This window comes from Astatotilapia calliptera, chromosome 12 (genome assembly GCF_900246225.1).
Source record: "Astatotilapia calliptera chromosome 12, fAstCal1.2, whole genome shotgun sequence".
Taxonomy (NCBI): Eukaryota; Metazoa; Chordata; class Actinopteri; order Cichliformes; family Cichlidae; genus Astatotilapia; species Astatotilapia calliptera.
Window position 1 is genome coordinate 31491632 of NC_039313.1, and position 72089 is coordinate 31563720.

At 38.4% G+C, this 72089-nt stretch overlaps 3 protein-coding genes and 1 long non-coding RNA gene across 6 annotated transcripts in view; 2 read left to right on the forward strand and 2 right to left on the reverse strand.

Moving 5' to 3' along the window:
* Positions 1–1603: 1603 nt before the first annotated feature.
* LOC113033059 (phospholipid-transporting ATPase ID-like) lies at positions 1604–49938 on the forward strand. Of its 3 annotated transcripts, none has more exons than XM_026186337.1 (28): positions 1604–1903; positions 20179–20269; positions 21739–21797; positions 25202–25315; positions 26375–26473; positions 31293–31354; positions 32996–33068; positions 33426–33496; positions 33613–33695; positions 34471–34629; positions 34712–34800; positions 36108–36298; positions 36421–36629; positions 36826–36869; positions 37347–37512; positions 37730–37918; positions 38050–38165; positions 39125–39289; positions 39383–39494; positions 39583–39688; positions 39768–39903; positions 40328–40511; positions 40679–40902; positions 41454–41537; positions 41699–41944; positions 42044–42182; positions 44774–44904; positions 45570–49938. In XM_026186337.1, the coding sequence occupies exons 2-28, from the start codon at positions 20227–20229 to the stop codon at positions 45897–45899; spliced, it is 3624 nt and encodes a 1207-aa protein (XP_026042122.1). In that variant the 5' UTR covers positions 1604–1903; positions 20179–20226; the 3' UTR covers positions 45900–49938. The 3 variants fall into 3 exon arrangements, with proteins under 3 accessions (XP_026042122.1, XP_026042123.1, XP_026042124.1); XM_026186338.1 differs by lacking the exon at positions 1604–1903 and adding an exon at positions 6974–7206; XM_026186339.1 differs by lacking the exon at positions 1604–1903 and adding an exon at positions 15618–18962.
* LOC113033061 (uncharacterized) lies at positions 45858–52050 on the reverse strand. Its single transcript, XR_003273995.1, has 3 exons — positions 51962–52050; positions 51821–51877; positions 45858–45919 (listed from the first exon to the last, which is right to left on the reverse strand). It is a non-coding gene; the product is annotated as an uncharacterized LOC113033061 (long non-coding RNA).
* Positions 52051–52133: 83 nt separating this feature from the next.
* On the forward strand, positions 52134–60115 carry LOC113033060 (RING finger protein 208). Its single transcript, XM_026186340.1, has 3 exons — positions 52134–52326; positions 56875–57776; positions 58162–60115. Exons 2-3 carry the CDS (start codon positions 57052–57054, stop codon positions 58397–58399), a joined length of 963 nt encoding a protein of 320 aa, XP_026042125.1. The 5' UTR covers positions 52134–52326; positions 56875–57051; the 3' UTR covers positions 58400–60115.
* Positions 60116–69200: 9085 nt separating this feature from the next.
* LOC113034001 (cilia- and flagella-associated protein 157-like) overlaps positions 69201–72089 on the reverse strand; it is a 5916-nt gene continuing 3027 nt past the window's right edge. The window contains exons 5-9 of the mRNA XM_026188257.1: positions 71928–72016; positions 71592–71742; positions 70573–70730; positions 70121–70213; positions 69201–69422 (exon numbers count right to left, since the gene is read on the reverse strand). Of these exons, the coding sequence (XP_026044042.1) occupies positions 69305–69422; positions 70121–70213; positions 70573–70730; positions 71592–71742; positions 71928–72016 (609 nt within the window). The 3' untranslated portion in view covers positions 69201–69304. The remainder of the gene's footprint in view (positions 69423–70120; positions 70214–70572; positions 70731–71591; positions 71743–71927; positions 72017–72089) is intronic.

The window sequence follows — 72089 nt, forward strand, 5'->3', positions numbered from 1 at the left end:
ACTTTGTACAATGAAAAAAATGAAACATTCTTTACCACAGCTGCAGCAGAATAAAAGTAAAAGAACTGTTAAAGCTGGCAAATCTGGAATAAAAGCTGTATTTTAACAGTTAAATGTGTCACTGTTTTACTACAGGAGCTACACGTCAGATAAGTTTAGCAACCTGTGAGAAAACTTGCCTTTCCTTAAAAAGACAAACATTTAAAATGCATCTGACATGTTGTTCCTTATTGCCTATGTGGGTGCTTTTATCAAATATGATAAAATAAAGATGTTTTTGTTTCTGCTCTAAAAGTTCAGTTTCACGTTTTCCTACTCTTCACTTTGTATCATAGTAAATAAACAGAAGGAGATATTTGAATCTTCATCTCAGGCCGTGAAGCTCCACCCACCTGCTGTTCAAACCTTGTGTTTGCAAGTTGCAGCAAGTCAGAGTGTTGGCTTAAACGGAAAGCAGTCTGGAGCAGCCAGGTAATAAATAAGGATTATTTTGAACTTTGAATCAGGCAAAGATACTCTACACACCAAGAATAAAAACAGGTCTGGAAATGAGCGTCACAGGTGTGCAGGTTAAAGAGGCTAGTCCTCCCACCACTTCCTTCTTGAACTTTAACTGAACTCTCCTTCAGTTAAAGTTATTCAAACCCCTTTAGCATTTGAAAGGTGTCAGCTGAGGTTTGGGGAGATTATTATTAGCATTTATTTTTTACAAAGTATATCTCAATAAAGATTAAAATGAGAGCACTCATCCTTAAAGAAAAGAATCAGTTGCGACCACTTAAATAAGCTACTATGTGCATGCAGCCAGTGACTGTGATTCTTATAAAACAGCATTAAAGAGACGTGTTATTTCTTTCTTTCTTTTTTGACTTATAAACACTGATATAAAATAACATTTTTGGATATATATTTGTTTTTTCTTTGAAAGATGAATTTCATTTGAGTTTTGGTTCTTACAGTCCAGCAGGCAGGCCTGTGTTGGGAGGGTGTACCCGATCTCTTCCTGAACACAGCTGCCACCTGTTTCTCTGGAGGAGCTCAGGAGTGCACAGCTGGCTTCATTCAGCCACCCAGCAGAATAAAAGCTGGCGAACAGCTGCTCAGTCAGTGAGTCGGTCACCTTGTAGCGTTGGCTTACAGGGTATGTCTGAAACTAGTGACTAGCTAGTCAACCATGACCTGGATGACTACACAAGCATAGTGAATAGCTAGTCTCTTCTTGCAGCAGGACTGTTTCCCTTTTACTTGGAGAATCATTTCCTTTTTTTAGCAGGATATTTTAGGTTGTGGGTCTCTTGTTTGGTTGAAATAGCGGTGTGTTTCTTTGAGTAGTTGAGTCATTGTCAATAAAACTTTATTGTTTTACACTTTACTGTGTTTTGGCTTTTTCTTTTCCTGGTTCCTGGTCCCTTAGCCTTTATTCGGGGGTGTGACACCGTTTTGCTGCCTATAGATTCATATAGAAAACCATTAAATTGCCTTTGCCTCTAGAAGAAGTGGGTTTTTAGGAAACCGGTATCCTGTTTTCTTTTTAAAAGTTTTGTTTCAGGCTCGCCAACTAGAGGTCACAATTGGGCCACAACGATTGACTAAATTTTCACACAACGTGACCAGTCTGCTGCTTTGCCTCTTCTCCGTTCAGAACTTTCTGTCATAGTAAATTTCCGTGTTTTGGTGAGTTGAATCTGAGCGAATAAACAGTGCGCCCTCGCAGAGGAGTGTATGGAGACGGAAGTAGAGGAGGGGAGAGCGTACGAGAAGGAGGGGAATGAGGCAGGAGCGAGTTGGTGGACAGGAGGAAAACATTAGCTCTCAATCCTTCACGTAGTTGGGATACTTTTCACTGTCGAAGAGGCAGGGAAGCCACAGCTCAGACTGCACCTCCACCAAGCCAGGACGCACGGTAAGTACCGCGTCGCTGCTCAAGTATTGCTGACCTTGTCTGGGAGTCAAGGAGACGCTGGAGGGTGGGGGAGTGTCGAGATGAAGTTGGGGGAAGAGATGGAGAAGAAAGGCGAGATAGCTGAACGGGAAACTGCAGTGAACAGGCGAGAGCTGTCTCTCCACTGCTTTTCCTGCCTTTGCGCTCTCCAGGGAAAAGCAACCCAAAAAAGTAACGGAAAGATTTTGGTGGGAGAGAAAAGTTTGGCATTCTTGGGTGTCGAAAGGGAAAATATCGGCTTCGCTTTCTTTTCCCCTCCTCACTGCAGTAGCAGTCATCGTGAAAGCTTCCACAACAATGGGTTACTTCTGTGTTGTGTCGGTTTAGCAAAAAGCTGTTTCCGAAAATTGTTTCAGGAGGCAACTTTCTATCAGCGCGCTCCTCGTAAGAGTGTGTTTGTTGTTTTGTAGACGGTGTCTGAGCACGCAGCACTGCTCAGCTGTCAGATCCCGAGTTTAGTCCTCTTTGGTTTCAGAAAGAAACCACCTGGTATAATAAGAATTGTTTCTTGTTCTTGGGAACTGTAGTGACACTGATCATTTGAGAAGATATGGCTGTACATTGTGTGTCAGCACATTTTGCGGTTTTAGCACTGATGTCAGTGATGAGTAATTTCTTCATCATCTAGAGCGGAAGACTGCGAGGAAGTCATCCTGAGTTTACGGTGCAGAAGCATTACTTTTCTATTCCCAGCCAAACACTGAGGTGTTTAAAGTGTTAATTGTGACTTTGAGGAGGTGTATGTTCAAAACACAGAGGCGTAGCAAAAAAGTAACTGGACGTTAAGCCCTATAAATTACCACCTGAATCTCCCAAATTCACCCAGAAACATCTCAACAACTGCAAGGCCAAATTAACAACATTTGGCTCAATGGATGGAGTTCCCATTTAAAAAACAAACAACTAAAAAGGAGTTTTTACAGCAGGCACATTAACATTTTGTTTACATTGTACCAGGACTGTTGTGTTGGTTTAGAAATGGACTGTTGGATTGTCTGGATTTCAGCCATCCTGTCTCAGTTTTTGAATGAAGATAAACTAAAGTGTGGTTTTGATTGATACTGCATACAAGATAAAAACGAAAGCATTTAAACACTTTTCAACACTGAACAGTAAGCCTGCCTGATGTTTTAGGGTGTAACCACTTACATGGAAAGGAAACTTAAAAAAAAAGCTTTGATCAGCACTCAGCATGAGGCAAGCTCGCTGCCTCTTTCTGAATTTGTTTGTATAAAACAGGCTGATTTCTCAGTTCAATGGTCGGTCTCGCCTTCATTTTGATTTCAAACCATAAATGGTGTAAAAGATGGATGTCGTTAGTGCGATGTTATCCACTGGTTTTTGACATCTTTGAAGGCTGCCATACCCAAAAAATATGACAAGGAAGGATGGGCCTGACTGTCAAATTGCACGCTCATTGGCTAACGAATTGTGATTGACAAGCTGTTATCCAATGAGCTGGTTTCATAGTATACCACAGCTAACACAGTAGTACAAAGATTTAAAAGATGGACATATTATTATGGGGTGTCTGGACCCCATACTCCCTATACAACCATTGCAAGAGCTTGGTCTGCATAGCTGGCAATAAGTTGGACTTGTTCCCGGTGGGTAATGGGCTCCGCCAGGACTGCCCTTTGTCACTGATTCTGTTCATAATTTTATGGGCAGAATTTCTGAGAAGTTTCTCCATCCGGGAGGGGCTCAGAGTAGAGCCGCTGCTCCTCCACATCGAAAGGAGCCAGTGGAGGTGGTTCGGGCATCTGACAAGAATGCCTCCCGGGCGCCTCCTAGGTGAGGTGTTCCGGGCATCTCCTACTGAGAGGAGGCCCCGGGGCAGATTCAGGACACGCCGGAGAGATTATATCACTCTGCTGGCCTGGGAACGCCTTGGTGTTCCCCCGGACAAGATGGAAGAGGTGGCTGGGGAGAGGGATGTCTGGGCTTCTCTGCTCGGGCTGTGGCCCCCGCGACCCGACCCCAGATAAGCGGAAGAAGATGGATGGATATTATTATTGTTTTATACATTGTGGCCAAAAATGAGTGACAGAGCCCATAAACTTAACAGGAAAGTATTTATGGATTTCAAGACAGAAAGACGTTTTCTCATAGACTTTTTATTGGGCTGGAAGTGTTTTTGCAACAACAGCTATTGCCAGCTGCTGGCCTTCAGATAAAGAAAGAGGTTTAAGGTCTTCTGCATTGGCCTCAGTTATCTGACCCAATGTTCTGAACTAAGTATTTTAGTCAAAGTCATCTTGGTGTTTTGAAAAGAGAGATGACAATCAGTCACAAGATGATCCCACTTTTAAAGCATATCGGGCTTTATTGTTTATTTTGCTCTCCATGAAACCACTAATCACAAACCAAACATCAGTTTGTATCAAATAAGACTTCATTGGGAAAGGATTTGTTAAGGTCATACACGTGGTGAGACTTAAGGTTAATTTCACATCTACTTCTGTATAATCAGGCCTATTTTGTAACCCCCGGGTTCTTCCTCCGACTGGCCACTTAAAAATTGTCACAGATTCTAAATGTTTACTCTTTTCATACCGGTTGCCCAATCCATCTGTAGTTGCAGTTATATTGCAATTTACTTATGTAACCAAGTTAAGTGCGTTTAGTTTATGACCTAACTCTAGTCTTCTGTTGTGTAGGAAAAGAGCCATTTAGCCATTCACAGTTTAAATGAGTGAATGGGCTCAGGCTTTATTCAGTGTCTCTCTTCACTTACACAGATGTCACGAGACTACAACAATGCTTTGTTTGCTCCATCTTTTTATTAGAGATGAAAAATAATCCAGAGGGCCACAGTGATCCCGTTAATTCTGGTGCTAATAACAATTTTGACTCAAATGTGAAACAGGAAAGATGGCATGACTACGTGACTCTGTAGTTTAGCTAAATGCTGATGATAAAGAGATGTAATGTTGTTTGTCTATGTTTTCAAATACACGGTGCTGACACGCTAATAATTGCAACTGCCTTGTGGCATGCTCGACTTAAGATGACTCCCCTGCTGGTCCACTGTTCATGTGAACTGTTTTTACATATAAAACATATTGAAAAAACTATAAAAAAAAACATTTAAAAAAGGAACATGCAGAAGTTACGGTTTCATACTGTTTTATTTGTGTTATCCTTTGATACTCTACTTAGCAAAGTAGGCTTAATCATTCACTGCTGTGTGTAAACAAGGTTAAGTATTAGTCGATGCTTTTCTGTTGGTATCAATACATTTTTCTCTTTATAATGAAGTGGAAAATAAACTCTCCATCTCTCTTTCTTTTCGTACTCCTGTGTGCGTGCACAAAATCAGGTCTGCTGTGCTCTCTGTTCCCCCAAAACAAATGAGCAATTAGTGTTAATGTTGCGTCCAACGTAAAATTGCATCACATCCCCGCCATTACCACCTCACAGTCGCCCGATTTAACAACTTTTATGAGAACATGTGAATATCAACAAAGACGATCTGAAGCTTTGGTGAGTTTTGTTAATATATGATGTATGAAAGTGTTGGATAAAGTCTATATTTGACAGTGATGAGAAAATGTTGTTGAAACATTTCACGAATTGTTTAGAAGTTGCTGAAAAAATTTCTGTCTGAGCCAAAGAAGTGTGTCTATAAACAGTCTGATGATGCTAGCAATCGGTGTCAAAACATAGTTAGTCAAGCTGGTCATGAACAGAAGTGTGATTTTAAAAAAAACCTTTACAAACTGATTCTGTGTGAAGAGAAAACTGAAGCTGTTTGGTTAATCAGAAAATGCTACGAGATGTGAAACTTGTGATTGAACGTCAGCTGCCCCGACTAAACTTTGACTGAGGTCACGTGAGGTCTCAGTAATGTCCAGCCTTACGCAAATGCATTTATCACGCATGAAAATCCATTTTGTCACATGTTGAAGGTCTTTAATGTTAAAACATCTGAGTCTTTATGCTACAATGAGAATCTTATCAGGTTTAAAAGGTCAGTCATAATGTCAGTGTTTTATCATGTAAGAGGAGATGGGGAGTGGCTCGGTGGCCTGAGAGGTCAGGTGAATAATTCAGAGGTTAATTGTTTGGGTCTTTTGGTGCAGCTCTCGGGGCTCAAAGCACAGATACTGTATTGTGTCCTTATGTCATAACACTTTCCCATTCTTGCTTTGTTAATGTCTGTCACCAGTGGGTCTTTTTCAGGTCACTGCATAGGCTTGCATTGTAAATGCACCTCTATCCAAATAACAAGCAAGAAATCTGTTCAGTTTTTTAAGGCTTTTAAAGGCATCGTTGTCTCAAGATGGAGGGATGTTGTTTAAAGGTTTTTTGTATTTTTAAAAAGAAAAAATGTAAGTCAGAGAGATGTGATCGTTTTCAGTCATGAGAATGTGATCACAGATTCATGCAGAGCTACTGAGCAGAGTGATGTTAATCATTAACTGACAGGAACCTTGAACAAACCAACATATAACCCAGTTTGTTATTTGTTTATTCAACCTATTTCCCGGTCATACTGAATTTTCTTTCTTTCTTTTTTTTTGGTCCGTTGACCACATCGTGACTGACGTTAGGAGGAACAAAGAAATCAGATAAGTGGGAAATTAACAAACAATAGCCAGGAACCGACTCAGGCTGCACTGTACAATTAATTACAAAAACCCCCAAAAAAGTTAGGGTTTTTCTTTGTGTAGCAACACTAACAAAGTTCTATATCCCATATTGAATTGACTTGTAAATAAAACTGTTAAGGTGCTATTTTCTACTATTCGCTATGTTTAAAGTTGACGTTATTGTTATTATTTTCTCAGAATTTGCAGACACCAATATTTTCGGATAAGGTGTTTGTGGTTTGGTTGCAGGGAAACAGTGCAATAGCCACCACCCAAGAAGTTGGTCTTGGTTCAGCATCTTCTGGTTCCTTTTTTTTTCTTTTCTTTAAAAAAAAAATTCAAATACAGCCCAGATAATTAAATACACAAAATATTATTAAAACATATTAATAGTAAAATCGCATAAAAAGGCATTTTCTTTATTTTTTAAAAACTTTTTTAGGTCATATATTTTATTCAATAGCTCTGCAACAGACTGGTGACCTGCCCGTGGTGTATCGCAGCTCTCGCCCTAAGCTGGGATAGGCTCCAGCCCCCCCGCAACCCTGAATTGGATAAGCAGAAGAGGATGGATGGATGGATTTCATTCAATTAAACACTTCATGCCATCTCACCATGCACAGCTTCCTACAGTAGAAATGCATCTGCTGGTGTTGGATATTTGCAAAGGTGAATCTTTCCAACAGTTATTTCCACGCGTCTGGTTACTTGTGGTTTCACTTGCCCTCGTAGACATTTGCAGCTAAGGAATAAGCATCTAAGGGAAATTAAAGCGAGAGATTGCTAAATGTTTCCACTATGGTAGTGGTTTCCCCAAGCGTTTTAACATTTACATTATTTTTTCCTCTGGCCATAATAGTTCTGTATTGCTGCATGAATAAAATACCAAAAAGATTAGTGTTTTTTTTAAAAGATCAGCTATTTCATGTCTTTAATCTTCACGGGGCTTCAGCCCACGATGGAAATGCAGGTAACAAAGGGCTAAAGAACTTTATTACTAAAGTTTTTGGAACAAGCTGTTCCACAGAAACATAACTGGTTTTCAGAAGCTAAAATACGTTACAAGAGCACTTCCACGTGGAAGTGGTGAATCAAGCCAAACCTACACAAAAGCAGCTTGTGAAAGATCTAAAGCCAGCTGGGACCAGAAGTCAAAAACACCATTAGCAACACAATATGCTGTAATGGACTGAAATCTTGCGGCACCTCGAGGTCTTATTGGGCCAAAATCTCTCCTGAGATGTTAACATAAGCTGCCATAAAAAAATTTTCATTTCTCTTACAAATTCAGCAGGGGATCACTTAATTTCACTCACTGTGTAGTTTCTTTACTCTTTCCTTGTAAATGAAACTAGTTTTCTACGACTCCATCCAGACCACCGTGCGTCAGAGTCATCAAACTCAGTGTCAGTTTCGCTGAACCTGTGGTTTAACTGCGGCCAGGTGACATCCAGAGCCCGAGTGAAAGTTTTACAAACTGCTGTACTCAATGATCTAGATACATTTTAATGAGCATTTTTTGGTTTCATTCTGTCAGGAAGTGGGTTCAAATGTACTGTTCAGAATCGAATCACCAAAAACCTTGCTGATTCCTGCAGATATAAAGTGATAGTGGGGAAAAAAAGATTGATAATCACTTTAGAATTCTTATTGTTTTATCACTACTTCATCTCTTTGTTTTGATAAATCTCTTGATATCTCCTGGTTTTTATGACCAGTGTGAAACACTGTGAGGTCTCAAAAATGCACAAATGTTTTCTTTGTTGAATCACTTTGTTAAAAACTTCACGAGTGAAAGATTAAAATAACAGTCTCTGTCAGTGTGTGTAGAAGCATGAAAGGGTGTTGGTCTTTAAGACTTATTCAGAATTTATCTGATTTGGCTTATAGTCATCTTCTGCTGTTGAGGGCATTTTACAAGATCGCACTACTTCCAGCAATTGTTGAGTTACTGCAACAGTTTTCGGGACAGAAATCTGAAATATACCCCCCCAACAGCTTCTCTTACTTGTAGTGGGCTAAATTAATAAGCACTATTCTTCACCCTAGGGTAAGATCATTCGTGTGTAGCGTAACATCAGGCTGGATTTATACATTGCTTCTTTAACTTTTCAACCCTTAAATACACCACCACTGGCACCCATAACTTTAATTGTTTTCTGTCTGACTTTATGAGGCTCTTATTTGTGCGGAGGAAATTTGCCACACTCTTCTTTCTTTCAGTTCATTGAGGGTTCTCTTGACATCCCACAGCTTTTCGAGGTCTGAGGTCTGGCTTGTTAGTAGGCCATTGCAACACCCTGATTCCTTTCATTTTCAGTCATTCCGTTGTAGATTTGCCGGGGTGAGATCGTTGCCCTGTTGCATAACATAATTTTGGAAAAGATTTTGCTGTTTAAAATCTGATATGTCTATCTAGAGAAATAAGTTCAATTTAATTCATTTTATTTATACAGCACCAAATCACAACAACAGTCGCCTCAAGGCGCTTTATATTGTAAGGTAGACGCTACAATATATACAGAGGAAAAACCCAACAATCATATGACCCCCTATGACCAAGCACTTTGGTAACAGTGAGAAGGAAAAAGTCCCTTTTAACAGGAAGAAACCTTCAGCAGAACCAGGCTCAGGGTGGGCGGCATCTGCTGAAACCAGTTGGCTTGTCTTTGTAAGGTTATAATTTACCTTTGCAAAGGGGTCAAATAACAATACAGAGTACAGCAGCACTACTGGTATTTGACAAAGAATAACAAAGTTATCTACCAACCATGGCCACAGAATGCACTCAGAACATTCCACGCAAATGACAACTTGTACAGATGAGTAAATCTTAACACAGAGGGTTTTATAAAGACAAAACATAATACCATGGAGCCTTTCCTTCTAGCCATAAGAACAGAATAAGAAAACAGAGAGAAGGTCGAATTCCTAAAAATATAAATCACATCTCACATTTGACTTTAGAATACTTTGGTGTGCAGAGAAGTTCACAGTTGCGTCAAATAACTGGTCCTGTGGCTACAGAACAAGTACACATTAACACCCCTGCACCACCGTGCTTTGCAGTGTGGGTTTTTGTTTATATCCTGTGTTTGGCTTTCTCCAACATGGCTGTTATAGAAGTGTGCGCACTGGCTGATGATCAGTTAATCAAGTGCATTTTATTAACAGCACCTGGCTGCTACTTCCCCTCTTAATGCCTGTAGAAGTAGTAAGGGTGTACTTAGTTTTTCATGGGACTGCACAGCGTAGTTAACACTGTATAGTTCTGCTTTGGTAAAGCGCTTTACTTCAATTCAATAAAATTTTGTTTGTATAGTGCCAAATCACAACAACAGTTGCCTCAAGGTGCTTTATATAGTAAGGAAAAGACCTGGCAATAATACAAAAAAATTAAGAAAGCTCTTGAGCAAGCTCTTTGGCGACGCTGGAAAGGAAAAATTTATTTGTATAGTGCTTTACTGGTCCCTAAGGACTAGTAATGGCAAGCTACATTGTAGCCACAGCCACCCTGGGGCGCACTGACAGAGGCACCGGGCCCTCTGACCACCACCAGTAGGCAACGGGTGAAGGGTCTTGGCCAAGGACACAACGACCGAGACTGTCCAAGCCGGGGCTCGAACCGACAACCTTCTGATTACAAAGCAACCTCCCAACTCTTGAGCCGGCAGAATCAGACTCAGGGAGGGGCGGCCATTTGCTGTGATTGGTTGGGGTGAGGGGAGAAAGACAGTATGAAGACACACTTTGGAAGAGAGCCAGAGATGAACAATAAATAATGATTAAATGCAGAGTGGTGGATAAACACATAAAAAGGTTAGTGAAGAAGAGACCTATTGTAGTGTAACTAAGGGAGGATTCAGGGTCGCCAAAAAGGAAAGTTTTAAGCCTAATCGTAAAAGTAGCGACTGTGTCTGTCTCCAAATGAAAACAGAGGAGCCTGAGGCTCTGCTTCCCATTCTACTTTTAAATACTCCAGGAATCACTAGTAAACCAGCAGTCTGTGAGCGAAGTGCTCTATTGGGGTGATATGGTACTAGGAGGTCTTTAAGATAAGATGGCTTCTGCTTATTCAATAAAATTAAATTTGATTCAGAATTTAACAGGAAACCAATGAAGATAAGTCTGTGTAGGAGAAATATGCTGTCTCTTTCTTGTCTCTGTCAGTACTCTCACTGCAGTATTTTGAATTAACTAAAGGCTTTTCAGGAGTTTTTAGGACATCCTGATAATAGTAATAAATGCATGAACTAGTTTTTCAGCATCACTTTGAGGCAGGATGCTTCTAATTTTAGTGATATTGCACAAATGGAATGAATATTTGTTTAATATGCACACTGAAGGACATGTCCTGGTCGAAAATGTCTCTGAGATTCCTCATGATGTTAATGGAGGCCGAGTTAATGCCAGAGTATTACCATCTATTGAAGTTACCTACCAACCAATATACCCACTGAATAAATGAATGAATACAATGAAAGCTAAACAGAAGAAGACAGACATAATTTCCTAATCCCCAAAATAGTTTTAGGTGATTGGCTAATTTTTGACTCAATTATATGTTGCAGCTCTACTTACCTCAAAAGGCTGAAGTGTACGGAAACATTCAGACTGTAAGGCAGCTATTATTAGCAAAAAGACAGATAACACAAGTACTTGCTGATAGAGACACAGGAGAAAACCTAGGGTGGAGGTTTGGGAATGCTGACCCCTGAAAACCAGGATCACCAAAGACAAATTTCAGTTTTTCTGTTAATCATTCTGAGATTATAAGTCACAAAGTCACAGAGCTCAGAGTAAAACGATATGCAAACTGAACACGATGACACCTTCTACAAATATAGTAGGTGGGAAATGACTGCAAAGATAATTCACCATTATCTCTGCTGTCATTTCAAAGGTTTAAATAACCACAAAGAGACAAAAAGCAGTAAAACATAAGAAGACAAGAATCAAAAACAACGTCAGAGAGATGACTGATAAAAAATACATAGGTGGGGAAAAAAATAACCGCAAACACCCAAAACAATCGCATCAGTTATGAGAAACCAACAGACTCATTTTGTGTCTTTACTACGGTAAGTCTGAATTCGTCCAGTGTAGGAAGCAAACTAGTCTTCCCCCAGAAAACAATCCAAAAGTTTTTTTGTGCATCCTGCTCCTATGATGTGTAGGTATGCTTTAAGCATTGTTTGTTTCATCTTTTGATCTGTGAGCTTTTCCCATCCCTAAACATAATCAGGTAGGAAGTCACTAGAGTAAAACAGCGAGTGAAAGCAAAACATAACCAAGAACAAGAGCTGAACTCCAGTCTCATCAAAAGTCTGCTGGGTTTTTTGTTTCACTTTTTTTACTGTGTTAAAATGAAACCACTACCATGCGGCGATTAGAGGAAGAGTTACACGATGCTTTCTATGGGAACTAACTAAACTAAGTTTGATTTGTTCAGAGGAGCTGATGTAAGAAGGCTCAGGCATCTCACACATCATTGTGTGTCAGATAATGCAGTGTTGTCAAACTACTGGTGTGGCAAAGTGTCACTGGATTATAATATTCATGAGAAGGCTCTGTCACTTCCAACGCATCATTTTTCATCAGTCAGTGTTACTCTTGCAATGAGATGCATTTGAACCAAAAGCACACTCTTTTCTTATTGGTGTATAAATCTAACAGCTACTTTCAACATCTTCTTCATACACATGGGGTCTTCATAGCATAACTCCACACTTTTGTTTTGTCTGATTTGTACACCAGATGCTGGGATCCTCTTCTTATTAGGCAAACGTCTCAACCACATGGATACACTAGTATATAAAGCTAAGAAGAGTTTGGATGTAAATGAGTCGAACAAAGCGTAAAATAGTCCAACGTTCTTCATTTAATCTTTAATGTCTCTGTTTTAGAGACGCTGTAGCTCTTTGTGTTGTGTGACGTACTGCTACCAAAGTCTACCTTGTGCGTTACTGTGAGACACAGAAAACACCTGACAAACAATTATATTCCTTTAATCTTTGACTGAGAAGCTCTTAAACTTGTGATAACATTTAATAGCCATTAAGAGTTTTCCACTGCTGAAACTTTTGTAAATGTTTCCTTCTTTTCTACACACACCTTTTCTCCACAGTGAAAACAGGGCCCATTTATCCAAAGCTCTGTTTGCCATTAGACAAAACACACAGAGAGGGAACATGCTTAGGGCTCTGAAAAAACAGCAGCTGTGCGCATTGGCTTATCTGTTACTGCAGGTCATCGTCTGATTGGTTCTTTTATGGAAACTGTTTTGCAACAGCTCTCATCTGCATGTGCAGTGTTGATGTCTATTTCAGGATGGCACTGACATTTGATGTTTGCGATATGTTGATAGCTTGTTGGAGAGCTTTTACCGAAGCTTTATAAATTTGACATAAATATTATAACCACAGCGCTTCAGTGAAGCGGAAATGCATTTTAAGCCTGACGTATGTTATCTTGGGAATTCTTTGGTTTCCTCTAACCTTTAAAAAACATGTTTTGAAGTTTTAAACTAAGACACCACCTTTGTTAATCCACAAGTCGCTTTTGTAATTAGTCATTTGATTGCTTTGTTAGCCTTAAGTAGTAGAAAACCATCCTTTTTCAGACTGGACAAATACAAAGGGAGCTTTTCTGTAATTTGGATTCATGCACACAGAGGAAAAGAGTCTTTCTTTCAGCTGCAATCAAGCAGTCTGTTTTGATAATAGAGCTCTGTTCAGCTCAGAAACCAGAGATCACCGATTGGACAAGACAGCCTTTCATTTGTGTGACCTCTGACCGGCCACAGGTGACTCTGACAACTTGGATACTCTTACACACCTTTGTTTGCATGATGATGGTGTTTGCTGCACTTTAAAGAGGAGAACTGCACAGAGAAAGTGTGCATGTGTGTATTTGTGTGTTGTAGATGCATAAATCTGTTGTGCGTTATATATGTATGATCTATGCTGGACGATTTTAGTGGGAAGATCTGATGAAGGTTGGGATAAAATTAAGTTTAGCACAAGTTTTATTGTAAATTAAAATTGGGCAGCTAGCAGTTATGTTAATGATGATTAAGTGTAATTGATTCTTGAGTGTTTGTGTGTGTGCACGTTGAAGATAATTAAAACAAACAGTAGTGTATTCATCTGTGAAAGTGGTTTTATTTAAACCACAGTATGTTTATATTCAGTCTCCCCTTGACTCACTTATCTCTTTTCCACTTTGGTTTTAAAGCCAAACGTGAGTCTCAAAATGATTAAAACAGCACAAGTACCATAACTGGAGGAAGTCTTCATCCACTCCAATGTGAAATGTAGTTTTTAAGGATGTTTGACTTTTCGACTCTTTGGTTGGCTTTGTTGACAGATGAATATTTAAAGGATTTGAAAGATTTGTTCTTGATTTGTGTTATTCAGTTTTATAAGAATTTCCCTACATAGCTAAGCTTTTCGCAATCCATGCCCCCGTGTACCTGAAATTTCAGCAACCAGGAAACTATTGGCTTCCATATCTGCACCGTACTGTATAAAAAGCAATTATCAGACTCTTCTCGTGCTTGATATGATTTATCAGTGAGTGAACATGTGATATTTACAGTAAGAGATTACACAACTCCAGCATGTTTCATGAGCCTGCAGGTTGAATTACATAACTAAACGCAAAAGAATGTTTTGTTTTGTTTATGTGTCATATAACAAAATACACATAACAAAAGTGGATGCCTGGTGCTTCACAGGATCCATAAAAACATGGAAAATCTGCAAACTTACATTAAAAAATGTTCTGCAAAACTATAACCACTATAATATCTCCATGAAACTGTGATTACATAAGAAGTGAACGTAGGAAAATGTTGTGCTCCTCTGGAAATAGGAGGTGTGTATATAAAACCTTTGGGCCTTTCTTTAAGAATTTACAAGACATAGTCAAAACTAAATGCAAAGACTTTTGTGCAGCAGTGATGGCTGCACAAGTTTCTTTGCATATAACCTAACACAGGATAAGGATATACTGATAAGTCTGCTCTGAAAATTAAAACACGATACAAACACATTCTCCTGTGCTGATACTGTCAATGTCTGCACTTAAATTTGTTTTTATACCAGTGAAGCTCTTTGCAATTCTTGAATATGCTTCTGATATCGCTGCACAATAACACAGAAACATTATGCGTCACTCCAAAAAAAAGTTTATGAAACATCATATTGGTGCCAGATCTCTTTTAAAGATCAGAAAAAGTTAATATAAAAAATAATTCACAAGAAAATTCACTCTAAACTTATCACTAATTCAATACAGGTGTGTATAGTTGTAGGAGAAACCCTTATATTTATCTTGCGACTCATGCAGTGCCTAGATGAAGAAAATTTGCATTAATATCCTTAAAAAACATGAACAGTTTACAGAGTACAAGTAACTTTAATTATATTTTGTTAACAGTACTTGTACGTTGTAATTGATCAGATCTTAGCGACATTCTAAGCTAAAACAGCTGGTAAATCTCTCAGACCATCCATAACTTATTCAGTGGAATCAGTTTGGTCTTTGTGGTGTGTCAACGCAGCAGTAAAACTTGCAAAGTCACAGTCTGCCAAAACCAATTGCATGGATCAGAGAAACTTGAACAATCCACGCCATTTGACATTTGAAATCTTGCTAAGTCGTCCTGATGGCTGCAGAGGAATAAAATGAAACTTTTTTTCCTCTTTCACCAGGCTGGACACGCGTCTCGCTGTCGACCCACATGACTTCTGTGTTTGTCTGCAGAATAGACAGATTTCTTTTTTTATTCAACTGAGTCACTTAGTGAATGAATGAGGGGTTTGTTTCCCAGCATTTAAGGGGTCTTGATGCATGCTCAATCATCCAAGTAAGTAAATCCCAAAAGGTTGTTCATCTGGATGTAGCGTTTTCAGTGGGAGAAACATTTCTCAGACCTCACAGACATTGCTCCTTCAGTAGGCTGGTTTGAGTTATTGTGCAAATGTACTTTTTAAGGTTGGGGAAACCTGCAGTCAGCTGAGACTGAAGAAGTCACTTGGATGGGTGACAAAATGTTTCTCCCCCTGAAAACGTTACATCCAGATGAGCAGAATCAACCTTTTGGAACATTTAAGGGGAGAACATTATAAGTGTTTGTGTTTCTCACAGCTGCACACGTGGAGAAACTCTGGCTTCCTGGTATTTTTTTTTGGTGTAAATAATGACATAACAAGTTTCCTTAGAAACCTCACTTGTTCCATCAAACAAAACTAGTCTGTTATCACAGTGAAAGTGAGTCCTGATAGTGTTGTTTTGTAATCTATCATTGATTACAAAGCAAGTAAGCTCTGTTGACTTTAGTTGGGCAATGCGTCAAACCCAGTTTTTACTTCAGCGCACCATTTCCACCGTAAAATTTCCTATTAAAGTCTTCTTAAAAAAAAAAAAGATTATAAGCAGAGTTTAAAGTGGGATTTGGAAGTTGGGCAAACGAATTATTTATAAATAAGTGACATAATTCATTTGTTCTTTGTGTACAGGCTGTGATCCATTCACCTGTGCTGCTATTCCGAGATTCACTGCTCTTTGTGGAGTTTTCCACAAGATACAACCAGATATGTCACAAGCTACATGGATGATTTCCAAAACTGAAGATATCCCTAAAGCTAGAATAACAGATAGAATTCAGTGAGCGAAACTAATCAATATCACCTAAAATATAAATGTCTGCTACCCTTGGTGTGCCTCACATCTCCCATGAAAACCACAGCTTGCTCTGTACCACTGCATTACAGAGCATTATTACCACATTGCTATAAACTACCAAGTTTAGCCTGGATTAAACCGACCCAGACTGCCTAAAGAAAGAAGAATGTCTTGGTTTAGGCGGACTGTGGGATGTCACTGTTTTCTTGTTATTTTGCAAATATCTCTAAGTATGCATTAACAGACCTTTCAGATTTAGGTGCTGGAGTACCACCCCACAATGTTTTCCATAGAATTAGATATATCATTTGTGGTTGTAGCAAGGTTGTGTGTGTAAAAGGAGGCACAACTACTCTTTCTAAAATGAATCAAGGTCTGGTTAGAGTGATCCACCGGGTTGAGGTGGACCTACAGAGCAGAACAAGGTCTATTACCATGAGTTACAGTTCAAGTTAATGGAGGTAGTTTGCCAGACACTGGGACTCAAGACTCGAGACAGCTGAATGACGCTGAAGACCAGCAGTGACCAGATTTTCATAGTGAGAGCAAAGGGATTTACCAGTAGTAAATCAGCCATGTTTTTGTCTTAGATGGATGACAAATTAACCAGCTTAGGAGACCATCCAAATGTAGAGTGGTAAAAACAGCCTCATGTGAAAACATTCAGATTTAAGATCGTTCAAATAGTTTCATTGTCTAATTTCGTCTTTCTACCCCACTCTCATTTGAATAATTCTGCTTTATCGATATCACCTCAGGGTCATGAGATTTTAAAGGACATCGCAATTAAAATGTGCAACATTAATCTGCAGGGTAATCTTGATAAAGACTGCTTTGCACTAACACCGAGCCGCTTTAGGCACGTAACTGTAACCAGCGAGCAAAAGCAAAATTAAAAGTATCCTAAAACAAAGTCTGAACACAAAACTCCAAAACTGTGTGAAAACTGAGGCCCTGGCTTCTTAAAACAGACCATTAGCTCACAGCATCAAATATTGCTTCTCACGATGCTACGAATCAACAAAGCCGAAGGACATCTGATGCTTTTTGTTGCGATGCCTCAAACAAAGCGTCAGCGTGCGATGCTTGGAGATGAAAGTATGTTTCACAATGCATTGCATAAGTATCCGGTGGATGTTTTTTTTTAATTTATTTTTTTTACTCTTCATATATTTCCCAGCATGCATGCTGCTGAAGTCATTGATGGGCGGCTATCTGATCAAAACTGAAATCAAGATAGTTGCACATCAGTCACTTCCTGACACCATCATTTGTGAAGAACTTTGGTCAGAGGGGTCACACTGAGACAATGTTACTAGCAACAACAATCACGATCTTGTGATTGTTAACACTACAGAAAATCCTGTGATAATAAGAGAGGTGTTACAGCTTTTATTCAATCAGTGAATAAATAGTTTACAAATGGTTTTTATGTTACGTTAGCTAAGAAAATAAAAACATGTGAACACTGTATTTCGTTATGTTAAATTGCCCAACCCCGACTGTATTAGTGTCTTTGTGTGTGTGTGTCTGTGTTTGTGTGTTCTGTATGTATTTCCATACTTTCCTCACATTCTTCAACAAACTCATATGGTTGATATTTATAGCTCCAATGCTGACGTCCCCTTGGCAACCAAAGCTGAGAGGCGGGATTCAAAAACCACAACTACTTTTGTGACACACGCTTGCTTCTCTCTCATAACCACATTTATGCTCTGTTCTTGTACATTTCTTGAACCTGCTAAATGTTTTGTGCACTGTATGTGTGGGTGTGTCAGTCTTGTCGCTGTCACACGTCAACACTACACAACAAGCTGTATATTTGCTTTTTAACATTAGCAGATTTTTTCTTATTCAGTGCATTAAAACACAACATCCTCACAGCAATGCAGTCCCACATTGAGAAGGGAGAAAAAGCAAAACCTTTCTGACAAATGCCGCCTTGCTTTTGACAAACACCAGCTCTGCCATAAGCAAGGCTGTGAGATAGCTGATAACAGTCATCATGACTGTCTCTATGATTCCTACTGCTGCTTATAGAAATGAAGTTGCATAATTTCCTGTGTAACTGACATTATGGTTCCTTCAACTGTATGTTTCCACATAACATTTTTTAACTTGCATCAAGTTGTTTGTTTAAAATCCTGTCTTTTTAAGAATGTTTCAGCATTTTGAGAGTTTAAATGTCACATCAAACAATATTTAGAAAAAATGTTAGCGGGGAATGTCAGGAAATGATAAATGGGGGTTCTAAGTATCACACTACTTTGGACCTATGACTGCCTCTTTAAAGTCAAATAAGGTCAAACTTTTGTCTTTAAAACCACACTTAAAGTTCTATTGCATTTGTTTGTATTGGCAAAATTTGGGACACGATACCTGCAAAAAGTGACTCTAAATATCACATTACAGATTTCACAGTTCTAACTTTTGCATTTCACATCTGTTTTTCTTTCAAGTTGACCCCAAAATGCTGTATTTTTACTGCATTATAAACTTTTTAAGCATGTTTCAAAAGAACGAAGAAAACAAAATGAATATATGCAAAATGTGATACTATTCCATTTAAATTTTGTGCTCTTGTTACTATTTTTATTTAATATTTATTTCTAAGGATTTGATGGAAAATTTTTCATTACCTTGCCAAGGTAATAAAAGTTTTCCAAACCTTCCTGGATCTAGTTCTGGATCTAGAGCTCCTGACCTAGAATCTAGATCAAGATCGACTTTAAAAGGTAATTATTCCTGAGATGGGCCAAGGCTCTAGTTCAAACCAACCAATCAACCCTTACCCCACCTCTTTGGCAGAGGTAATAATCTTGACTTCTGTAATCATGATTCTCTCTTATAAATTTGCAATTAGTTTGGGGATATTAAATTTATTGAAAAAATCTCCAGTGTTTTACCCATACCCTAACCCAACTAACTAACCGACCAACCCTAACCTCAGCTCTTTGGTAGAGGTAATAATCTCGACTTCTGTAATCATGGGTCTCTCTTACAAGTTTGCAATTCAATTTGGGATGTTAAATTTATTGAAACATTAGAGTTTTACGCATTTGCTGTTGATCAAATTCTTAAATAATATTAAATCCTAATAATAATTTTCTTTCAGTGAGTTTAAAATTGTGCCATGTGCTCCCACCAGAATTACAAACACCTTTTTGTCATAGAAGCAAACCCTTTTTAAATCTACATAAATTTCTATGATTTAGTAATGACATATCATTCTTGTTGCATATAAAATTTGTCTATTTATTTTGCACTAAATCCATTTTGACAAGTTACTGGTTTAAAGGGATTTGCGTATCCTCTTACATAATCCATGTGGTTAGGTTCGGCATTTGGCATTAACAGCTACACATGGTGTTCCTCACTTGGCGGAGACAGATACCACGTCCAGATGTTGCTCCTGGCTCTGCCCTCTTCCTGCCCTGAATGAGAAAAGAAGAAGTGGATTTGTGGCGTAAGAGGGGAGTGTCCCCCTGAGTCAAGCTGTCCAGCATGGGAAACGTATGAAGAGGCCTGATGTAGACCTAGAGCAAGGGGTTTTGGCACAAAAAAGACGTCTTTTCCTTCATTAGATAGCCTAAGAGCTGTGTTTTTTCAGTTTTTTCCCCCTATATCGTAACCATTTCCTAACACACCTTCCATTTAGATGTCTAAACCTTTTCTCCCTGGCCTGAAAATTGTTTCCGGTAAGAAACAAAATGCCTTTTAAAGGGCATTTTGAGGAACGATTACCTCATAGAGCACATTACGGGAAAATGCTCTAATGACGGCTGGCAGCAATTCCTACTTTAACAGCACTGATGTTTCAACTCTTAGTTTCCAGGAGAAAGGCAGTAATATATTCGAGAGTGAATTTACTTCCCTGTAAGGGAGATAATTAGTGACTCATTTGTATCTTTTGTTAAGCCACATTATGACGATTTCTCTTGATCTTAACAGATCGGTATGATGGGCAGATAGCAGGAGGAGGAAGAAGAGGAAAAGAAGATGTCATTCTTTGGGCTGGACTGTGTCAGGAAGAAAGAGAGGGGTAAGGTTTGAGCAGGTTTAGTTTATTAATATCAGCAGATCGCCATAATATTTACCGTCTGTATTTTCACTACTGACATTACTGAAAAAATAAAAATAAAAACAGTCTCAGCCTAAAGCTTTGGAAGAACTTCCCCTGCAGATTTAGTGTTTTTATAATGGCGTTTAAATAATTCTAATATTTAGAGTTCTAAACATTATTGTTGTTTTATATACAGTGCTTGACAACATTTCGACAGCAACTTTATTTCATCAACAGCGAAAAACTTGGCAGTAAGTGAAAGCTCCAGAACTTCAGCTGATGACCTGGGATTGTTTTTGTTAGTGTCAGGGAAGCAAGAGTAACGGGTTAGTGAGGTACGTTAAGCCAAAAGCCAGAGATTTCAGTCTCACAAATGATACTGGAGTTAGGTTGAAGGTTTCACTTTAAAATGCATTTTCACTAATAAATTTCTATACATGTTTTCAGTACAAAAAATTTCTTTGGCATAGAGTAGAATACAATAGAATAAACCTTTATTATCCCAGGAATGAGAAATTTCGGTGTTACAGCTCTTACAGCAAGGAAAAATAAAATATAAAAGGAAGACACAAAGTGGTAGACTGTGTGGACAAATGTGGAATATAGACATTAATATTGCACATTAGTGTGCCCACAGCCTGAAGCAGAAAGCCTGGATTTACTAAGAAATTGATAACTACTATTGCATACTCGAGCCAGCAAACTCAAAAATAGCCCAGCTATGTCGAACTTGCTTTACAGCAGATCGTTCTGGTGAACCCTAATTGAGTCATTGAGGCAGATAAACAGGTCCCGAGACTGTTTATTCAATTAGCTTGGCTTCGGGGCAGACTGAAAGGAAGCTGGGTTATTGACAAGCAAACAGAAGACTGGGTGGAGGCAGCTCATAGATTCAGTTTGCTATTTTTTCCCCTCCTAAATTAGCAAAGATTAGGAGATGCTATAAAATGCTGCAAACCTGTTGAAATATGGACTGGTTCCATTATGGCATGAGGACAGAACTGGTGTTGCACCACCAAAAGCACCAATTCAGCATAAAATAGGTTCCAGTGGGGTTCAGGTCAGACTCCAAAGCACCTGCCTCCAATTTTACAGGCGTTCATCATAACAAACGGAACAGGGGTAAAAAAGAGGGCATAAAAGTTAGTTTTTCTATAACAAGTTATACTGTATTACTGGATTTGAAAGAATTTCTAAATTTGGCACTAAAGCAGTGTATCATTAAACAAGGCCCTATTGCATTGTTGACAAGTCAAAATACTAGTGGGGGGAAAAAATCACTGCTATTTGCGTTTCACAAATTTATAGCATTTATAGTTTCTACACAGTTTTTTATTTTTTCATGCCAGAAAAAGATAAAAATCTACTCGCAGTTAAAAAAAATATTTAGATACAAATCAATTATGGTCGTGCTTTTTGTTTTTTCATTTTTGTCTTTTCTTTTGCAGAGCTGGAAAGGAAAATCAGAGCAAACGACCGCGAGTACAATCTCTCCTTTAAATATGCGGTAAGTGCTGAATAGAGTATACACTGCGTGTGTGTTATTGGTGAGTTTTCCACTCACAGTTCATCAAAGTGAAATTCTATTGTCCACTACAAACATGACTAAAATAGAGATGGAGATCAACAACAGATGTTGTCGCCCACGTATCTTTTAGACAAAACACTGTTAAACACAATTTCTGTCAGTCTCGATATTAACAACAGGAAAAAAACCTCCTTGGGGCTGTGTTTATGTGTCTGGATTTTATCAAGATACGGGCTGTCAGCCAAAACCAAAGAGCTGAGGTTGTTGTTGAGTAAATGCCTTCATTTTCTGCTCTGAGTTGCTGCTGTCAAGGCCAAACCAGTGTATCAATAAATGTTACGCTTTAAAAACCAAAACGCGAACAAGAAGTTCTTTTAGTCTTGTGAACATAATCATTAAAATGTATCCAAAGCAGACATCATATAAAGTGTGTTCTTTTAGAATTTAGAATCCTCTTTATGGAGGATGCTGTTACTTGAAAAAAAAAAGAATAAAAAATTTGTAAATAATAAAATTTTCAAAAGGTGTTTCAAATAGATGTTATTAACGCTAAGCTGTGTGTTAGCTGTATGCTAACATTCGGCTTAAAGAGGACACAGCCATTAGCAAATAAATGAAAACAGACATAAACAGTCATTTCCTCTGTTTGGGTAATTGTACATTTTACAGTCAAAACAAACTTTCAAGCGTGTGGGTGGTTGTTCTTAGGGAAGAAATGCAGAGATAGCGTGACACGTGAGCTGCAGTCCAGCGAGGCGGTGGGGCTTCTTGATAACATCCACCTGGTGCAGACAAAATGCCTCTCACTCTTTCAGATATCTGTAGGGACGTCAGAAAAGTCACATAACATCCATTAGAAAAACCCTGTGATACTTAAGGAGGAGTTTCATTACAGATTCTGATCTGATTAAACCGTAGACAAAGACTTCTCTGAGGATATTTAATCCTGTGTATGTATTTTGGTTCAAACAGATTAACCTCAACATTTTTAAATGGGTTAATTTTACTTAATCTGAGAGATGCTCCTAGGAAATGTAGTGTAATTATCAGTGAGACATTGTCCTACAACGGCCTAAAAATATCTACAAAAAAATATAAATTGAGCAACGCTGAGAGTGGTTAATGCCACAAACAGGTTGCAAAATGAATCGTTTAATACACTAAAGTTTATAACCATTGAGCAGCTAAGGAATCTGTTTTTACCAGTGATAGAAGCTCGAGCGTTTGTGAGGCAAAGCATTTTTCTATTTTATTTATTTATCTATTTTTCTGTAGAACCTCTGCTTTCAGCCTCAGTCACGTCACTTTCACTGATAAGTAAATTACTGTGTGTATGCTGCTACTTAATCACAGATGACTTGTAATCACATAGACAAAAACATGGTAGGAAACCATTAAGCAGTGAACCATTCACCATGTTTTTGTATATACCACTGCAAACATGTAATTACATTCTTTCCCTTAGTCTGTGTTTTGTCCTGTTTCTGAAAGTTCTTTTCTTTCTTTTCTCTTTCCCATCACCCTCCAACCAGTAGCAGCAGATGGCCCCGCCCCTCCCTGAGCCTGGTTCTGCTGGAGGTTTCTTCCTGTTAAAAGGGAGATTTTTTTTTATCCCGCCGTCACAAAGTCCTTGCTCACAGGGGGTCGTTGGATTGTTAAGGTTTCCTTCTAAATACTGTAGGGACTTTACCTTACAGTATAAACCACCTTGAGGTGACTGTTGTTGTGATTTGGCACCATGTAAATCAGGGGTCTCAAACTCAAGCTGTGGGGCCTCTGCTGGCACTGTCATCTCACATGAGGCCACTTTAGTGTTCAAGTAGTACCAATCCCTCAACATGTTTCTGCTCTCTGCTCATATTGCCTTCCTAATATATCATTTTTTGCTTTTTAAAGAACTTATTTTAACGCTGCACTCAGCAACAAACACATCCTCTCTAACAAAAATGTAACTTCAAAGGCCAAATTGCTTTATAGTTCTTCACGTCAATATACGGCCGCAAGTAGGTGACGTGGGCCGAACGTTTGAGACCCCTGATGTAAATAAACCTTAACTGAACTGAATAGTAAGACAACCCAAATTAGTGAATGCTCATATATGTTTTACCTTTATAGAAACGCTTGTGGCTGTTTGCTCAAAGTCTTACCCTTTGGTAATGAGTTAATCTCATCTTCAGTCACTAATTTAATCAATAATTACAAAGTCTGACTGTGCTTAAAGTCAATATAATGTTTCACATTGGTTTGCAGATGCTGCTGGACTTGCTGCTTTTTCAGTAAAGATCCAGAGTAACAGGATAATCCATGACAAACATTCTCTGTTGGTGTCGCGACCGTGGTACGATGTGTCACTGAAGTTTGTTGAAATAAGGCAGAGAGGCTTGGCTCATTTTTTTAGTTTGTTGAATAAAACATAGGAAAATGTCTTATTGAGAAGAGTAGACACAGAACTGCATCAGGGATATGAGGTCTCACTCAGAACAGGTGCTTTCTAACTTTATTACTTTCTCAGGCTGATTACAGAGTGCTCTGATTATTAAATTAGTTGGTGTTACTGAGAATCTTTTCAGGAATATTCAAGCTGTACTCTCACTCTCCTTTATGCTACCTGCCTTTGGACCCAAACATAATTTTAGCCATTCAGTTTCCAAATGACCAAAAGCACAGGCAAATATTTCTTAAAAGCCTTAAATGTGATTACCTACCATTTGACTGTCTTATCACCATTTATACTTAGAGCCCAATTTCCATAAAGCAAGCCATTAAGGTTTTATAGCTTCGGATATAAGGCTTTATTTGTCCAGTAGTTTCCAAGATGTAACTCCTCACAGAAAACGCTTAAACCATGCCATATCTCATTTAATTTGTCCGTCAAGCTCATCTCTTTGTGTACCTCTGTGCCATTTCAAGCACTCGGGCTACACAGATCACTCTGTGGAAATCCCACACTGACCACTTGCATTTGCACTTTGTGTAGACCCCCACATCAGAAGACTTTCAGTCTCATGCGCCCATGCAGCAGAAATGTCATAGCAAGTACGGGGAAGCCCAAGATGCAATTACAAGATCAGTCCACCTAAACTGACCTGATTCACAAAACGCTCTGGCTGTTTAACCATTCGTCCAGAGTTACCCGACACCTCCACCCATCATTCTCCAACTACAACCCTCATTTAAACAGAAGGCTCACCATCAAATTCACAGTAGGGACAGCTAATTTTGTTTCCTAGGTCTATTAATAACTTTAATAACACTTTGCGCTTCCTTAAAAAATGACACAAATACTTTCATTCAACAAACTCCAGAATTTCTCAAAAGTAACTCTGCTGTCAGTTTTATTCTTAAATTTTTGTCACATCTCCTTTTCTTTCTGTCTTTTACAGACAAATGCCATCAAAACCTCCAAGTACAACTTCTTCACCTTCCTACCTCTCAACTTGTTTGAGCAGTTCCAGAGGATTGCTAACGCTTACTTCCTGTTCCTGCTGGTGCTCCAGGTGAGTTTTAAGCAAACCTGTCTCACTGTTAGTTGCCTGACACACTAATTACGGAGTGTGTATGACACTTTAATCTTTAACTTCTCAAAGAAAACAATGAAGGATACATGAATTAAATTGTTCACTAAAGAAGGAAAAGAAAGACAGAAGGAATTAAAAATGCAGAAACCCACATAAGGATCTGACGTCCAAAATAAAACTGAAAGAGGGAATAACACCAAACTCCCAGAGACAGCGTGATGCAAACAAAGGGGAACAGAATAATTACGCAAAGAAACAGGAAACAATCCTCAGCTGCACGAATCAACAGAACCACAGATAACACAAAGACGTGATGTAATGACTTATTCCCGAAAAAGGATTTTGTTCTTAGACTCCAACTCTTCTCCCAGTTTGTCCAAGAAACCAGAAAAATTAACCTCTGAAACAACTTCTTTATGTTTAATCAGTAACTTGATATATGTTCAGTTTTGCTTTTACTGTCAGAATCACTTCCTAAAACATCAAAGGAATCTTAAGGTTTGTCCACGGTTCGCACTGCAGTGATATTTAAGGGTGTGCAGTAATCCAAAAACAGGAAATTGCCTCATTATGTGCTAAACAGTCACGTTGCACGACAGAGTTTAAAGTGACCACTGTACCATAACAAAGGAACTTAGACACTGCAGTTTAAATTGATTAATAACCAACATCTGTTTTTTTTCTTAATAAGTGCATCTAATCCACCAAAGTACACAAAACAGAAAATAGCTTTATTTAGATTTCCTATTGAAACAAAATTTCAATGGGAAGCAGATTTTGGCAACTCAAACACTACTCGGCAAACACAACACACATGTATAATTAAACAGAAAAAAATAGCAATAATATTGTTTAATAAAAAGTTGTGTTGACAAAGTAAGATCCTCTTTTCAAGTTTAAAATGGGCATAATGCACACAATCCTTTTTATACACACCTTTCTTTTCATTATGTAAGTAAACATACGCCCATGGCTCTTTACTTTATTCCAACCTGAGTTTAAATAAAGTTTTTCTTCTCTGCGTTTTGTGTTCTTCAGGTGATTCCTCAGATTTCCTCGCTGTCCTGGTTCACCACTGTCGTCCCCCTGATCCTCGTGCTGACGGTCACCGCTGCCAAGGATGCAACTGATGATATTGTGAGCACATTTGAAAATGTCTTCTGCTTTTTTAAGGCTAGATAGCAATGAAAAAACCAACATCTACAACCAAAATAATTCATGTCCTTTATTGTACTATTAGAAAAATTAGAAACTAATAAAAAGGTTACGTTTGTATCCAAATCTTCTAAGTTTGCAATACAGATTTCTCAGTTTACATTTTAAATTCTGCACCCTGCTAAACCTCAAGTACAGATATGTTATCAGTTGTTATTATCCTTCTCATAAACTTAGAATTAATTCATTTCTAACTGTCACAGTTACTTATTGTCAGTAGATTAGACATGCGACCCTCCCTTCTCCAGACAGCTAACAGCGAGTGGCTAAACAAAGACAACAGCTGGTTATAAGCTAACTTTTGGCAGCAAATGCTAGACTGAAGCGTCCTAAAAATCACACTTTCCCTCTGAGTCCAACAAGGTTAGATCCATTTCAAAGAGAGTTTCACTAAAGCCGTCTAACAGCAGCTAGCAGAGGCTGAGCGCAACACTTACCGAAAATAAAGCTTACGAAATCCTCAGCAACTCACCTCACTGTCACTGTCATAAGACAGGAGTGAGCTTCACTGACTCATCCACTCATATTGGACTCCATTCACAAATCTTTACAGCCTCCTCTGGAGTAAATAGACCTGGACACTCGGCATATTGCCAGAGTTGTTTGTTCTACAGCAGCCAAGTAGCTTGAATTAAGAGGGGTAAGAAAACAGAATTCAGTCGACTGCAATCTGCAAAGTTACCGTATCTGTGATGAGATTTGGCACTCTAACTTTTAAGCTTCCAAATGCAAAACAGGCATGTCAGAAGATGCAAACACATCCCCCACGCACCCCAACACCCAAAAGAAGACCATACAACCATCACTATTGGGATTCTCTATTCAGTCAGTTTATATAAACATCAAACAGCCCATCTCAAGCTCAATGCCTCTTCAGGTAACAACTTTTATGCAACTGTCTTTTTAATAATAGGATTTTGGATCTGATGTTAACTGTTAGTCACTCATTATGCGTTGCCCCCCATGTCAAACTTTAACTAGAATCTCCTTCAGAAACTGAATAATGAGAATCCCACCTCGCTTCACTTCAGACTTTGCATCAATCATTAACAAAAAGAGGACACCTGACATATTGTCATTATACACATATTGTCTACGACTTATTTATCTGTGTTTCACTCGATTTTTTTTTAAACTTGTCCTTTAAAACTGCTGTAGTGGCTGTCTGTCCTACCATAAAATTACCTTTTTCACACTATAATCTACCATCTCTCTAGTGCATAGTCTGTGTGATATTAGATAGTACTGATGTGAGACTAGAGCAAGTAATATTTGGTAAATTTAACATTATTTTGTGGCCTCCACTCTATCCAGGCACTTCTGTTGCCTAAAAGACATACATTCAACAACATGTTGAATAAAGGCAGCAACATAAAGAAGTGAGGAGAGGGAGCTGCCAATGAAGCTGAGAGAAGAGTAGATATGATTATTGTAACTCTACTCTGGACTCCAACTCGCTCACCTCCAACGATTGCAGCTTGTTCAGAATGCTGCGGCTCGTCTCCTAACCGGAACTGGAAAGTTTGCCTCCATTACTCCAGTGGTCTCTGATTTACATTGGCTGCCTATTAAATTTTGTATTGATTTTAAAGTTCTGCAGCTTACTTTCAAATGCCTAAACAACCTTGCGCCTGACTATCTCACTGACCTCCTCAGGCTCTATGCTGCCAGCTGTTATTTACGATCATCTGCTAAATTACTTCTGGCCCAGCCCAGACTAGGCGTGCCTTTGCCTCTGTAGCACCAAACCTCTGCCTGCTACCCTTCGTGCCTCTGACTCCATTCAATCCTTTAAAGCACGCTTGAAAACTCAACCTATTCCAACTTGCTAATTCTCACCGCTCACTAACTGCTGTATCGTTACTCATTTCTCTGGATTATCATGAATTTTCCTATCTCTGCTTACTAATGCCTTTGTTTGTTTCTCTATTTCACTTTGTTTTAATGGCTTACTGTTCAGTGTAATCATTTTACTGTTTATTCAAGTCAAAGTCAAGTCAAAGTTTATATACATAGCACATTTAAAAGACTAGTGTTCATCAAAGTGCTTCACAATGAAACCGCAGCGCGGGCAGAACAAAGAACAAATAGTACAATTATACTTTAAATTGCATTGACATGGCGTAGTGCAGGCCAGATGAAAGTCAAACTAATTTGTTTCAAAAACGTAGTTAAACAAGTGTGTTTTTAAATGGGATTTAAACGATTGAATTGATTCCGAAGTACGGATTTCGACTGGGAGATTATTCCAGAGTCTAGGGGCAGGGATGGCAAATGCACGGTCACCTCTGGTTTTTAAATGAGACCTTGGTTGCATTAGGAGCAGTTGGCTGGAGGATCTTAGTGCTCTCTTTGGGTTGTACGGATCAAGGAGATCAGTTAAGTAGCTAGGGGCCAGGTTAATTAGAGTTTTAAAAGTGAGCAGAAGGATTTTGAAATCAAGTGATATTTGACGGGAAGGTTAGCGAGGACAGGAGTGATCTGCTCATGCCTTCTAGTGCCAGTTAAGAGGCGTGCTGCCACATTCTCATAGCCAACTCATTTTCATTATTTCAGCTTCCTTCAGCTGTCTGCACTCAAGCCAGTCTTTTAATCAAGAGATTGGACGCATGTCCAAACTGTTGCTCAATTGAATATTTCTTCAGACATTTTTGCAAAAATTTCAGCCAATTCCGTCATCTGGGAGTTAAAACTGATTAAGAAATAACTTCCCCTCTCTCTACGTCTACTCTACAAATGGCAATGACAGTTTACCAGTCAGGTAAACAATGACAGCACATTTCATTAAACAAAACCCAATGTGCTTAACACAAATGACCGAAAGCTGCAAGTTCAAAAGGGATACGGCTTTTTATTTAATTGTCAGAATGTTTCCTTATTCTTTTATCAATTTGTGAGAAGCAAACCAGAAAAAAAAGCACTTGTAAAACAATGATTTCAGCAGTTAAGGTCAACCAGACAAATGTGCATGTGTGCCGGTGTTTGCATGTGAGTGGAAAAGGACTTAATGCCAAACCATTAAGACTGGCTCAAGGAAGAGAAACAGAAGTCTTTTTGTTAAGCAGCAGAGATCCTGACTGGTAAACGTCTGCTACTTTCACAGGGTCACTTGGTTCAGGGTTAATTTGATCTCAGCATTCCAGGTGTAACCAAGTGTGGTGAGGTAGATGACCTTGCAAAAGCAAACTATGGCTGGTGTTTGGAATGCAGTTGTAAAAGGAAAGTTTTACAAGTTAGTTTCAAGTCAGCTGCAGAGATTTCAAACTTTGTAATAATGAATTTAAAGTAATGCTACATCCCAATAGTGAGTAATTATTGCTCGATCTTCCTGCTTTATACTGGTGAGAGTATATATCATACTTACTATTGTTTGAGTACTTGCGATTGTTTTATTGTACTTTTTATATTTTACATTTATATTTATTATTGAATCTTGCACCAAGGAAGTGGCACTCCAATTTCGTTGTACTGTGTACAATGACAATAAAGGCTATTCTATTAAATCACTTAAATTGCCATTAAATTTTTCACAAAAGGAAAAGACCCAACAGAATGACTCTTGAGGGAGACGTGTTCAAATAATCCAAGCAGAGGAGGGAAAACTGATATACAGACAAATCAAAGGGACAAAGGCATGTAAATGAACAATAAAAGTAACTAAACACAAGACAAACTAATTAAAGGTAGGGCAAACACTTACAAATGCAGATAAAAAAGCTAAAGATAGGAAGCAAGATAATCAAAACATTAGGAAAAAATATCAGACAACGGCAGAAAGTACAGGAACTCAATATAACACAAGAAATTGTTCAAAAAAATGAGATAATTGGAGATGAGAGAATTCACATATGAGTTGTTGCTAGAAAACTAATTGTTGGTTTTAGAAATTACTTACATTAAAACAATTAATTGCAGGTTTTTTTTCTGTTTAAAAAATACTGTCATAAATTCAACTGATCAACAGCCATCAGCAATTGCCAGAGAATTGACAACAGAAGTTAACAGTTTTGGATAACCACTATCTTGATGTGATCTCTTCACAAAGAATTAGAATAAAAAGGTCGGGTGATAACAAGGTGGAATGTAAAAGGTGAAAAAAAATAAGACTTTGACTTCCCAGAAAGCAGAACATAAAATCCAGACAGAACCTCTTCAGGTTGTAACACAGAAAGAACAAGTTCAACATTAACTTTATTTTATTGTGGCTGTAACCTTCATTTTCTCTTCAACAGCCTGATCAGCATCTCTTTAATGTGTTGCCGTACAGATGAGTTTCTGCTCTGTGCAAAGCTTCACTGAGTTTGCCATATCTGAGCTGGGCCTTATTCATATTTGAAACAAGTAGTAACAGTAAATGTTTCCAATCAATAAACCACATTTAACCCTTTTGTAATCTGAATATAATTTCAGAAGGGAAGCCACCCTTCAGTTTTAGCTCAGTAGCAGACTCTCTGTCTCACATACAGAAATAAATAGTAAGTCTATGAGACGAGACAAAGAAGTGTCATCATGGAGGGAAGTAGACGTTTGCCTAAGAGTCTGAGGTTTAACTCAGCTAAAACCCTCTTCATTTTGTACAGTCACTGCATTATCATCTCTTCTCGCATACTCTGTTAGTTGGTGACTGATACCTTTAAAGAGAAATTTGGTCATAAAAAAAACAACAACAAATCAGTGAACTCAGTTTGAGTTTCCTGTGACCTTTTCTGACTCAGTCCTGTCATTTTGTTCTGTTTCCCAGAATCGCCACAGGAGCGACAATCGAGTTAACAACCGAAAAGTCCAAGTCCTTATTGATAGAAAGTAAGTTTGTGTGTGTTTGTGTGGGTGGGTGGGTGCTATGAATCATATCCTCATGCACGGATTCAAAGTATTTGATGTTTCAGCTCTGAAGGTGGAATGTCACTTATGTGCCTGTGAGATCCCAAATAGAGCATAGCTCACATATTTGAAATAGTAGACGTAAGAGCAACAACAAAACAAGTGCTGCCCACCATCCTGCAGCTGCTTCCTGTGGCTATATTGGAGCGCAAAAAGGAAAATACAGGTTCAAAAATATCCACTGCGCTTGGCTATTATCAGAACAATTAAACATTATACATCAAGTGAGGTTCTAATTGTTTTAAGGTCTCAAAATTGCCATATGGGATGTTATCACAAGGCCTGTATACCATGATGTGATGATGTTATAATCAAATAAGAGATAAAGCCCCCATTTGTATTTTTACTTAGGAAAGGTGTGGTGGATAAAAATATTTTAACTTATATGTCTTCATTTCCTCCTGGCTGCCTTGCTCACTGTTTAGTCCACAAGCAGCTGCAGGAAAAAGTTTACTTCCTGCTGACACAAGGCCGCCTTCTGTTAAATACGCAAAATAAAGATCACTTCATTTTTAGGACTGGAGTAAATAGTTTATTTCACTAAAGCATATGTCCCGTTCATTATTCTGTGTTTAGTCACTGGGGAAGCAGCTGTGCTACTGAGATTCAGAAACAAACTCATACCACAGTACCTGTATTTATTGTGTTTTACATTCTGTTCTGTTTTTCCATTTAGATTTACTCTCCTATATTTTGTGTACTTTTTTTCTGTTTAATTAGAAATTATCAGTAAATTACTGAGTGATTTTTTTCTTGTCATATTTTATTGTAATTTCCTAAGCTCCATTTTCTTATAAGTTGTGTTTAATATTTGCTCCTGTACTTCAGTTTTTTGCAACTTTGAGGAAAAATGAAGTATATCCTATCAGAAAAAGGAAAATGCTGAATACTATTAAAAAGAACTGATTACAGGGTTGTAATAATCATTTTATTAATACAATAAATAGTAATAATGGTTTAAAAAATTCAATAGTGCCATTAGTATCCAAGAAACCTTTTCAATACATAAATCCCAGCAACAGTAGCCTCAAGGTGCTTTTTATTGTAAGGTAAAGACCTACAGTAATACAGAAAACACAGAAAACCCTGATAACAAAAATATTGTACTGTTTATATAATGATAACAAAAAAATACATGAAAATTATTTACAATCTTTGAAAAACTGATGTGAAAATTATTCCTTTACGTTGTTTTGACATGTTAAAGATTACTGCAAATATTAAGAAAACTTACAAACTAGAAAGAGATCATCCTAAAAATATGTCAGCTGTGGGAATCTGAAACACCAATATGAGCAGAAGCATGTAATGGGAAACTTGGCAAAGCATCCAGTTCCAGCCAACTATTAAAAACTCTGGCTATTATTGGCAGATAAATACACAGAGAGATAATACAGGACACTGGCAGGAACATCCAGCAAAAGGAAAATGACTAATATTAGGATGACCTTGGTGTTCAGTGGTTATTTGTGAGCCCTCAGAGCATTTGTTTCCTGACCATCTTCAAAGAAAAGGGAAAGTGATACTGTGCACACACACTTACCAACCTCTCCCTGTTCTCAGGCTACGGAGTGAGAAATGGATGAATGTGCAAGTGGGAGACATCATCAAACTAGAAAACAACCAGTTTGTTACAGTAAGTAGAGCATCAGAGGGTGGAAGTACTTCTTATTTGTTCGTTTTTCTCTTCCCCAACACATAGAATATAAACTGTACTTCATTGTGTTACAGTTTATTGTTGACTTCCTCTGGATGTTTTATTTTGTTCTTGTGGGTTGACTCGGTGAACTTTTAGCATGTCTGTTCAAAGGAACAGACTCATAACCAAATTAGGTTTAGGGGAAGTTTTTCATATTGTAATTTTGACGTTTTCTAAAAGACAAAAGAACAATCAGAGATGTCAGTAAACCTAACGTAAGTTTTTAGTTGAGTAATAAAATCCTGTCATTGATCACATACATTTTTACCATTCATAAATTCTTTGTGATTTCAGGCAGACCTCTTGTTGCTCTCCAGCAGTGAACCACTCAACCTTGTGTACATTGAGACTGCAGAACTCGATGGGTTCGTCTATTTTTCCTCCTTTTCCACATCTAACCACATCCTTCTGTTTTCACTTCCGCTTTATGCAGCCGTCTTCTTTCTTCCTCTTTTTAACTTTCTCGGCTTCTCTTCCTCAGAGAAACTAACCTGAAGGTGAGACAGGCCCTCCCAGTGACGGGAGACCTGGGGGATGATATTGAAAAACTGGCAGATTTTAACGGTGAGACTGTAAACACACACACACACACACACACACACACAATTTTTTCAGTGTAATGCACTTTGATGTTAAATGTAAATGTGCTATATAAATAAAAATGACTTACCCTGTTAAGGTTATTCCTCACAGTATACATAGAAGGTTTTATTTATATAATAAATAAATGGCAACCTACCCAACGCAATACTCAACGTAAGACATAATAAATAAGTTAAACTTCATTCACAGTTTCTGTAAAGAAATCTGGAAATGTTGTTTATTGTTTATGGCCTCCTTGTAGTTTTACATGTTTTGACTACACAAAATACATGTTTATGAATGTAGTCAATGCCACTCTTTCCATTAATGCTTATTAACGCTGGTAATTTTCTAAACCAGTTATGCCCAAAACAATAGACAGAGAAAAAATTAAATAAAGCCGAGGCATGTAACGGTTACTATTACAGTTATAGTTATTCTACACTGTTTCTTTATTCTCATCAAGGTTTTATCTTGAACTCGTCTTATATAGTAAAAAAGCGCTAAAATTAAGCAAGTGCCAGAAATAAAGCAACGATCAGCAGATGAAAGTGAATAAGTGAAAACGCAAAGAAAGAAAAAGTTCATGTTAGGCTCACGTATTTTCTAACCCATGTTTTTTTTTTTTAACCTTCATTTAACTTTAATTCATCTGAAGACAATTTGTGAACGTTATGGAGGTATTTTGATTTTTCAAATTGGTAGATGTCATACTCTTTCTAAATCTAAACCTGGCCGTGTCTTTCCTTTCCTCAAGGTGAGGTCCGCTGTGAACCCCCCAACAACCGCCTCGACCGCTTCACAGGAGTGCTGAGCTTCGCAGGTCAGAAATATTCACTTGACAATGAGAAAATCCTGCTGCGAGGCTGCACCCTGAGGAACACTGAGTGGTGCTTTGGACTGGTGCTATTTGGAGGTCAGACACACATTAATAGGGAACTACTGTAGTGGGAATTATGAAACTTGTGACTTCAGATCATTCTGTTTCTCTTTTGCAGGTCCAGAAACAAAGCTGATGCAAAACTGTGGGAAGAGCACGTTCAAGAGGACCAGTATAGACCGTCTAATGAATATCTTAGTCCTCTTTGTGAGTGCATTTGTTTTATCACATCTCAGGGTCATCAATAATTTATTGTTTTTTAATGAGATTTGTGAAGAAATGAGCTGACTGCTGCTGAGGTACTGAAGTTTAAGTTTACAGTTAAATCAGTTCATTACACTATTTCCCTTCTGCTAATGCACCACAATTTTTTTTTTATTGGACATTCTCCTCACCAACACTAACGATTTATTTAAAATCAAAAGATCTGATGCAGTAGAGCAGCGCGAACAGGAGAAAGCAAGAAAATTGTGATGTATCCGAAACCGTAAAGGGGATGCATGCATAGTTTGCTAAAGCTTCAAGGTGCAATGGAGTAGCTACTACCACAGCAAAGGAAGACAAAGCCATTAATTTAGTTGGATAAATCAGTACCACTCATTCTTAAAAATGTAAAACTTTTAAACCAAACTTTAAACTACAGTCTGCCCTTTTTTTAACCGCATAATTAAATTACATTAAGTACTACAATTTGCCTTGTGGAATCAATAAAGCATCCATAAATGTATTTATTTCTGTACATGGTTGTATGAAATGTTCCCTTTATTTGTGCAAAATATGCATGAAATAACTTTAACCTCTTAAACAAGATCACCCCATTTTTTTTATTTTGAAGTCGGTCAGTTTAAATTGGTAATCTTTCCCACAAACACTGATGCTCCACATGCTTAATTAGTCAAATGCTTCTTTAAACAACAGAACAGTTTTCATCTGTGCTGAGGTAGTTCGATAATTATAAACTTATTAAATGGAAACAAATGAGCTTTTCTTTAAAAAATTTATAATGGTATTTCAAAGTAACTCCAAACTTTTGATTAAAATAAAAAATGATCATGTTTTTGGTAGTTTATCATTACCGGCAATGAGAGATGGTTATACATCTGTATACAAGCTTGTATGCGCAACGTCACATGATGAGGTCGAGGAAGATCCCGTAGTGGTTTCCCCCTGAACCCGTGGTGATGGTACTGACCCACATCTTTTTTTCACACCATGGCTCATGTGACAACTCACATGATCAATAGTGGGTCAACGACCCTCAGGACGACCTCCACTAGGGGTCATAGAGTACCTGGGACTCTGCACCATTTGTTTTTAGATCTGAAACTCCTCTCAGATGACATCATCACAAACTCACACGTCTTTTTATTTCAAGCTTAAGCAGATCATGGTTGTCTCTGTTTTGGATCTACGACATTTGTGTTTCTGAGTTGTAGCTGAAGTTTATACACCAACACAGGTTTTTTTTGTATTCCTAAATGACAAAATAAAGCCTCTTTCTACTCTTTCTGCAGATTTTTGGTTTCCTAGCCTTCATGTGCTCTGTCCTGGCGATAGGAAACTACATCTGGGAAAGAAATGAGGGCTCACAGTTTACTGTCTTCCTGCCAAGGCTGGAGGATGATCCTGCTTTCTCATCCTTCCTCACATTCTGGTCCTACGTCATCATCCTCAACACTGTGGTGCCCATCTCTCTCTATGTGAGGTAATAAGTGTGAAATGATGCTTTTATTACCTTGTGTTACTTTTTTACAATGAATTTAACAAAATGAATGCAAAAAAACGCATATATGACTACACGTGCCTCTTTTCAATATCTGCTTGAAGTGTGGAGATCATTCGTCTGGGGAACAGCTTCTACATCGACTGGGACAGGAAAATGTACTATGCCCGCAATGACACCCCTGCTGAGGCTCGTACCACCACTCTGAACGAAGAGCTCGGCCAAATCAAATACGTCTTCAGTGACAAAACTGGAACACTCACCCAGAATATCATGATCTTCAACAAGTGCACTATTAATGGCAAATGCTATGGTAAGAGTTTTAGTCATGAAGCTGAAACAAGAAGACTTTCTACTGAGACTTTCTAAAAATGCATTTTTGGATTCCTTATTCGGAGAAGTTGGATGGTTTTTCACGCACACAAAGGTTTACGTCAGCTGATGCTTTGTTCAATACATTCTCTTCATGTATAATAAAGTTTGATTAAAAATGTTATTCTGCTCTGCAGGAGATGTTTATGACTACACAGGCCAAAGACTAGAAATGAATGAGGTGAGTTTACATATGCAGATTTCAAAATTAAATAAATAAAAAATAGTTTACTGGTCCATATGACTGACTGACAGATGGCGTCTCCAATGCAGTGGTAAAGTTTGGTTTCCCTGAAATAGAATTTTTGGATAGGTTTAAGGAAGGTAGTTAAGAGAAACATTGGACAGAATTCCTGGTCCCTGGTATGTTGAACAGTTTTCCTTTTAGACTGCTGCTCCTTTACTTTCTGTGATTTCTATATTTAGACAGTTAAACAACTTTAGTTCTTTACCAGGTTTACAGTGATTTCACAGGATTATATTATTAAATTAGTTAAAGTTTCTGACACATTTTAGTGTTCTTATAACAGACTCAGTGTGCACTCCTCTCACCTCTCCTCATCAGCCTAAGCAGGTCCAGTTACATTTCTTTCCCTCTCTGCTTTATCCTTCTTTCTTTCTTACTTCTTTTTTTCTTGTTGTACATTTACTCCTGCAGTATACAGACACAGTAGACTTCTCCTTCAATCCGTTAGCCGACTCTCGGTTCGTCTTCCACGACCATTCTCTGGTGGAGGCGGTGAAGCTGGAGAACACGGAGGTCCACGCCTTCTTCAGGCTGCTGGCTCTCTGCCACACTGTCATGGCCGAGGAGAAGAAAGAAGGTGAGGACGGTACAGATGTTTCAGTGAGCAGTTAAAAGGCAGTATGTGTGTTTTCCAGTCCTTTTTTTATTCAGCAGTTTATTGTAGAGGTCCTCCAATGAAAGAAGCTCTGGCTTGAAACTGATCAACGTGAAAGCATTTTTTGCTGCAGCTAGAATTATGAACTTTAATAAATAATCATATTTGCCCTGCTAAATATAAACTTTTTGTTCTCCAGGAGAGCTTTTCTACCAGGCCCAGTCGCCAGATGAGGGGGCTCTGGTGACCGCAGCCAGAAACTTTGGATTTGTCTTCCGCTCACGAACACCAGACAGTATTTCCATTGTGGAAATGGGAAAGCAATGCAACTATGAACTCCTGGCCATCCTGGATTTCAACAATGTCCGCAAGAGGATGTCAGTCATAGGTATATACATACTATATATGTATCTATATATCTGTATATGCTTTCCTATTTAGCTCTCATACAGACTGCTCTTTTTTCCACTGCAATTTGAAACATTGTTTGTTTTCATGTATGTACATTTTTGTATGCAGTGAGGAGTCCAGAGGGCAAGCTGTCTCTTTACTGCAAAGGTGCCGACACAATCATCTACGAAAGGCTGCACCAGTCCTGCAGCAAGCTGATGGATGTCACGACAGAGCATCTTAATGTTAGTATTATTTCTGTGTGTGTGTTCAAAGAGAGATATTTGACTCTGCTAGGCTATGTCAACTGCATTTGTACGTAGTTCATCCCTACATGCATTTGGATTTGGGATGAACTTGCTTCCCCGGAGCAACAAATTATTGAATTTATATACAAGTATCTCTGATAATCATGATGAAAAACCTTAATTTGTATAATACTTTGCACTGTCCAAAATGTCTGAGCGAGTGCAAAGATAACCAGGTTCAATCTCCACTAATGACCCAAATTTGAGGCCGTACTGACAGAATAAAGAGACATAACATAATAGATGTTTTTAAGTTCATTTTAAAGCAGCAGTTCAAACTAGTGGATTGTTAAGTGGAGTTGAGTACACATTAATTCTTGAGCAATATAAGGCTGTAAAGGTAACAGGCACAACCTCTCACATAATACTTTAAGTAAAGTGCTGTAAGTATAGCACTATTTTTAAACAAACGTGTCGGTACGTTCTTTGTCTTACTGACAGGAAAGGAAATAAAAGATTTAAATTCATGCTTTATGGAAGGAGTTTGTTTGTGTGGGTTTGATATAAGATAAATTGCAGTTCTCATAGTCATCATAAATGGGGATAGATATCCACCACAGCTTCATTTGACTTTATTTGCCTTGTTTTAAATATTTGTGTTTGGACAACAGCAGAGCTGTAGCGCAGGTACGTCAGAAAAAGCTGCCATGTTCAAAGTGCCTTTCTTTATTCCTCCTTCTTCTACGTCTGTTCTTTTAGGGAAGTTTTGGGAAAGTTCTGATTAATTTCTCGCTGTCATTTTTGCTCCTCTAATCTTGAACTGAGCAAGAGTTTGACTTTTGTTTATATGTGCAAATGCCTTGAGCTTGTGTGTGCGTTTGTGTATTAGTGTGTGTGTGTACCTTCTAGTATCCAGCGTTCATCCATATAAGTATACGCATGTGGAATTTCTGCAGGAATTTGCAGGGGATGGGCTGCGGACTCTTGCTCTTGCTTACAAGGATCTGGATGAGGAGTACTTTAACCAGTGGATACAGCGCCACCATGAGGCCAACACTGCACTGGAGGATAGAGAGGGCAAACTGGACCAGTTGTATGAGGAGATAGAGAAGGATCTCCTGGTAAGACGATAAAGGCAGCTCATACTGTAAAAACATAACTGTGTGGTAAAATGAACAGCATTCTGATTATGTGTGTGTTCTGTGTGTGTTCAGCTGCTTGGAGCAACAGCCATAGAGGACAAGTTGCAAGATGGAGTACCTCAGACTATCGAGCAGCTGTCTAAGGCTGACATCAAAATCTGGGTTTTGACCGGTGACAAGCAAGGTACATAACTTTGAATAAGATGAAAGTTAATGCGTATGGGGAACAGACTCCAGTCCACACACGGTGATGTTGATTGTCTGTGTTGCAGAAACCGCAGAGAACATTGGTTACTCATGCAACTTGCTACGGGAAGAGATGAATGATGTCTTCATCATCTCGGGCAACTCACTTGAGGATGTCCAGCAGGAACTGAGGTCAGAGGAAATCTTAGACTAAACATGTTTTACTATCTCATTATGACAGGTTTTCATATACTGTTGATTTTTTTTCTAGAAATGCCCGAACCTCCATGAAGCCAGATGCAGCTGAGAATTCAGAGTTTTTACCCGAAATGGATAAAGGTGTGAAAGTGGTCACAGATGAGGTGGTGAATGGGGAGTACGGCCTGGTCATCAATGGACATAGTTTGGTACATACATACATACAATTTCAGTTTATGTGCATGCTGTCACTCTCAAACTTTAAAAGATGTGCTTACTTTGTAACTGGCGAGTTGCTGCCGTATGCAAATGCTGTCCTCAGTTTCTTACTTAGAGCCTAATTTTTTATTGAGTATGAAAGATGTGTTTATTTGATGAAACAAGCTCTTCTGGAAGTCCAATAAAATAAAAGTACTGTAGCTACAGTGGGGAACTTTTTTTTTCTATCCATGAAACTTTATTTTGAAAGACATTATGATTTAAAATCATCAAACAGCGATGCAAAAAAAGCCCGACCTTTTTCTTGTGCTCGTGTTCCAGTCTTTGTTAACAGTCATGGCTCTGTCAGTCACACGTTTTTTATTGCCTGTCTTCTTCTAAGCTCACCTTTTTCTTACCCCCTCTGTCCCTCAGGCATACGCTTTGGAGCACAGCCTGGAGCTGGAGTTCCTAAGGACGGCATGCATGTGCAAAGCAGTGATCTGCTGCAGGGTGACTCCTCTGCAGAAGGCTCAGGTGGTCGAGCTGGTCAAGAAGTACAAGAAGGCAGTCACACTGGCAATTGGGGATGGAGCCAATGATGTCAGCATGATCAAAGGTAGCAGAAGAAACTCAAACTGCTTCATATGAACCTCCTGTTTGTTCTCCAATGCTTTCCCAAGTTTATATATATATATATATACATATATATATATACATATATATATATATATATATATATATATATATTAGTCTTTCTTCATTCTCATTTTTTTCCCCACACAGCGGCTCATATAGGTGTGGGCATCTCAGGCCAGGAGGGCATGCAGGCTGTGCTGTCCAGCGATTACTCCTTTGCCCAGTTCCGTTTCCTGCAGCGCCTCCTGCTGGTGCACGGCCGTTGGTCCTACCTGCGCATGTGCAAGTTCTTGCGCTACTTCTTCTACAAAAACTTCACCTTCACCTTCGTCCATTTCTGGTTTGCCTTCTTCTGTGGTTTCTCTGCGCAGGTGAGAGACGAGTAGTTACAAAATTATGATCGAGCCATTGCAGAAATGCCTTTAACCTGCATTTTCCTTGTAGTCAAGTTAGACTAAACATAATATGACATTCAATCTGTAAATAATTATATATAAACACTCACTTCATTGTGTGTCATGAAAAGGCAGAACAAACCAGTTAGAGAAGTCATAGTGAGATCTGAATTTTAGTATGTAAATGAGAATGGAAGGGGTAGAAAAACCCCCAAACTGTACTAAAACTCTGAACAGCAGACATATTATTAACGATTTGTCTTTATACAGTAATTTTAAAAAATGAGACATGAAGCAGAATAACACCAGTTACACCAGAGCCTAGGTACGGTCAGTGTAAATAAGAAAAATACCAAATTATTTTGAAAGGAAAATAAGAGATACAAAAAATAACATCAGTTTACAAATTTCAAATATGATGCTGCACATTTTGAATGATAATGTGAAGTCTGTTAATGTACTTCATTTCAATTGAGTCCAAAATTGAAGAAGTTGGTTAAAGGTCCACTTCTGTTTTTGCTTTTCAGACTGTGTATGATGAGTGGTTTATAACGCTCTACAATCTGATGTACACAGCACTACCTGTACTGGGAATGAGTCTATTTGATCAGGTAATGGGATCATCTGTATGCATGAAAATATCATGGCCATAAATCTGAGCTCAAATGAATTCCTTCCCGCCAAAAAAAAAGAAAGAAAAAGAAAACCCCCCAAAACAAACCCAAACCAACTAAAAAAGGATCTAATGTCTTTGTCTCCCCCTGCTGGTTAGGATGTGAATGATGTGTGGAGTTTCCAGCATCCTCAGCTCTATGTTCCAGGTCAACTCAACCTGTACTTCAGCAAGAAGTCCTTCTTCAAATGCGCCCTCCACAGCTGCTACAGCTCCTTGGTGCTCTTTTTTATCCCCTATGCTGCTATGTATGACACAGTGAGGGATGATGGGAAGGACATCGCTGACTACCAGTCCTTCGCCCTCCTCACTCAGACATGTCTGCTGTTTGCCGTCAGCATCCAGGTATCCAGAAACCTTTCTTTTGCATAATTTTTCAAATGTTTATTTGTTTATTATAAAACGTATATAACTATAGAACCTGCTGGCTGTCTTTGCCCATAGCTGGGGTTTGAGATGTCCTACTGGACGGCAGTTAACACGTTCTTCGTGTTGGGAAGCCTGGCGATGTACTTTGCTGTCACATTCACCATGTACAGTAACGGCATGTTCACCATATTGCCATCAGCCTTCCCTTTCATAGGTGAGTGACAAACTTGCCATCTCTGACAGCTTTGAGTATCCAATCCATAAATGTAACAATGTGTTTTTTTTGACTGCATGTCTGCTCCGGCTGCTCACTCTTTTATATGAGGCTAAAGTTAATCTCAAGTAATTCAAATAAGACTAACAGTGTTTGAATTGTGTTTGGTATCTTTGCAGAACGTCTGCTTTATGAGGTCACGTGGTAGTGGCTTTCAACATGTTTGTTTTTCTCACTAAATTGATCTACATAGTCTTGGAAAGTTGTAAAATTTGGGATAAATACTTCTTTTTTTCCCCGCTTATTCTCTATATACAAAATCAACATTCAATTTTTCTTAAATTGAAACAGTTCTGTTTTAATACTTTAAAATGTTGAAACATTACTTTTTTTTACATAAAATCTCCTTCTTGATTTAAAGGCCTTTCTTTTTAGGCTACCACAATGTGCAACAATATTTGACAGTCTGAGTGTCTTTAGACTGGGAAAAGCTGAGACACCGTTTAAAGTAACACACAATCCTCTAACGCTGGGCATGCACTGTGCCATTTCTGGCCCATTTTGAGCCGATTTTTCAGTCGTGCGACCGTTTTGGTGATTGGCCCGAGTTTCGCCTTCATCATGTGTCGTGCATCGTGTAGTATACGTGGGGTAACGAGAAGTGATTAACACCTCACGACCAGCTCCCGATCATCAGTCGTTTGGTCGTAAGAAAATCCAACCTGTTTGAAATCCTGTCTGCCGCTGTGAGGGTGTCACCGCAGCCTCTCACACTGCGCACACGCAAACACAGAAATGAAAGTGAAAAGACGGCGCAGCACGGCAGTGCGGCGTGTGATCTGGACACAAGCGATGAAAGCACAACTTGTAGAACTTTGGCAAGCTCATCTGAGCTATTTCGATGTGGCCTCACAAAATTATCACGACCGCAACAACCATGAAAATAGTTGGATGGACAATGCTGCTCAATCACAGCTGCCCGATTAATGTTTTTCATTAGCAATTTAGCAGAGTTGATGGTGGTGGTGTGCGTGTCTGTGTGAGTGAAAGACAGAGAGCAAGAGGCAGATTTTGTGTTATAACCTTCATTTTATGGACGCACAGTGTGAGCACTCAGGTCGCATCAGAGCATAGTGGCATAGTGTATAGTGGGAGACCCTGCATCGTGACCTACGAACTTCTAACCCCTGCGAGTCAATCGTACAGTTTGAGCTGAATAACGCGACTGAAAAAAATCGCACAGTGCATGCCCAGCTTAAGAGCTTTCACTGCTTCACCCTGGTGTTTTACAGTAGATACCTCTATATATAAGGCTGGAGCCCACCAAAACAACTCCCTGATAACGACTGTGTGATGACTATTCTTCCCGTCCCATGAAGGCCACCTGGGTTGGCTGGCAGACTGTTTACTTAGCCTGATAGTGCGAAGGACACTGTCTCCGCTGAACTCTGGACACACACACACACTTACACTGACAAGCACTCACTCATCCCCCTCCCTTTCCAACGCCTTCGATGCTTGTGCCCTACCGGGGAAGATAGCAGTCAACTGGACCAGCGCAGATGCTGCAGGACCGGATGCGCTGTCTACGCCGGCTCTCTCTTACCCTTTACCCGCCCCTGTTGCTTGTCTCGTGTTTCTATGGTGTATTGATAGTCATGTGCTTTTGTGCTGAGGTGTTTTTTCTGTTATCAAACTGTTCTCCCACCAGGAGCTCAGTCTGAGTGGAGTTTTTTTTTCTCCTCCTCTTACCTCATGTAGTGTATTTTCATTGTTTTTTCCTATCAGCCTACCTTTCTGACATGTCTCCCCAATGTGATGTTTGTGTAAAGTTGGTCAGAAGGTTCCTTTGTGAGTGCGCATGCGCCATTAGCGTGCTGCCTGCTGTAACCCCTAATTTCCCTCGGGATGAATAAAGTATTCTGATTCTGATTCTGATTCTGATACTGAGGTGTCAGTATTTAAGGAGGTCTGAAATGACAAGGCAATGGAGCCTTTTTGGGTCACAATGATCTGTGGCGACCTGGCTTGTTGTCTAGGAAAAATAATTTTAAGACTATTTAAAATGATTTTAATAACAAGATATTTATAAGAGATCATTAAAAAACCTCTTTGGGGGGAAAGGATAAATTTGAGAACAGAGATACTGCACTCTAACACATCACCTGTAATACAATCTCTTAAAATGAGTATTTCGATGTGAGGACAGCCTGGTCTTACTAAATGTTCACGTGTGTCTAAACATTTAAAATGATATTTACCCCAAGTTATTTTCTTTTTGTTTTGATTATTTTGCCTCAACATGAACATTTGTAACCTTTAGTAAAGTGGAGCTATTACACCTATTACCTTTTTTTATTTGTGGACTCCACGAATACTAATTATCCTTTCTAATGACTCATCTGTTGTTAGGAGAATAATCCAATATTCTTCATGTTTTCATTGCTCTGAGGGTTAACAGGTTAATTTGATATCCATAAAATAGAACAGAATTCATATATAGGGATAAAAGTCTGGGCCAGGAGTACTGTAAATAAAAACTCTTCACACCTGTAATAATACAAACCTTATGTATGTGTGTGTTTATTCAGGAACAGCACGAAACTCCCTGAACCAGCCCAACGTTTGGCTGACGATCTTCCTCACTTCCATCCTGTGTGTCCTTCCCGTCATTACCAACCGTTTCCTGATGATTCAGCTCTGCCCCACCATCAATGATAAGGTAGCAGAGGAGATGCAGCTCTACCTGCTGTGCTTGACTATCATGGGAAACTCACACCTCCATTTTTTTAGGTGTTAGACTTTTTAAGAATCTGCCGGGAAGCTGGTTTAGGGCAGTGAGACGCTTCCTCCTCTCAGTGTGACTTTCGGTTTCTGAGGAAATCATCTTCAGTGTCCTTTTTAAACTATTGCTAATAAACAAGTGTCAAAAAACAGGGAAAAGGTCATTTTACAGTAACGTTTTACTCACAACAAAGTAATCTAGAAACATGGCATAGAAAACTACTCGAAACTAATTCATCGTACTTCAACAGCTAACTTGCCAAAAACAAGTACAGGTTAAAAAGCAGAGCTTATTGAGAATCAAGGGTCAGTGAGTTGAATTGCAGTTTGAGGGTGCAACCTGAATTCTGTGTACCTGAGATACAAGATAGACAAACAAGACGTGATTCATCCTTTAACTAGTTTATTTGGATAGATGTGTTTACTCCTGAGATTCAAACCCACGGCTCTCTGAGGAGTTTCTCAAAGGATTTGTCTTTTTAAAGGTTTTCTCACATATACAATATGTTTAAGATGGACCTTCTGGCTTCTTATTTAACTAAATGTTTCCTTAAAACACCCACTCCTGCATTATAACTGTCTCATTTCCTCCCCAAATGTTAGGTTATGTTCAAAGTGAGGCAGGCGAAAGCAACACCTGCTCCACCAACTCGACGTGCCCGCATCCGTCGCACCAGCTCCCGCCGTTCGGGCTACGCCTTCTCGCACGCACAGGGCTATGGGGACCTGGTGACATCGGGTCGGTTCCTGCGGCGTCCTGCCCTGACACGATCTTCTGGTTTCACCCACGCAGGCCGCACCACTACTAGCTTCAGTCCAATGGGACGATCGGCCGGTTACAGCCCAACGGGACGTCCTCAGAATAACAAGGTCCCAGACGTGGAGGTGACTTCCCTGCAGATGTATAGGACAATCACAGATTCTGCTCCCTGATGGACAGCACATTTAGGACTCTGTGGAGAAATTTGGGAGCAAATAATTAACTACTGACTGGAGAGCTACATGATGTTGGCAGCCAGAAGTGTTCAAAGGTCCTATTTGTTGCAATGAAGAGCTTGCTTGGGCTTTCCAGAGAAGTTCATGTCAAAGATTTTTCATACCTACACAGAAGACGAGGTTTGAAGAGTACATGACTTTAGCTCCTTACATTTTTCTCTGAAATGGTGTCATCAAAGGGAACTACAGCAACAAATGTAGCCACTTATGATGGGTATATGAATCGTCTTCTTAAGATGCCAGCGGATGAGAGGGTGATTAATGAAAGCTTTCTGTCAATATAGATAACAACCGGGTGCTTTGTCTTCAAATAGGAAAGGAAACAATATGTCATCATGTTTACAGGCTACCCAGTCCACCTGGGAGTCCAGCTGGAAAGCAGTGTTTGCAGAGGAAATAACGAGCAAAGCCATGTTGCACAAGATATTGACTTTTTAAAATCTTTTTAAAGCATTTTATTTTCTTAATTTGAAAGCTGTACAAGCGGTCAGCACTTTGGCTGTGTCACAGTGGCAGTGGGGAATAACCAAACGTATCATAAACTGCTTCTTCTAATACAATACCATATTAAGGGCCCAGGGGTGGAGCGGGGTGTAATACTCAGAGAAGAAAACTCATAAATTTATAAGAGAAATGTCAAGGAATCGCATCACTTAAATTTAAGGTTTGGTAAAACCAAAAAGTCACAGAAAGTAGATTTTGGTATGTTGATAGAGTCAGTTGAGACTTATTTAAACACTGTTATTAATCCAAAAATGAATTAAAACATTTCAATGGAGAGAAATGTCGTTGGCGTTGTAGCAACATTTGTACAAAATTTAAATTTGTGAGGTCTCTGCCCCATAATGAGTTTATTTATTTTATTAAAGTTGAGCGCCCTGAATACCCAGAGGTGGGTAGAGTAGCCAAACATTGTACTCAAGTAATAGTAGCACTACCTCAACATAGTTTTACTCAAGTAAAAGTAAAAAGTAGCCGTCCAAGAAATTACTCAAGTAAGAGTAAAAAAGTATTTAGTGAAAATGGCTACTTGAGTACTGAGTAACTGATAATAACATCTGATTTAATGTTTAAAAATGAGCCAATCAGACAGACAAAAATCTGAAGTTTAATACTGAAAAGCAAAATAAAAATACTACATATAAAAAAAAAAACATAATTACAAAATAATAAATCTAATCTTTTCAAAATCATTATGAAACTAATATTTAGAGATGGTAATATAAATGTTGCTAGAATTGGGTAAAGTACTTCCAGTAACAATACATGGTGATACTTTACTTCTCCAAATGGCACAACAGGCTCAGCAGATAGAATAACATTAAAACAACAAACCTTATGTACAAACAAGAAGTCTCACTTTGACATAAACTGTAGGTCTGTGTCTGTGTCTCGTGCATTTTTGGTTATTATTTTGTTTATTATTGTTTATTATTCATTAAATTAAGTTACACTGAGTAGAGTAGCAAGAATTTCTTCCTCAAGTAAGAGTAACAAGACTTCATAATATTATTACTCGAGTAAAAGTAAAAAGTACAGTGTAGAAAAACTCCTTGAAAGCATTTTTTTCCTCCAAAACGTTACTCAAGTAAATGTAACTGAGTAAATGTAATTAGTTACTACCCACCACTGTTAATACCCCATAATACACCAAAATAAAAAGCAATAATAATGTTTATATGGCCATAATATTCCAGGTTTACACTTTGTGGTTTGTTTGTTTTTATTTGTGTTTATTGTTTTCTTGTGTGCTGAAAGCATTTCACCAAACTTGCCAAATTTGGGAAAACTTGGCAAAAAATATCTTTTTTTTTTATTTACATCCAAACTGTTTAGATATTTAAATAATAAAATAAATCCTGGAGTATAATGAGGTATACTCTTTGCTTCAAGTAAGTTATTGCTTACCTAAAACAAATTATTAGTAAAGGTCAATTTCTTATGAAGCCCCACAGCCCACTGCCCGTTTTTGATTTCTGCCACATTTGATTGATATTAAACACCTGTTCAATGATCCCAGTCTGCTGCTTTTAAGGATAAATTGCAAAATAAATGTGAGGAACTCACGAGATAATTGAAGAGATATGTGAAAAGTACATACAAATATTTTGGACATTGTATCAGTATTCATCAGCGTGTAAACAGAATTAACGAGAAGATATGACTCCTTGGTTGAATGACTCCAAACATTCCCAGCTTGGTGACAAATGTGGGAATGGTGTTCAAGGCTTTTACGTCAATATCTTATAAATCAAAATCAACCCAAACTTTATCTCATTATAAGAGAGTGGACCAAAAATAACTTTTGCAGTTATACATTAACAAACCCTTTCATGTTTATGTGGCTGTGCTGTAGTCATCAAATGGTGCAACATGTGGAGCATAGTGGTAATGTAAATAAGTTAAAGGGCATATCCTACTTGAACAGCACGGGGATACCAACCCAAAGGTTTCCGGTCTACCGGCTTATTATTTTTTACCAAAAATTAAAGGACAGATTGTTCTTTATGTTTCCACAAAGTGGTCTTCAATTTTCTGCAGTGCAACTTTATATTCCTTCCTTTTGATTTACGTTTTGGTTACAGCAGCTGATGCATCCAGATGTTGTCTGGAGCTTGTTTCTAACAGACTGAATTGAGTTCCGGCATCCCGGTGTGTCTGAAACACACCTTCTGTGGCAGATTGTGCCTCCTCACTAATGTCCGATTTTCCTCTGCCATTAAACTAGCAAAACCAAAAGGGGAACCTGTTCCTCATCGAACAAGAAAGTGGACTCTGATGGCTGCATAGAACCTAATCCAAGTAAGACATGCTGTAGAAACTTGATAACATCTACCTGTGTTTGGGAGGTTTATCACAATGTACACACACTACAGAGTTGATTAAGAAATCCTTTAATCCGTTCAGGGACACATTTGGCTTCACATTTGTCTTCATGCCACTGAGCACCTGTTTTGTTTTTTGTCTTTTTCGTGCATTAAAACCGAACAGGGTTTAAAAACACTGCTCAGATCATTCCTATGGACTGTGCTGTATAAATAATAATATTTATACCTCATTGTATTTATCAGATCGCGTGCTTGGTAATCACTTTCATTTGAATTTCATGTATTTGCTTTAAGTTGTAATGTATGTCTGCATTTGTCTTTATCACCATCTCTTTCTTCAAGTGTTGTATCAGCCTGCTAAAAATTGGAGCAAAAGAAAACGCACATGCTGCCTTATTATTCAGATAAAATGATATTTTCTTACTTTTCTTATTTTATGCAACTAAGAATGTTTGATCAAAGATAAAGCTGTTAAAAAAACAAATCAAAGCTGATTGCAGATGTTTTAAGTTCAAAAAGGAAAAATGTTATTTTATACAGTGATTTTCAATTATTTGTTATATTAACGATCACTGAAAGCTTAAACAGTGGTCCAAAACTGGTTTGGTATTTGTAAATTAATGATGTTTAATGTCCGATTTCCCCTTTTTGTTCCTTGTCCGGTTGTGAATGTTGACTCTGTAAAATTTAACCCCCAACGATACTTTTTAAAGGCTTCATACATTGTGACTTTAGAATAAACTACAAAGTCACACAGAAATTAATGCTGGAAGTGAGTGTGGTGAAACTGGTTTATATCACAGTTATTATTTACATTATTTACAGTACAGGCATTCTTTATAGAAACAGTTCAGAGTTAGTATAAACGGAAAAAACATTTTCTGTTGTTTTGGAAAATGATACTGCAATTGACCTTTAGCCAAAAGTCAAAATCAACAGAGCAAGTTGAGCTTTGAGTCAGATGTTTCTAATTTCATTACATTAGATCCAACTTCCCATTTTTTCTGACATCTAGTAAATAAATAAAATGCAAATCCTCCAGAGCTCTTTGATGCTTGTGCACGTGTCACAAGCATGGCTTTTATTTTGGACGGCATCTTTAATTAGGAAGAGGGAAGAATCTTGTTAAAATAAACAGTTAAACATAATTTAACAGAGTTTTGTCTGTTTTATTGATCCATAATAAATTAATTAAGGGTAGTCGCAGTCCAAAACACCTTTTCCAAGTGGTATATTAAAAAAAAAAATAAATGGTAGCCATACATATAAATTCCAGCATTTATGAGTTTGTTTTTATTATTACTGCATCTGCTGCCTTGAGTGTAACATAAGGGATTTTTGACAATTGTTTCTCAGACATGACAAAAATCAACTTAGCACTGCTCTTTCTGATATCTCCTTCATGTTGTTTTGTACCTTAAAACGTTTTTACTGCAATAAAAAGATTTGAAAGATCAACATACTTCATCGTTACACTCTTTACTTGTTTTTGTTATTAATACGTTGCACTACTTTCTCAGTAAGTTAATAGTAAGTAATAAAAATGCTGCAAAGTGACACTATAGCTGGAGTTTTCTTCCACTGCAGTTATACTTGCACATAATTGGAACATAAGAAAAAGCAGAAGATGTTTTTCGTCTTTCAGTCTACAACAGCCGTTTTATCGTAACCGCCTCAAATGTTCCTTAACCTGCTGATTTTTTAACCTGTTCTGATGTCATGACATTTTTGTGAACCTTGATCTCTGCCTACTTTCTGGTTTTGCTTGCTGTTTTCCATTTGTTTTAATAAATTACCACAGAGAGCTCCTGCCAACATACACTGTCTGAGACGTTATAATAAAAAACCCAAAACAAAGGTAGTTAACTAAAGCTGCAGAGCATCATTCAAAGGGACAGTCCCCTCTCTAAATCAAAATAATGGTTCCCCTCATTGTCATTCAGTGTCACTCAGTTCCATAACATTCAGCAGCACTATAGATTTTATACATTGAATCTGAAAAGTGGCCCTCACATCTTTTCTCTAAAAGTTTTAAAGTAGAATAGATGAGTTGTGATAGTGGGCGATACTACATGAATCCTTCTCCTTATGTCAGTCACCAAACACACTATGTACCTTGTCATTAATACTATGTAATCAACCCTTTTCACATTTGCAAACCTCAATTCAATTGGGTAAATATCACAATGTTACATTGAAAAGCAACATAATTAGTTGGATATTTTAGCGTCTAAGAATAATTCATAGCGAATGATCAGATTTCAATCTAATCCACCTGTTTTAGGGTGGAGCTTTTAGTTGTCAAACCAGAGGAAAAACTTAAAGAACCATTTGTGGCAAAGCAGATAAGACGAGAGATGAGATCACATAGAGGCAGTCCACTAAATTATCAAGCACTTAAAGTAACATTATTCAGTAGACACTGGAAAATCACCCTGCCACTCCACAGACCTGCACACGAAGCAAACTGGTAACAGAGTTGTTTCATATTAAAGTTTTTGAATTGATGCAAACCCTCCCTTTACTGCACAGACTAAGCACAGAGCATCATGTGCCACAGTTTCACACATGGAGAACAGATTTGTAGTCCGTGGCATCAATGTAGTGGCAGCCATCCTGTTTATAGTTAATCCTGTTAAATGCTGCCATCCATATCAGTATGCTCTGTTTGCAGTGTCCATTGGCATTCTTTTAAGTGTGCTACTGCAAAGCACGCAAAGCATCCATGAAACGCATGAAAAACTACATTGTGAAAACTAGTTCTTGTTTTTCCAGCTAGCTTCAGTATTTCCTCCCTCAATCACCTGGTACAACCTCTCTCCTCTCCCTCTCTTCATCCTCCTCACTCAGCTACAAACTAGAAAATAACAAAAATATAATCTTAAGATTATAAGAGCAAGTGGGGGATCCACAGTTGACAACAGGACAAAACACTGCTAAGTTATGTGAAATCATCAGAATTGAATGTGGGTGAAATAGAAGCTACAGCTTTATAATAATTGGAGAATTTGACTACATGTCGACTCTTACCCGCTTCTTTTTGCTCTGTCTTTCTTTGCTCTCTCCTCTCCTCCCTCTGTCTTTGTGCTGTCACCCAAAAGTTAAATATTACAGTGAATAAAGATGATGACATTTACGAAGGTGGGTAGTAAAACTCGCTTTAATGAATACCTGGAAACGATGGAGGAAATGAAATACACTGATTTCCAAGTGATTGGTTTGAGCGTAAGCTGAAACTTGGTGTGAAACCAGGAGGAAAATTTCTCCTCTCCGTTGATCCTTTAATCAGCATCACTGTGTTCAGGTGTGTATGAGCTTTTAAACAGCCTAGCCGGAGTGTTGGGCCAGTGGGTGATTTGACTAAAGCCGTTTCCGCCTTTCATTCAAATACGAAAGCGAGAAGTTGAGCTGGACAGAAGTCAAAACCAACTTTGGCAGTTACAGTTAAACCCGAAGGGTCGTTTTATCCGAGGCACCGACTCATAATGGTGAAGCGTGGGGCAAGAAAAGGCTGCAAATAGCGATGATTATGAGCGGTAAGAGCAGTTTTCTCTGCACGCTCACCACACCTCACTCATAAATCAAACAATTTTACGTTTGTTGTTTATACACCAGCGCATACACTGGGCAGAACGACTTGTCGTAGAGGTTTTACACATCGAGAGAGGTTTAAGTCGAATTCGGCTTTGTGTTGTGTAAAGTTGTGACGAAAGAACTGATCGTTTCTGATCTTTGCTGTCTTTTAATTCCCACTCCAGCTGTTTTACATGAAGTAAATGGTGTCATCGTTTTATCCTCTTTATGGTTAAAGAGTGTAATGTGTTGATTTTGTTGTTGATGAAGATTCAAGTTTTGTTTTGGTTTTCCGAGCTAACTTTATGCCCCACTTAACTCTTCACCTAACACCTTGTTGTGGATCATCGTTTCCATCTTGAAAACTTGGCCTACTGCAATATAAGAAAACATCTGAAATGCCGCAACATTATTTATATGTATCCATATTGATGAACTCCTTATGGGGGTAATTTTAAAAACGCCACACAGACTGGCTTTTGTGACTCATTCATATTTGTGTCCACTCTTTTAGGAAATGCCAGTCTTTATGTAAATACGAAAAAATACTAACCTCATAGAGGATGACTCATGTAAAAGTTTTTGGAGTTCAGTTACACGTTAAAGCATCTGAGGTGATTCCTGCTCAGTGTGCTTTAGACTGTCACAGCGAGCAGGCCGGTGTTATTTTGCATGACATTTGCCTTTTGTAAATAAACCGGACAATGCAAATTCCTGTGCAGTTGGATACTCTGTGGAACGTGGCTCTAGCACCATGTTGTTTATTAAAACACAGACTGTAATTCAGTTTTACGTAAAGCTATGCAAACCAGTGGAAACATGTTGCCAGTTTAATACAGAGCTGATGTGAGAGAACCACAGGAGGTGGTACCGGTAAGCGCTTTCTTTGTTTGTTTTTTTTAATGTCGACTGCTAGAAATCCTTAGTTTTGAAAATTAAAAACTATTCCAGGTGTCTTGAGCACCCTATATGTATATTTTTAAAGTCATTTGTGTCAATTTCTTTATACATGCAAAATGCATGTATAAAGAAAAATGCTCTATACAGAGAGTTCTTAAGAACGAGAACTAAAGATGCTGAAATCAGATACAAAAGATATAAAAATAGGTTAACTAATATACTTAGATTTAGTAAAAAGGAATACTATAAGAAGCAATTAGATATAAATAGAAATAATAATAATAAAAGATTATGGGAAATCCTGAACAGTGTTATAAAATGTGGGACTGGACAAAAGAACTATCCCAAGTATTTCATTTGTAATGACCATGAAGAATACAATATGGATGTTGTGGCAAATAGTCTCAATGAATTCTTTGTAACTGCTGGACCAAATTTAGCAAGAACAATCACTCATCCTGGGAAAGCACAGGAAAAACCCGATACACTGATTGACAGAAATCCATATTCTATGTTTCTCACAGCCGTTGATGAAAATGAAGTTCTTGAAATTGTCAAAAAATGTAAAAATCACAAATCTTTGGATTGTAATGATATTGATATGATAGTGGTTAAAAGAGTCATTGAGGCTATTATAAAACCATTTACATACATCTGTAATTTATCATTTCAAACTGGTCGAATAGCAAAAGTTATACCTCTATACAAATCTGGAAACAAACACCATTTCACAAACTACAGGCCTGTCTCTTTACTACCTCAATTCTCAAAAGTTCTTGAAAAACTGTTTAAAAACAGACTGGAAAAATTTATAGATAAACATAAACTACTCACTGAGAGTCAGTACGGATTCAGATCAAGCAGATCAACATCATCGGCACTATTAGATTCAATAGAATACATCACAAATTCCATAGACAACAAGCAATATGTGGCTGGGTTATTCATAGACTTGACAAAGGCATTTGACACTATAGATCATGATATATTAATAAGAAAACTGGAACGTTATGGTGTCAGAGGGGTAGTTTTAGATTGGGTCCGGAGTTATTTAAGTGACAGAAAGCAGTTTGTGAAAATAAATGGTGGTTGCTCCTTATGTATGGACATTGCTTGTGGTGTACCCCAAGGGTCAGTTTTGGGTCCAAAATTCTTCAACTTGTACATTAACGACATCTGTAAAGTGTCCAAAGTATTAAAAATGGTTCTCTTTGCTGACGATACAAACATTTTTTGCTCTGGTGATGATCTGCAGAATTTATTGGAGGATATGACTAATGAAATAAGTAAAGTGAAGTTCTGGCTTGATAAAAACAAATTATCATTAAATTTGAATAAATCTAAACTTATGTTATTTGGAAATAGTAGTTTAAATACAAATGCAAAGATTCAAATAAATGGTGTTGATATTGAAAGAGTCAGTGAAAATAAATTTCTGGGGGTAATAATAGATGAAAAACTTAACTGGAGAGCTCACGTAAGATATATTCATTCCAAAGTATCACGAAGCATTGCAGTACTAAACAAGGCAAAACAGGTATTCGACAGAACATCACTTCATATTCTCTACTGTTCACTGGTTTCACCATACTTAAGCTATTGTGCAGAGGTCTGGGGCAACAACTATAAAACCACATTACATTCACTTTTTACTCTTCAAAAAAAAGCAATTCGAATCATCCACAATGCAGGTTATAGGGAACATACAAACTCACTATTTTTGCAGTCTGAAATATTGAAAATTGACGATATAGTGAAATTCCAAACAGCACAAATTCTATTCAAAGCAAAAAATAAAGAACTGCCAGGTAATATTCAGAGTATGTTTTTTTTGAAAGAAGGAAGTTATAATTTAAGGGGTTTTTGTAACTTCAAAACAATGAAGGTACGTACTACAAGAAAAGGCTTTTGTGTTTCTGTTCATGGAGTGAAACTATGGAACAGTCTGAATATGGAATTAAAGCAATGTCCAAACATAAAACTGTTCAAAAAGAGTTATAAAAATATGATCTTCTCGATCTATAAAGAAAAGGAAAATATTTAAATTAAGTGAATGTCTCTATTTAAAAACAAACAAACAAACAAAAATTCATGATGTGATATTATAGTATATAGTATATCAGAAATCTGTTCACTATTTTTATTACAAATTATATCAGTAAGGAAGCTGACTAAATATTCACTGATAATTTATGGCAAAGGGGTGGGATTAAATAAGTGTATACTTCTTCCCACTCCCTTTCAACATATAAATTAATCAGAATAGTTTTTTGTATGTAATTTGTATAGTATATTTTTTTCTCTCTTATTTCTTTTCTAAATGTACTTGTATATTGTTCACATGTTGAAATAAATTGCCTATCAATCAATCAATTTCAGACTGAGGTCTTAAAGATCAAACGTGTGGTCAAAAGTTTGGTAGAGAAGTGTATGTGGACTTTGTGTTTGAGACAGCATGAATGTGAATGTAGAAGTGTGCTTTGCCTGCAAAGCTGGAATGGCTTCAGTGAAAAGCTTTTGTGCTTTTTGGTGCTTTTTGTTGCATTTTGAATTCGCAAACTGTCAGTTTGTCCTTTTCTGTAGTTTCTAAGAAAGTGGCGTATTTTTTTATGCACAGGCCCTTGGAAATTGGTAGTTTTAAAATAGTTGAATATAGTTTTATGCAGATCTGATGTTTTAAGGAGAAGCACTCTTGTGTCTGCTTCACCAGCAGCAGCACTGATATAGGTGAGCAAAATTGTTAAGTGCCCACAACAGCCATAAATATGATGCGTAAGCTACTTCTGCCTCTTCAGATTGCAGTATTTAAACAATAGTATCCAGTACACATTTATGCCCCTCGATACCTGTGTTTACATAAATATTGTGTTAACCTCGCTTCTTGGGTCACAGTTGGTCTTTCAGTATAATAATAATAATGATGATGATGATGTATACTTTATTGATCCCCGTGGGGAAATTCCTCTCTGCATTTAACCCATTCACTCAGTGAAGCAGTGGGCAGCCACTGGGCGCCCGGGGAGCAGTGTGTAGGGACGGTACCTCAGGGTAGCCGTTCAGTGGATTTGAACCCCCGACCTTCTGATCATGGGGCCACCACTCTACCTACTGAGCTATCCCTGTCCCTTTAAAAAAAAAAAAAAAAAAAAAAAAAAAAAAAAAAATTTTAGAGGTTTTTTTTTTTTTTTTTTTTTTTTTTTTTTTTTCTTTAAAGAGGTTTTTCTAAGAGTGCATTAACACAAAAACATTTTTTTGACCATGCTGAAAAACTCCAGCTGTGAGTGCTTCGGAATCTGGAGTATCTTGTCAGCTGAGACACTCTGGTTGCTATGTTACAAAATATCCAGTCGATATTACAGGTATCTGACTTTGACCTTGGCTGTTGCTCTGCTGGTAGAACCACACTGAAGAAAATGTCCAAATGTTATTTCTATTATAAATTATATTAAAAAGATATTAGTGTAGGGCAGGGAACATTGGCATCAAACTGGGAATAACTTTATTTTAATGGTTCACACAGGGGAAATGCTAATGTCGGTGTTTAGATTCAATTGAGGCAATAAGATTTAATAGTGGTAGTTTTGGTTATTGACAGTGTGTTTCCTTTTTAGAGTGTGGAAAGGGTGTGATGATCTGAAGATTAGGGAGCAGCAGCATCCCTCTGTCCAGTCTGTTAATCCATAACTGATGCGTCTCGTCCCTGGTTACTGCTGAAGGCTCAAGCTTCATCTCGTTGCAGCTTTGTTGTTCCTGTGTTGTCAGCTTGTCAGCGCGTCAGCACATGAGACATGAATCCCTACGGAAATGAATATCTTGATTCTCATTTGAGTGGTGCCGCAGCATCTCGAAGTTCACCCCACGAATTGGCTTTAGCGCCATCGTGCGATCAGTCTTCTCCAGTCATCCACCCAGATAATAGTTCTGCTACAGTTTCAGGCCACAACATTCCTCCACGCGAGGCCTCATCAGACCAAGAAGGTCCCCAAACCCTGGTCCGATCGCCAAGTTCTACATTCCCGCTTCCAGCTTCAAATCCAGACTTCAGTGTTGGAGCCAGGTCTCAGTCTGATCTAGCTTCAGTCTCTACCCCAGAACCTGGTTTCACAGCAAATCCCTACTCTGCGTTTGGCACCCCGTCTTCATATCAGATCTCTGTGATCATCCCCTCCACAGACCTCCATCCCATTCCCCTCCCAACTCAGTGCTCTGAGGAAAACTGTCCAGACTTGGAGTGTGCCATCTGCTTCAGTCAATTCAACAATGTCTTCCGCTGCCCCAAGATGCTGCAGTGCAAGCATACATTCTGTCTGGAGTGCCTGGCTCGCATGAACGTCAAGTCGGCCGAGCCCAACGCCATTCAGTGTCCGCTGTGCCGCAGCTTTACACCCTTGCCTTCCCTCGGCCTGCCAAAACTGGCCACAGACTCAGATGTTTTGTCTTACCTTCCAGCTGCTATGCAGAGAGTCTACAGCATCCGTTTCCTCCGCAGCAAAGGGAAGCTGGAGGTCAAAAGGTCAGTGAGGGTGAAAGCCTTCTTCTTGCCTTTTTGTCCAAGTGGTTCTTTGAAAGTTCAACTATTTTCTTACTAGATTTCCCCAGTATTGCAAAGGAAAAACTGAATAGCAGGAATATTTTAATACTCATATTAATCTTAATGTTGTTTTGGAGTGAAATCAACAAGTCGCGCTGTTTATCTGAAATGTATTTTACTGGTGATAGTAGAGCTGTGAAATTGGGTCGGAGCAATATATCAGTTATTAATCAGCAAAAGGTGTGTGTATAGATGGATTGTGTATTTTTTTTCTAAATATTTTTGCACTGGTAACTGCGCAGAACTAAATTATTTAAATAAATGCATAAAACATTTAGTTTGAATTTATTTAATTTTTGTTTTTAAGGTCTACTGACGGACAACGTCGGTGGCCTCGGCAGTCGCTAACGTCTCTGAGATCCATCCACCGCTCTCTGGACGTGGGCATTCCCAGTGGGAACGCAGAAGGTCACGGTCATTCACGCGGCACTGTGTTCAGACTGACGAGACACCCGGTGTGTCGTGCCTTACTCCTAACATCTGTGGTGATGATGATGGTGCTTCTGACTGGTGTCATTATCTTCCTCCTCACCTTCCGCAATTAACTGAGTGACATCTTGTCCTGCAAAGTCTTTTATAAAAATTGGTGTCATGTCACGTAAAAAAAAATTCTCCTTAATCACACAAAGCAACAGCTTTTCCGGCTGCTATTTAAAGACTGATCCAGATGTGCAATAAACATCACTATTTGAGGCGGTGTTGGATTAAACAGCTTATAACTAGCCAATGAGCTTCAAAGCAAAGAGCTCCTTTTTAAATACAAAACTGCGGAAACTGGATAAAGACAACTGAGAAGCTAGAAGAAGGTGGACTTTTAATCGTGAACATAACACTTCAGCTTCTAATAACTGCCCAGGTATCTTTTCTTGTTTTATTCCTTAGTTTTACAAACTATCAATGCACTTTTATCTGCCTCCCCTGTGCCAAAGGCTCTACATGATCAGCTTGCTGTTGATAACTTGATTAACATAACATCTTGTTGTTCAAGCCATGAAATGGTCAAGAACGGACAGTAGTGGGAAAGAAAGTAGATCCAGTTGATTTTCATTGTAGCATTTTTGCAAATCTTTGTGTTTGATGTTTTAAAAAAAGCTTTATATTAAAGATGAGGGATGACGCACTAAGAGCAAAAACTGGTTGTCAGGTTCAAAATGCATGTTAAAGTCTTCATGGCTTACATTTAACCGCTAAAAAGAATTGTTTTGCAATTTTGTTACTATCATTTAATAAGTTAAAGCCATTATTATAGACTATAGTTTTGGTCTGGTTGCCTGACTTTAACCACGAGATTCTTTAAACTTACCACAAGCTATTGCCTTCTTCCTTCCTTGTTCTGCTCTGTGTACGTGTGTTGTTTTATTTTTGCAGCACAGTCCCCCCCCCGGGAAACTTTGAGCACTTTAAAGGGGTGAAACCTGAAGTGTGAATGTTGCACGTTTGATTCATACGTGTATTGCTAACAACAGGTTTCATTTAGTTGGAGCTGCAGCTTGGGTTTCATGCAAATCACCTGAACCGCAATTTGCGCACATTGCATTTTCATAGATGCTGGATCATTTTTGTGTTTTCAGCATCAACACTGTAGGGTTTTCCATGCACGTAGTTTTACTTTAATATGTCTAGGGTTCGAGTTATCTGCTGCTTAATTCTTCATAGCCACAATGGAATGACTTGAAGGCTTATCCATTTAGTTTTAGATCAATATCCACTTAACTCTTCTCCTCTTTGACAAGGAATTTTTTTTTTATTTTTTTTTATTTTTATGCATATTTGTTTTTCTATGCTGTGAGTACTATGAACTAAACTGTTATAAATTATCCAAGGATATGCAGCTCATTTTTGAAAAGGCAAAACGGGGGTATGTTGGGTAAAATCGCCTTTAAATGTGTGAACTTTGGGTTTGCATGTCATATTCTGTTACATTTAGCAAGCGGCTGAGCTGTGGGATGTCTGGTGAATGTTGCCCCAATATACAAAATATTTGCTCTAATACTGCAGATTCTCACTCCAGTTGATATTATATTAATCTACACCTCTGACATCAAGCAACACCTGTTGTAAAACTATTTTGACTTGCAAATCAAAGATGAAAATGCTGCTGCTCCCCCCCCCCCCCCCCCCCCCCCAGCCATGCCTTCTAAAATGTATACCCAAAAACCAAGTTTTAACTGCAGATTCGAACAGTTGTTTATGACTGACAGCGTGAATATATTTAAAAGTTTACCATCCTATTTTCCTGTTTTGTGTTTGTTTGTTTTTGTTGTGTGTGGTTTTTTTTTCTTTTCTTTTTTTTTTTCTTTTTTAAAATGCACGAGAAAGTCTTTCAGGTTCTTTTGTGAATAAATGGTGAAGTGAAAAATAAATGATTTTATATATTTTATGTAACTGTTTAGGGAAAGCTTGCAAAAAATTTTTGTGATACTAAAATAAATTTCTTTGTTTTTAATTTGTCATTGTCCTTATTATGCATTTATTATATTTTAAATACAAAATGTTGCTTGGGTTTTTTTGTTTTTGTTTTTTGCGTTTGTATCAAGGTTGGACTGTATCAACCTTATTTGGAAAACCACTTTCAAATTAAATTAATCTCTCTGATGGTACCTGCTGGCTGGCTATGGCAGGTGGAGCAATAGCATCATATAAAGTAAAGTTTATGTCTAAACAAGAAGCCACTGTGTCCTTGTTGGCCGGTCTTCCTTTGTTACTTCTCTTCTTTTCACCTTTTCTATCCATTAGCCTCCCAAAAATAGAGTATTGTCTCATTAATATATCAGAAGTGCAGCAGCACAGTGTGTTTGCCAAGAGAGCAGTGAACATAATTTCAGTGATGACTTGTTTTAGCCCAGGAACTATAGAGGTTTTGGTTGTTTTCTTTTTTGACCTGAAATTTTATTTTACTTTGATTCACGCTTGAACTCACTTTTTACACTTTTAAAGACTTGAATTGCTTGAATTTCAACAAAAACTTAAATAAAATCAAGGCCTTCTACATCATGCAATAGTGAACCAAAGTGTTGCTAAAACAGCTCACACACCCCAGAAGTTTGAATGATTTTTCTTATTGTTTGTTTGTTCAGTTTAAGGAAGTTAACAGACTTTTCCATAAATGATAAAATGGAAAATTCTGTACATTTACAGTATACTCTGTACTATTTATGGACATTACCTTCAGCTATAAAACAGAAAATTCCATTTATTCACAGTATATATATTTTTTTTATCATTAACAGAATTTTTCCATCAATAGAAAAATCCAAAGTTCTGTTTATATTACAGGCAATTCCTTTCACTGTAACTCATTAAATGTGCTTCTTTATATCCTTAACCTTACAATTATGACCTAATACAACATTTGCTCAAACATTTTGGCAAATTTTAAATTGAAACTCAAATTGAAACTTTTTTTAATTAATTTGTGCTTAGTACACAACATTGGTAAGTAAAATACTCTTTATTCTCCTCAGTTCAAAAGTATGCTAAAATATTATGACACCATCCATCTTGTCATACAATGACTTAAGGAGGTAATGCATTTAAAAAAAAAAAAAAAAAAAAAAAAAAACTTTTTAAAATTTGAGCTTTCTTTTTTTTTTTTTTTCCCCCCTTTAAAATCAGTTTGTTCTCATGTGTGTTCGGAGAGCCGGTTACATGACAGCACAGGATTTATTAATTATTATTATTAATATTTAACTATTAATCAAAGTTTTGCTGAACATAAGGATCTGGTTTGCATCAGTCACATGACTACCATTAACCAATGATCACCCTTGATGCTGGTTACGAGCTAGAACGAGCTCGCAAAGAGCACGCGCATTTTTGCCATCTAAGCGGTGCAGGAGAAACAGAAATTAATTGGGAGACGCAGACTGATACAACAAAAACAGTAAGTTGGGTATACAGTGTAGACGATAGCGTTCGGGAGTATAAGTAGTGCTGGTCATAGCTGCTAGCTAACTGGCTAAGGGTGCCATTGGGTCTGTAGCTCTGTCTACCGTTTTAGGGAACATATTTCATTTTAAAGTAAGTTACAGGGATTTTCCTGCCTATCTGGAGGACTTATATTTCAATAAAAACTGTATAATATCCATATCCACATAATTATGGATTATTGTAATTATATCTGTTTATACATTTTCGATATTGTCTTCAGTGATTTTCATTTCTTTAGACTCTACTTCAGGCCAGAGTTTGTCAAACATTTGTACCTTGAAAGTTTCACCAGGGAGGAGCACTGCTTTTTCTTTGGCCTGTAAAATGACACCATCAAAATGTCTAGGTGTACGGCGTAATCCTTAGGAAATTCCCAAGTTGGTACACTGATTGGCTATCCTGTGGCACGGTCAACTGCATCTACGGGGCTGGCAGGACTTGACTGTTGCCTGCAGCACATCCACAGGTTTTTGAGTTTATTCTTGAACCAACATCCACATGCAATTTCAAGAGCCGTCTGCCTTGGCTTGACTGTTTTTCTGCCAGCAGTGGCAGTGACAGAGGAGACGTCGAGTGCAGGGGTGCCCTGGGAAGACCTCAGATCTGCAGCTGTCGACTGCGAGCACAGGTCCACCATGTTTCCTACAAAATTAGAGAGCTGTTCTGTGGTGACGTCGTCTGGGCAACCTGACAGAAACTCATCCCACTTCTCACGTGTAATGTTGTTGAACAATTGCCCTACAAGTGATGTATATTTATATATATGTACACCTATATCTATATATATCTATATATATATATATATATATAGCAAGATAGAGGTCGAGAGATATAATATCCCTTGGTTGTGACGTCAAAGTGCGTCACAACCAAACTAAACTGTTGCCTATCAACCGCTACACGTCTCTGGCTGAATGCCCAGAACAGTTTTTTTTTTTTTAATGTAGAAAAAATGTAGGGCCTATATCAGGGGTGGGCAACTCGCTGTGCTGGATCAAGGACACATCTAAAACCTGCAGGACACCTGCCCTCGAGGCCTGGAGTTGCCCTTCCCTGGTCTATATGGTCCATCAAAGTGATGTTTGAAGTAAGTGATATGGTTGACAAACTGAAGCTTTCTGGGAAATATTGAAATGATATTAAAATGTGGTCTAATATTAAAATGTGCTGAAATCCACACCATGTTCAAAGATTTTATTAGAATCATGTGTGTAGGCTGGATTTCAAAAGGTAACTATAAACCATCCAACCCAATCTGGAAGTGCCAAAAACAGCCTTTATCTGGTGTTGACATGTTTTCCACGTCCCTCCTGATGGCTTCGTCCCAGAGTCAGAAAGATGCATGTTAGTTTTACTAGTATCTGGTGCTAAATTTTCCACGGATGTGAGCTGTAAAGTGCTTAAGGTGTAAATAAATAAAAATGAATATGTATTGTATGCATTGTATGTACGTGTAGTTAAATGTGGTTTGCTAAAAGTACTTGACTGATCAGTAAGATTATAAAAGTACTAAAGACACAACTTTACGGCATCAAAAAGCCAGGAACAGTTCCAGCAATGCCTTGCTCCATGCAGATGTTAGTGTAATGTGGATAACCGACTGCTAAAGGGTTGTTTTACAAAAAAAGATGACTTCTGAACAGGGCAACAAAGTATTAAACACTTATAAATAGAGCAGTTCATATATTTATCTGTAGTCAGTTATGTGGCTGGAAAACTGGGCAGCCGGAAAGATCAGATGTATACTTTTCTGTTGTTATCATTTCAAGAGGAATATTTGAAACGTAAACCTACACCATGTTGCTCAATTTCCTCAGAATCATCTGTGTGGCCTGAAATTAAAAAGGTAACATCAAACCATAAGGTTCGCCTGCTTGCAGAGCTTCCAGGACCAAAAATTACCGCCGTGTAGAGTTGGCATGTTTCCTCTGTGCTGTCTCTGGTTTCTTTACCTCCCACATTCCGAAGGCATGCATGTTAGCTTAGTTTTTGATCGATGATAACTTGATACAATGAATTCCAGTCTCTTTCCCCCCCCAAAAAAACATGTTTACGCTCTGGTACAAAAATCGATTTTGGCTTCTTTGGACAGTTTCCATTTTCATAACTCTGCTAAGGGTGAACTGTTTTATTATTCTCTACTTGTAATCGGAAGTAACTGTCTGCTCTTGATTAGCAAGTCTGATATTTTATTAGTTTGTTATTTAGTGATAATTAGCGAGGGAGATTTCGATCAAACCTACCAATCTGATGTGCGTGATCCTGGATCAAGCCTTCTCAGTTCTTATTTTAAATCTGAATTATTACGCCCTTATATTTGGCACATTTTGAATAAAAATTAACCCATACTAATAATCCACTTTATTGTTTTACCTGTTGGATTCGGCAGGTGGAGCTGTAGCACCAACATATGAAGTAAGATTTGTGCCTAAAGAGGCTGTTACACATCACCTGGATCAGAAATCTACCTTACAGGACAGATATGTCAGTTATAAAGTAGGCATAGTAAAAAGGCATAGTACTAACACACAATATGTATCTGGCCACATACAAGAGAGAAAGAGTCACATGTTTCATTGATATGTTGGTTTCCACATATGTGCAAAAGTGATCAGGTCACTGATGAAAATGACCTGGTTGGGAAAGATTCTCTGATTAAATGTGCAGAGGCAAAGATACCATGTACACACAGCCTTATTTACAGACTAAAAATATATATAAATTGCACAAAATTATTTTTTATTTAGGAAAAAGAAGAAATCAAATCTTACTCATTCAGTAGATTAGTGGGGCGGTTTACACATTTGCCTAACATGCTAGAGATCTTCTGTTTGACCCCAGGAGGAGACAGAAGTCCTATGCACCTGAGGATTCATTTGTTGTCTAGTTCCTCCTAAATCATTTGAAGTCATCCCCTCTGGTTTCCTTTGTCATATAATTTTCCCACTCATCTCAGAATGAAAGAGGAAAAAAATGTATGTCTCTCTCATTTCAGAGGAATATTTGAAAAGTAAACCCCTTACATGATTTCTTGAGAATCACCTGTGTGGGCTGGAATTAAAGAGGTAACTTCAAACCACAAGGGTGCCTCCAGGGCTGAAAAATGAACCCAGTGTGAAAGAAGTGAGTTTCTGTGGTATTTTCCCCTGTGCCTCCTTTAGGTACTTTGACTTCCTCCCACAGTCCAAAGGCATGCATGCATGTTAGCTTAATTAGTGGTTGTTGATGAACTGGCCATGACTGAATCACATAAAATTCTACATAATTAATAAATAATCCAGACTTCACAGCATTAAAAAACGTTGTTCAAGTGCAAAAATCAACTTTACAGTTCTTCCACCTCTACACTTTCATGGTTGAAATGGCCTAAAGCTGAAACAAAGCTTTAAAAATCTGAAGCAATAACCTGCTCAGGACGTCCTATCAGGGTTGATTGTTTGAAAAGTCTCCACTCAAACACGTGATGTGAAACAAAATAGTTTCTCACGGTGAGTCGGCTGCAATGTCTTTAATATGTCCTTTATGATTGTGTGGGTGGGTGTACACAGGTGTGTTAAGAGGTGATTTTGTACTTGATATCAGTGCACACACCTTAAAAACACCATGAACAATGAAACAACCTTGTAGCCATAGAGACCAGTCATCCTGCACAGATTTGCCTCAAAGTATCCGAGGGAAGTGTCCACCTGTCAGTCTCGCAAGATCTAAAGGGGGAAAAATCCCAGAAACATAAGATCAACTAAATCCAGGTTGGTGCTCCAAGCCCTTTCGCTACCCTGAGCTCTACAGCATCAGCTCATTTGGTCAAAGGTCTACTCTGAACCAGCAGAGGTCGCTATCACTTTTCCTGTGACGTGTCATGGCCTGACACGGTGAATGATGGTGATCCAAAGCACTTACTATCAAAAAAGAGAACAACAAAAGGAATAACATGAAATGTGGTGAGGATGAGCTGGAATGCACTTCAGAATGCATGATGCAGAGGTATATAATGAGACCCATTACATTTCTCAGTTTCTACAACCTCGAGTTCTTTCTTTACCTACTTACCTTATGCGGAGACACAAGGAGAGAGGAACTGAAGCAACAAGTATAATTAAGTTAAGTAGCCATGCTTTTGTAGCGATCACCTTTAAGAAATGTCAATTAAACATTTAAACGTTTTATCTTTAACTGTATTCAGAAGGTGACGCATCATTCTTATGTATTCTTATGTATCATGTGTTCCTGTTGTGTTGTAATTTCTTAGTAAAAGACTAAGTCTTAGTAAGTAGACTTCTGTGAAGGATAAGTCTGTGCATCTTCACTCCTAGTTCCTCTTTCTTGCTTCCTAGAAATGAGATATCCTTGATGACAGTGCACTGAGATTGATTTTTGGGTCACATGGGGGAAGACAGAAAGGAGAGAAGGTAATAAACCACGCAAGCAGAGAAGCAAAACAAAATAAGTAATAATAAGTGATTGCCCGTATTTCATCAGACCCACACGAAAAATCTGCTGTGATGCACATTTCAACACCTCCTTAATGACTGTCCAACCAAGAGGGATGACATCAGTAACAATTTTCTCAAGGAATTTCAAAGGAACTGCAGGAGGAAGTGAACCAGGTCACCATCAGTCCATGTCGGTTCAGGGCCAGGGTTTTTGGTTGGGTTCAAGTTGACACAATTTTAACCAAATAGAAAACCTTTTAAGAGAAAAGCTGTAGAGACAAAACTGATATGAGGCTTTGTTCCCAATGTAACATCTCGTAGTAGCTTGTAGTAGAGAGGAGCTGGACCTGAACCTTTGTAGTAACATTTTGCATCCAACATTTAATTTTTTCCAACTTCTTTCTTTCATTCCTCAGACACAAGTACAGCAGACATAAATGTGCAAAAAAGAGAAAAAAAGTCATACAAATAAAATTACAATAAAAAACTTTTCATCCCCACTTTTCTTCCAGGTGTATGAATCTCTTATATATTTTTACAATGCACTGTTTGCCTTCATATAGACCCATATAATAAAGAAATAACCATTTCACTCAGTAGCTCCTGGAACAGTCTGACATTTTCTGTAAGCGAGGACAGGAGAGGACGGCAACATTTCTTTGGTGCGTTGACCTCATTCAGAACACTTTCATTTTTCTGCCCAACACACACACACACACACACACACACACACACACACACACACACACACACACACACACACACACACACACACACACATTTTGTTTGTATGATAGAAGGCTTGTTGTTGACGAAGGATGGAAGAACATCCACATTGTCTCATGATGATTTGCCTCTTTCCCAGGATTCCATGGTGTACGTGGGCACGTGGGCGGGACTGGATGGTCAGCTAGTCTGGTTTTCCTCAGAAAGAACAGGCCTGATGCCACTAATGGGAGCTCCACAAAGGAGAAAACTGCTTTTGTTACGTTATAGTTAATATTCTGTGTAATTGGATACAATTAGCTAATTATTTGGCATTGGATCCATCAGAGTTCTATTGCATAAACACTTAAATTAGTTTTGAAATTTCTTAAATGAAGTGTTTTCAGCAACGTGATTTGCTTTATTAACTATTACCAAATAAGTAGGATTCAAAGTTAAGGTTAAGAAAAGTGGGTATCACTGATAGCGTTTCATTTAGAGTCTGAACAATCAGCTTTATTAAAGAGTAAACCTGTGGTTTGATCAGATCTGACTTGCAGAGAAAAAACCCACATAGTCAGATGTTGATTATAATTTCTAAACTAATTTGTCCCCTTAATCATCTGATGATTAATGCACAACCCTTCCTGGTCATATGGACACCAGGCATGGTTGTGACTGTCCTCATGTCTGCAGTCCCCTGCGTCTCGTGCACAATCTTCATTAAAATGTGAGAGCCCCCACCACCCAACCAGTCGCTGCACATGGCTGACCCTCCCTGAGCCTTGTTCTGCAGGCAGTTTCTTCCTGTAAAAAGGGAGATTTTCCTTCCCACTGTCGCCAAGTGTTTGCTCAAAGTGGATTGTTTCAATCTAGGGAATTTCTCTGAATTATTGTACTGTGTTTACCTTATAATCTAAACTCTCTTGAGGCAACGGTTGCTTTGATTTGGTGCTATATAATAAAACAGAATTCAATTTCACTGAGTTTGTGCTAAAGAAAAACTGTGGTGAAGCACAGACATGCGGCTTATTTGGGCAGTTTACTCATTATTTTTTTATCAGTCACGGAGGCACCTTTACCTGTTGTTGTTGGGAGTGTTCAAGATCCATGCTTGGGTATGGTTGTGCCAGTCATATTGAAGCCAAGTGTAGTTTCAATATTAGTGAAAAACTTGGATTTGAAATCCAGAAAAAGTAAAATTATGCCCTTACTCAAGCTAAAGCAAGTTGTTTCTGACCCCTGTCAGAAAATAAACAAATTCATAAATACACCGATGTAACAGAAGCAAACATTTGTGCAATGTATGGTTTTACTCATTATATATATATAAGATAACTCAGAATGAGCAGAGCTACTGTAACAGGCTGCCACACACGGGGGGCGCCGGAAGAAATATATTTTCCAGTTTTTTTTAAAGAACTTTAAATTCTGTTTTATTGTAGTTATGACTGTCTATTTCCATGAAAGCTGTGTGTGAATCATAATAAACTCATACTGTGTAAAATTCTCTGGCTTTTGGATCCAGAGTGGTGAATGTAACTGTGAGGGGAGAGTCACCCTCTGCAGGAAAAACACTGTTGAGCCAGTTTATTAAAAACAGATGTCTATGCTATTAATTATGTCTATGTGTGCTGCAGAAAAGCTTGTAAAACCCACAAGTGTATCGGAGCCTCGTGACTTGTATACGTATGTGTGTATGCGTGTGAGTATGGGTATTCCAGATTGGCCTCAACTTCCTGTTTGACCTAAGTCAACAGACTCACACATACAGCTGTAGCACTGCTGCTACGTCATGTTGCATCACTCGCCAACACTCACTGCTGCTGACCGTTCAATGTGCTTTCCTGTGCACTCAGAGTCACCTAGGAATTTTTTTGTGGTGAAATCTGAGGCTGTGTGCATTTTATCCAGTCGTGAAATCGCACTTTGGCGAAAAAAATAAATGGAGGAATGCAGAGGCCGCAGCAAATGTATGCAGGCCAAAATAGCTTAAACAGTGTACACCATGTGAGATTTTTTAAGAGCACAGACAGGTTGTCGTCTGAACTATCAGCTTATGCGGGCTGTCGTACATACATACCAGTATGATTAAAACTTCAACAGTGAGGTTTAATTGCCAGATTTGGATGATGACTATACCGTGCAGATTATGACGCGTGTGGGAATAAAACTTTAATCATTAATAATTCCTGAGACGAACACAAATTTTTAAACGCTGATGTTTTTCTTTATGTGGACATGACCTGACATACAGATGTGGACGTGTTAAATGCTTAAACGTGCTCTCAAGTCAGTATGTTTGTAGACAAATACATCAGCATTTAGAGGAAATGCAGGAACAGAATTCTAGGTTTTTTTATTTTCTTGCTGGATTTGGGTTCAGCAGACTGATGAGGTGGAGGGTCCTGCTTCTGCATGAGTGTCCCGAGAAGCCAGGTCAGATGGGTTAGACCTATCATCAGAGGCTGCGGTCAATGCCTTGTGACAGCCGGGTTTCCTGAGAGATTTATAAAGAAGCATAATGAAACAAAATCCAACCGCACAGTTTCTTTTTTAGCACTTCTAATTCTTAGAAGCACAAAAATATTATTGAGAAATGACATCACAACCAACAACCTAATTAATCTCACACTCCTTTTACTTCTGTTTTTGTCCTCTACCCACTCCAAAATCATACTGAGGATGTTGAACTCCCTAATGCTCCACTTTATTCCCTTTCGTAAGAGTTTTTTCTCAGCAAACGGCTGCCTGCTGATCAATGATGATGAGTCGTCTCTATTTTCTGAGGCGGCTGAGGTCCTTCGACATCTGTCTGACAATGCTCAGGATTTTCTATGAGTTGTGGCTAATGCTATTCTCTATGTTGTTGCATGCTGTGGGAGCAGGTTCAGTGTCGCAGATACCAAAAAAAGACTCAATAAACTGATTGGCCAGTAATGTTGTGGGGATGGAGCTGGATTCCCTTAAGGTGGTGTCGAATGTTGTCCAAGATAAAGACAATGCTGAATAATACCTCCCACCCACTCCATGACATGTTGGCTAGCCACAGGAGCACATTCAGTGAGAGACTGAGATTACCTAAAAGCACCACTGAACGACCTGTGGCCATCTCCCTGTACAACTCCTCCATCTAATACACTGTAAGCCAGTGGCAGCTGGCTGCTGGTGGACTGATGTCCTGCACCAGAGACGTACCTCCATCTGGGTCGAGGTAAGAAGCCAAGATCGCCCGGCCTGTAGCGGCTCAACAAAAACAGTGGATCTGTGCCAAGGTTCAAAGTCTCTGGGCTGAGGACAAATAGAATGACAGGACTGTTGTTATTAATTAACATTTTTTTGCGTGTTATCATTTTCTACTTTACCTTAGCACTTTATCTTTTCTTTTTGAGAAAAAAACATATCATGGTGTTTTTGAAACCAAAACAAAAGTCACAGCAACTAAGCAAAAGCTTATTTATAGAGGCGTACATTGTTTTTTGACTATTTTGAGGCCAACTGGGAGATAATCTGGCTCTCATGGGCCTCAGTCGGGCAAAGATCCAGTTCACTGCTATGAAGAACCTGGCAGCTTTCAGCAGATATCAGGCCACCATTTTCACGACTCATTACACTAACATACACAAACCGGGCAAAGTGTTTCCAAGCACCTGACTGTTCTGGGGCCAGATGTCTGCAGTTTCTGCCCTCGACTGCTCTTCTCTGGGGAATTATAAAGAGCGGACTCTGTTCCATGGGATGTGTTGCTTTCCAGGATCTCACGCAGCTTCTGGATCTTCCCCTGAGCCTCAGAGAATTTCTCTAAGCCCTTCAGAGGACAGAGAACAAAACCATTATCTCGGTGGATGAGACAGTGTACACATTAGCGGGTAAGTCACAAAATAATATTTTGTTCTCATAATATTATAGCGTTAAAAGACAATAAGGCTAATCAGTTAATAGTGTTCACTTCACCCTAGGCCACCTAATGTGAAAGTGTTAGAATTTTGAGTTTCTTTTTGTGTTCAGAAAAAATCAAAGCACTCACCAGTAGTTGGCAAATTACATCTTAGTTAGGTGAAAGATTTATATGAAATCTTGCCTCTTGCAAAACAATAATCAATACAGTGGCTCAAAATTTCACCTAAAATGAATGAGGTTAATGTGAATAGAAGTAAACAAACTTGCAACAAATTACTGAATTTTACTCACATCTGAATCAAAAGATTAGTTCATTATCAGGCATCTGGAGAACTTCAAGATATATTGGGGAGGTCATTTAGCCATTTAAATGAGCTGTGTTGGATCAAGGACATGTCTAAAACCTGCAGGACACCGGCCCTCGAGGCCTGAAGTTCCCTGCCCCTAATCTAACGTATCACACACAGAATAACTGTTTCACGATACCATCGTTATTGTTGCGTATGTCTTATGATGCCATTGTATCATTTGTGAATGAACATTTATACCTTCATGCCAGAGTTTTACCTGTTGTGGAATATCTGGATACCTGGTTTCTTGGATGCCTGTCTCAATAGCAGAACATAGGGAGGATTTCCAGCAGTCTTCAATTAATACCAATCAAACTGGACCACCAAGCACAGAACTATCTCCCATACAAACATTATGATATGCTGTGGCTGCAATCAAATGGCTAAAGGCCATAGTTATTGTCAGGCTGTGTTCTTACCATCACAGCAGGTCTCAGAATGTTTGCTGCTTTCTCCATGTCTGCCTTGAGTTGCCTCCTCCTACTCATCTCCTCCTGGAGCTCAGCCTCCAGCTGAGCTGCCTCAGCTTTCTTTTGACTGCACACTTCAGAATCCAAGTTCAGCTGCTGTCTGAAATTATAACACAGAATAAAAGTTGACCCAATGTGGGTGTGGCTCAGTGGTAGAGCATCTGACTGTAGAGAAGCTGTCTCTGTTAAAGTCTCTATTAAAGCTTTTGTATGTTGCTACTATCAGGAAGTTAAAAAAATAATCTTGGAGAAACAGAAATAAATAAAAAGTAAAGAAGTAAAGACCTCAGGTCCTGTTTCTTGGCCAGCAAGAGGCTGTAGTTATTCAGCTGAACCTTGAGCTGCTGGCACTTCTTCGACAGGTGATCTTCTTTCTGTAAATCGGGTGATAAATATGGAGACATGAAGAATGAAAACGAGTTATCAGTTAAAATAGTGTTACAATAT

What these genes read in the sequence shown, in the direction of transcription:
- LOC113033059 (XM_026186337.1), top strand. Translation starts at nt 20,227, where the DNA reads ATGTCATTCTTTGGGCTGGACTGTGTCAGGAAGAAAGAGAGGG. An exon ending in AAAACTGGCAGATTTTAACG is followed by an intron (nt 33,696 to 34,470) that starts GTGAGACTGTAA and finishes CCTTTCCTCAAG; the next exon opens with GTGAGGTCCGCTGTGAACCC. An exon ending in AGATAGAGAAGGATCTCCTG is followed by an intron (nt 39,290 to 39,382) that starts GTAAGACGATAA and finishes GTGTGTGTTCAG; the next exon opens with CTGCTTGGAGCAACAGCCAT.
- LOC113033060 (XM_026186340.1), top strand. Translation starts at nt 57,052, where the DNA reads ATGAATCCCTACGGAAATGAATATCTTGATTCTCATTTGAGTGGTGCC. An exon ending in GGGAAGCTGGAGGTCAAAAG is followed by an intron (nt 57,777 to 58,161) that starts GTCAGTGAGGGT and finishes TTTGTTTTTAAG; the next exon opens with GTCTACTGACGGACAACGTC.